The 72,089-nt window shown below is 46.3% G+C and overlaps 1 protein-coding gene across 2 annotated transcripts; it reads left to right on the forward strand.

Annotated features, from left to right (window-relative positions):
- Positions 1–15,086: 15,086 nt before the first annotated feature.
- Positions 15,087–35,166, forward strand: LOC141178776 (dynein axonemal heavy chain 12-like). Of its 2 annotated transcripts, XM_073660621.1 has the most exons (6): positions 15,087–15,178; positions 24,720–24,904; positions 25,196–25,316; positions 26,452–26,734; positions 30,072–30,189; positions 34,731–35,166. In XM_073660621.1, exons 2-4 carry the CDS (start codon positions 24,764–24,766, stop codon positions 26,481–26,483), a joined length of 294 nt encoding a protein of 97 aa, XP_073516722.1. In that variant the 5' UTR covers positions 15,087–15,178; positions 24,720–24,763; the 3' UTR covers positions 26,484–26,734; positions 30,072–30,189; positions 34,731–35,166. The 2 variants fall into 2 exon arrangements, with proteins under 2 accessions (XP_073516722.1, XP_073516721.1); XM_073660620.1 differs by lacking the exon at positions 34,731–35,166 and having other exon boundaries at positions 30,072–31,273.
- Positions 35,167–72,089: the final 36,923 nt, after the last annotated feature.

Consider the following 72,089-nt stretch of genomic DNA (forward strand, 5'->3'; position numbering starts at 1 on the left):
TGGTAAACACTCTGGGAGCCGTGGCGAGTCCGAACTGGAGAGCCACGAACTGGTAGTGTTCCTGGTTGATTGCGAACCTCAGAAATCTCTGATGAGCGGGCGTAATTGGTATATGTAGGTATGCGTCTTGAATGTCTATGGAGGCGAGAAATTCTCCCTTCTCCATGGACGCAATGATGGACCGAAGGGACTCCATGTGAAAATGACGTACCCGTACATATTTGTTGAGCTGTTTTAGGTCCAATATGGGCCGTACGCTGCCTCCTTTTTTGGGGATTACGAATAAATTTGAGTAGAACCCTTGGAAGCGTTCGGCCGTGGGGACCGATACTATGACACCTGCTTAAAGAAGCGAGGAAACCGCATGGTGGAAGGCACGAGCCTTGGCTGGGGGTTTTGGGGGAACAGACAGAAAGAATCTGTTTGGCGGGTTGGAAGTGAACTCTATTTTGTATCCTGAAGACACTAGTTCCCTGACCCACCTGTACTCTGTAATAGGCAGCCAGACTTGGTGAAAGAGCAAAAGACGGCCGCCTACAGATGGGGTGTCTTCCGGAGTTCGTGAGTCATGATGAGGAGGAAATACGAGATTTTCCTCCTTTAAATTTTGACTGGCTTGCCCTTGATTGCCAGGTCTTGTCCGACTTTTGCGTCGACCTCGAGTTGTCCTTAAGTGGAGCACGGTTGTTATTCTGTGCTGGTTGCGAGACAGACCAGCCGGAAGAGTTCCGAAAGGATCGGTATCGTGCTTGATTGCGCTTTTTGTAAGTGTATGTTTGGGCTTTAGTTGGGGGAGAGAGGTACTCTTACCCCCGGTGGTGTTGGATATCATTGTGTTCAACTGTTCACCGAAAAGCCGACCACTGAGGTATGGGAGGTGTGTGAGGGACTTCTTTGAAGCTGCATCAGCTTTCCATTCCCGCAGCCAGAGGATACGCCGAATCGTGATGGCGTTTGATGCTATCCCGGCTGCACCCCTTGAAGAATCCAGAGCTGCATGGAGCATGTAATCTGCCACAACTGCTATTTGAGCCGCTTGGTCCGACAGTTCAGGGGTAGATGCTTGTAGGCCAGTTTGTAAATTTTGGAGGCCCAGGCCAAGATTGCCTTGGCAGCCCAAACTGAGGCGAACGCGGGAGCCAGGGAGGCCCCTGCGGCCTCGAAAATTGAACGAGCCATGCGTTCCACCTGCCGGTCGGCTGTGTCCCTGAGGGTTGAGCTATCTGGCAGTGAAAGGAGTGTCTGTGCTGCTAGTCTGGAGACTGGGGGATCCACTTCAGGTGGAGCTGTCCACTGTTTGGTGACCTCCTGTGGAAAGGGGTACCGCGCCTCCAGATATTTGCGATTAGTAAACTTTTTCTCAGGTTGTGAGAACTGCTTTTTAAGGATCGCATTAAACTCTGGGTGGTCAAAGAAGACCTTAGGCGGTTTCAGGATTCCTTCAAAGGAAATCTTATGTCCTGGTGTCTCCAGGGGTGCATCGGAGATGTCCAGCACCCGATGGATGGATGAGATTAAATCATCAACTAGCACTGTATTGCCAGGGGGAATAGGAATTAGGGACCCTTCGGTTTCCTTGTCTGAGTCGGAATCACAGATATCTTCCGAATCCTGAGTATCACTAAGGCGTCTCCTGCTGGGAGAACCGGAGCGGAGGCCTTCTCTGGTCAGGGATGGTTGTTTGGATCTACGTTGCCTGTCCCTGTCAGGGGACGGTCTAGATGAGCTGGGAGTACGGTGTCTCTCACTGGAAGGGGACGACCGTGTGGGTATGGGATGACGCAAATGAACGTAACCTGTGAGTTCGCTTGTGTCCTGATCTAGACGTGGATGTGACCGTGCCATCATGTCCCCGATTGGAACTCTCCCTTTGCTGAGTAGTGTTCATAGCCGAGGCATGAGTCTGCAAAGCCTGAAGCAATGTGGATGTGAGATTATCTATAGACTGCATCATAGATTGCGACATCTGAGTGACCCATTCCGGTGTGGTATTAGGCACCGAAGTATTGGCAAGTGCTTCATGGGGCTCTGGCGCAGCAGTCTGCCTGCAGTCCTGGCAATGTGGATACGTGCTGCCACTAGGGAGAGTATTACTGCAGGCTGTACAGAGTGCATAATAGCAATCCTGCCTGGTTCTCTTGGATTTTGAGCCCGGTATAGTATACAGGGGTGGCTATGCAGAGGGGGCCAGCAATGCAGAGAAGCTTATAGAATTCACAGCCGAGTGAGAGACTCCAGCTGTGATCTTACCCCACTAGTGTGCCTCTTGAAGTCCAGCGCCGTTTACATCCGCGATCCTGTGCCCCCCGGAGACTAGCTGCCGACCGGTAACTGAAGGGTTAACGCTCCTTCAGTAGATAATGGCCGCCGGAGTGCGGAGAAGAAGGTGGGTGGAGCGCTGAAAGGGGCGGCAGTATGCTGGAAAGCACGCCCTTTCAGTTCATCTCCGCCCCTTCTATGAGACTGTGTAGTGTCATATTGGTCCTCCGGCCCGGGGGGCGGCAGCTTCGGCTAGGCCGGAGCCGCGGTCTAAATTTATAATCTATGCCCAAAAGGGCTCCAGGCTGGCGCAGGAGTCTGGGGGGGTGCCGGATCTGAAACGGACCCCCCCGGTTTTAATGGCAGTGAAGGCGGTGGGGGTATTAGCTTAAGGGGGGGCCCTTAAAGGGTCCCCCTGAGGCACCAGAGTGCTGGTGCCAGCAGAGAGACAGAGCTAAGACTAGCCTTTGTCTCTGATGCCTATCTGCCTGCACTGTCCCCCGGCCCCAGCAGGAGTCTGCAGCAGAGCTGTGATTCCTGGAAGTTGGTGCAGAGCATCAGCTACTGGGAGCTGTATATTGCTGCCTGCACAGACCCTACCTGTGGTGTCTCAACCTAATAACCCCAGAGGGGGATTAGGGAGGGTGCTGCCGTCACCGTCAGGGGGCTGTCGTCACCGTCAGGGGGCTGTAATTCTCGCCTCGACCTCAACACAGAGACCAAAAGGAATTGGGGAAGGAGGGGGTTCTCAACTTCGAACCAACACCTGAGGGATTGGGAAGGAGCGACATGGTAGGGAGATGTCTCGACTTCAACTGTGCACCCCTAGAAGGGGGCAGAGGAAGGAGCCATGCCGGGAGTCTCTCCGGAGACCCACTTATCTCCATCTGTAATTCCGTTGAAAAAAGGAAAAAAATCGGAAAAAAATGGAGTAAAAATCTTTAGGTGTGCCTCCTTGCGACACTAAGCAAAAACTGAAGATGATTGACGCTGTCCAGGAGTGTATACTGCAGAGGAGGAGCCACCGTTAATCTTTTTCAGATTAAACCTAGTGTCGCCTCCTAGTGGACAGCAGCATAACACCCATGGTCCTGTGTCCCCCAATGAGGCGACAGAGTAAAGAGGAACATTTTCCAAAGCTGATCTTCTGAGCCCACCGCTATGCTGGCTGCACCGGCATTGTTATCGTCAGCACCTGGAATATACGTCACGTTTTACTGCAGCTCATAGAACCAAATGATAAGACGCAGAGCAGTGCGAGGCTTGTGACTCGCTATACACAAAATATACGACATGTTTGATGAATGGCATAAAGGAAAGCCGATGCATTCAGATGTCTCAGGGCAACTATATGTTGTGATAGGATGCTGCCCCTCACCCTGACAGGAACTTATCTATCGGCTCACTCATCATGACAGGTTTACAGCATGTTGACTCGTGGACGTGATCAGTCAGTCAAGGATGGATGGCTGCTGACATCGTTGGCCATTGTGTCCAATTATTATTGGCTACATTGAAGAACCTAGTGTTAGAACCTTGCTCTTAGGTTTTTTTCTTTGCTGGTCACATGACCTTGTTGGCCTATTTAATCCTGCTCCGCCCTTCTGGCTTTGCTGGACTTCATTGTATAACTACTTTCTAGCTAGCCTGTGCTCTGTATCTAACTCTGTTAGTTTGCTTGGTCTACGGACCTCAGTGTTCTATATATTTTGTTTGTTTGTCTGTCTGCTACTATTTCTGTTAGGAGGTGTCCCATTTTCCTCCCAGTCCTTAGTACTTGTAGGGATTCCTTCCCCACATCTATAGGTCTCCGTACAGACTAGCTTTGGACTTTAGCAGGTCTGATCGCAGGATCAGGTCCCCTGTTACATCGTAGGGATAAAGCTGAGTTCTATCGTAGGGACAGATCTCCTCTCTTTCCTTAGCTCTGGTAGCAGAACATAACAGTAAGTCCAGCCTGCAAATTCTCTAAGGAAAGATTTTTCTGTTCCATCATGGTGTCGGTTCTGGATTTGGCTAAACGCCTGCAGGGACTCTCTCTGGAGGTGGCCGAGCTCCGTCAGCACGTGAGTAACTGTCCTGGAGCACATTTCTTGGAGCCTAAGGTATGTTTGCCGGATTTATTTTTTGGTGAACACCGAGAATTTTTTTCATTTAAAAATGCTTGCTTATTGTATTTTTGTTTGAGACCCAAGTCCTCTGGGGATGAATCCCAGCGCATAGGGTTCATAATGTCACTTTTGCGCAAAGAGCCTCAGGAGTGGGCCTTTTCTTTGCAACCTAGTGATACATGCTTCAGATCAGTGGATAGTTTTTTTTCTGCTTTGGGACTATTATATGATGATCCTGACCGTGTCGCATCAGCTGAGACTGAGTTGAGACGTTTGAAACAGGAATCAGGTAATGTGGAAAAATATTGTACTCATTTCCGTCGTTGGTCTACTCAAACAGGGTGGAACGATTCTGCTCTGAAAAGTCTATTTCTTGCTGGGCTCAATGAAAGGGTTAAAGACCTGCTAATTGCTTATCCTACACCTGAAGATTTGCAACAGGCTATGCAATTAGCTATACGGGTGGATAGGAGACTGCGTGCAAGGGTTAATGAGAGCAAATCCTCTGCTATGTCAGTTTCTGGTTATGAGAATGTGTGTACTAACAGTGGTGAACCGATGGAGATTGGATCGGTGGCACCTCGCTCTCAAGAAAAAGACCGTAGATTTTCTGAAGGCTTGTGTTTCTATTGCGGAAAATCTGGTCATTTGATTAAAGGCTGTGAGCTTCGTATGAAGAAAGAAAAAACATGGTCAGTCATGCCCGTATTGCCTGTTTAAATTCCAAGGGTGTATTTTTAGCTGCTTCCACGATTGCTCAGGAAAAATTAATGGAATTTCGGGTGTTTGTTGATTGTGGGTCTACTCTGAATGTAATTGATGGGGGATTCTTGGAAAGACTCAATTTAAAACCCGAACCTTTATCATCCCCCATTGCTGTGGTTTCTGTGGATGGTTCCCCTTTGAAGAATATTACTCTCAAGGTCTGTGAATTTCCTCTCACTATTAATGGTGTTCACCATGAGAAATTGGATTTGGTAGTTTTGAATAACTTGCCTTCTCCAGTAATATTGGGATTGCCCTGGTTAAAATTTCACAATCCTGTACTGGATTGGTCTACCAGTGAAATTAAATCCTGGAGCCATAAATGTTATGACAAGTGTTGTAACGGGCGTATTGCAGCTTTGGATAGGGGAGAATTGCCTGTTCCTATTCAGGATTTTTGGAGAGTTTTTTCTGAGAAGGAATCGCAGGTTTTGCCTCCCCATAGAGACTATGATTGTTCTATTGAATTTGTCCCTGGAGCGACTCTTCCTAAAAGTTGTTTATTTAACCTTACTATTCCTGAGAGGAAGGCTTTGGAGGAATACATACAGACAAGTTTGGCCGCCGGTCACATTAGGCCCTCTAAGTCTCCTGTGGCGGTTGGATTTTTTTTTGTAAAAAAAAAGGACGGCGGTTTACGTCCTTGTCTGGATTTTCGTGAGATTAACAAAATTACTGTACGCAATCCTTACCCACTGCCATTGATTCCTGATCTGTTTAACCAGTTAATGGGGGCCAAGTGGTTCTCTAAAATTGACCTTAAGGGGGCATACAATCTGTTGCGCATGAAGGAGGGTGACGAATGGAAGACTGCTTTTAACACTCCTGTGAGTCATTTTGAGAATCTGGTTATGCCTTTTGGTCTTACTAATGCTCCTGCATTTTTTCAGAATCTTATTAATGACATCCTTAGACCTTTGATTGGCAAAAATGTGGTTGTGTATTTGGATGACATTTTGATTTATTCGCCGGATCTGGAGTCTCATTGGCGGAGCGTACGTGAGGTATTACAGTTGTTAATGGACAATTCGCTTTTTGCTAAGCTGGAGAAATGTGAGTTCGCTGTACAGAGAATTAGTTTTTTGGGTTACATTATCTCCAGCGAAGGTTTTGAGATGGACCCGGTTAAAGTTCAAGCTGTACAGGAATGGCCTAGGCCTATTGGTTTGAAATCGATACAGAGGTTTTTAGGTTTCGCCAATTATTACAGAAAATTCATAAAAAAATTTTCTAGTATTGTCAAACCTCTGACCGATCTCACCAGGAAAGGTGCTGATGCGGTTCAGTGGTCTTCTGAGGCCATTGAAGCTTTTGTGTATCTCAAGGAGAGGTTCACCTCTGCTCCCATCCTTATGCAGCCTGATGTGACTAAGCCGTTTTTGGTTGAGGTTGATGCTTCCTCTGTGGGGGTTGGCGCAGTATTGTCTCAGGATAACGGGGATGGATTACATCCCTGTGCCTTTTTTTCAAAAAAATTTTCGGAGACTGAACTGAATTACGATATTGGTAATCGGGAATTATTGGCTATTAAACTCGCATTTGAACACTGGCGCCACTTCTTGGAAGGTGCGGAATTTCCCGTTCAAGTTCTTACGGATCATAAAAATCTGATATATCTTGATGCTGCCAAGCGCTTGAATGCCCGTCAGGCTAGGTGGGCACTGTTTTTCTCGCGGTTTAATTTCTCCGTTACTTACATCCCTGGTACTAAGAATGTTAAGGCGGATGCCTTGTCTCGCAGTTTTTCTCCCATAGTCGGTGCTGAGAAAGAGGAGAACATTTTACAAGAAGGTGTTGTGATAGCTGCTTTGGACTCCGTTTTGGAAGATGAGATTCTTAAAGCACAGGAGAATGCCCCATCTAACACTCCTCATGGGAGGTTGTTTGTGCCTGGGACCTTTAGGAGAGATTTGTTTGTTGAGTGTCACGAATCTCGGTTGGCAGGTCATCCCGGAATCTCTGAGACCAAGAGACTGGTGGGTCGCAGTTTTTGGTGGCCTGGATGGCAGAAGGAAGTCATTAAGTGGGTGCGTCAATGTACTATATGTGCTAGATCTAAGTCCTCACATACTCCTGCTGCGGGGTTGCTTTGTCCTTTGGAGGTTCCCAGTGCTCCTTGGACACATTTGGCTATGGACTTTATAACTGACCTTCCCCCCTCTGAGGGTTTTACTGTCATCTGGGTGGTCGTGGACCGTTTTAGCAAGATGTGTCACTTGGTTCCCTTCATCAAACTGCCCTGCGCTAAAACTCTCGCTAAGGCCTTTGTCAAGGAAATTGTCAGACTTCATGGCGTTCCTACTGACTTTGTTTCTGATAGGGGTCCTCAGTTCGTGGCTCGTTTTTGGCGTGCCTTTTGTGACAGGTTGGGAGTTCATTTATCGTTCTCGTCCGGATATCATCCTGAATCTAATGGCCAGACAGAAAGGAAAAACCAGGATGTTGAGCAGTTCTTGCGTTGTTTTGTGGCAGACAATCAAGAGGGGTGGTCTGAGTTTCTGCCACTTGCTGAATTTGCTCTGAACAATCATACATCTTCTTCTGCTGGTTGTTCGCCTTTTTTTTGTTGTTCTGGGAGACATCCGTCGTTTGGGTCGTTCTCCAAGTTGGGATCTGCCGTGCCTGAGGAGGAGAATTTTTCCGGTGATTTGGAGAGAGTTTGGACGGATGTGCGTGGTAATCTTCAGGAGGCCAACAGAAAATCTAAGGACTACTTTGATAGGAAACGACAGGAGGTTTTGTTCGCTGTTGGTGACATGGTTTGGTTGTCCTCTAGGAATCTGCGGTTGAGGATTCCTTCTAAGAAATTGGGTCCCAAGTTTGTAGGGCCCTTTAAGGTGCTTCAGGTTGTCAACCAATCTGCTGTTAGGTTGGAGGTTCCTACCTCCTGGAGAATTAATCCGGTATTTCATGTCTCTGTTAAAAAAAGCTGTTGTGTCGGATGGTGACGCCTCTGCCTCTGTTCCTCCGGTGGTGGAGGACGGGGAATATGAAATTTCTCGCATCCTTAACTCTAGACGGTATAGAGGTAGTTTGCAGTATCTTGTGGCCTGGAAAGGTTTCGGACCCGAGGATAACTCTTGGGTGAGGTCAGATGATGTTTCCGCGTCCAGACTTATCAGAGCGTTTCACAGGAGATTTCCTGATAAGCCTGGTCCTAGGGGATCCGGAGGATCCTCTTAGAAGGGGGGGTACTGTTAGAACCTTGCTCTTAGGTTTTTTTCTTTGCTGGTCACATGACCTTGTTGGCCTATTTAATCCTGCTCCGCCCTTCTGGCTTTGCTGGACTTCATTGTATAACTACTTTCTAGCTAGCCTGTGCTCTGTATCTAACTCTGTTAGTTTGCTTGGTCTACGGACCTCAGTGTTCTATATATTTTGTTTGTTTGTCTGTCTGCTACTATTTCTGTTAGGAGGTGTCCCATTTTCCTCCCAGTCCTTAGTACTTGTAGGCATTCCTTCCCCACATCTATAGGTCTCCGTACAGACTAGCGTAGGACTTTAGCAGGTCTGATCGCAGGATCAGGTCCCCTGTTACATCGTAGGGATAAAGCTGAGTTCTATCGTAGGGACAGATCTCCTCTCTTTCCTTAGCTCTGGTAGCAGAACATAACACCTAGAATATAAGACATATTTTCAGTTGTTTCACACTTTTTTGTTAAGTATATAATTCCACATGTGTTAATTCATAGTTTTGATGCCTTCAGTGTGAATGTACAATTTTCATAGTCATGAAAATACAGAAAAATCTTTAAATGAGAAGGTGTGTCCAAACTTTTGGTCTGTACTGTACATCTGACCAACATGCAGGTGGGGGCCTATCAGACTCTAGTTACTCCACTGGGTGGGACCAGATCATTTCCAGGACTCCTTGTTCTTTACATTGAAGATAATTCTTAATGACATTGGCTGTACGTTTGGGGTTGTTGTTCTGCTGAAGAAAACATTTGGATCCAATCAGACACCTCCTTCATGATATTGCATGATGGATAAGTATCTGCCTCTATATCTCAGCATTGAGGGAACCAATAATTCTGACCCAATTTCCACCTCCATTTGCTGAAATGCAGCCCCAATCTTACAGGACCCTCCACCGTGCTTATGCATCACTATTGCCCACAGACACTCATTATTGTACTGCTCTCCAGCCCTTCAGTGAACAAAATCTCTTCTGTAACAACAACATTTTTCATATTTTGACTCAACCGTCCAGAGCACATCCTGCCAATTTTCTACACCCTGGTTCCTCTGTTTTAATGCATAGTTGAGTCACTTGGCCTTGTTTTGATGTGGAAGATATGGCTTTTTCGCCACAATTCTGCTATGAAGACCACTTCTGGCCAGTCTTCTCTGAACAGTAGATAAGTGAAGCTGAGTCCCACAGGTTACTGCCAGTTCTGAGCTGATGGCACTGCTGGACATCTTCTGCTTTTGAAGGAAAGTAACCATAATGTGTCATACATCTGCTGCACTAAGTTTCCTTGGCCGACCACTGCATCTACTGACCTCAACGTTGCACATTTTCTTGTGCTTCTTCATAAGTGCTTGAATGACACATCTTGAACCCTCAATCTGCTTTGAAATTTGTGCCTTAGAGACCTTGCTGATGTAGTATAACTTCCTTGTGTATTCTTGCTCAGTCTTACCATGGTGTATGACCAGACACCTGACTGTATTATTACAAAATCCCTGACTTTGCGCAGGTGTACCTGAAATAATTGATGCTGTTTTAAAGTGAAAAGTTGGTCACACCAAATATTGATTGGATCTAGATTTTTCGTTTGTTCATTCACTTGTATTTTGTTAATTGATTAAATAAATCATTAACATTTCTATTTTTGAAGCATTCTTACTTTACAGCATTTTTTCTACACCTTTCTAAAAATTATTTTTATGTGATTGTGTCTTTTATTTGCTCATTAATAATCTGATATATCTTTTGGTATTTTGTGTATAGTTGTTTTTTTGCTGTTGGGGTAAATTGTAGGATATTGATTTCAGAGTGGTTTCCTGATCCTTTGATTGTAGGAATGAGTGGTATATATGTGCTAATAAATTAGGACAAAACGTAGGAAATTTAGGAAAAAACTGAACATCTCAGCAGTAATAACATGCTGATTGTGATGTCATGAAGATGACTTGAATTTCCACCAATCAGAGATCAGCATGTTTCAGGTCAACCAGATAGAACAGTCCATGAAACATGAGTCACGGCCACTGTGAGGTCATAATGCTGATTAGAATTTCCACCAGTCAGAAAACAGAACCACCCAGGAGGTATGAGTCATCGCCACTGTGAGGTCATAATGCTGACCAATCACAGAGCAGCCACACCCAGATTTTCCACCAATCAGAGAGCAGCCACACCCAGATTTTCCACCAATCAGAGATCAGCAGTGGGTATAAATAGCCACTGCAGCCTGCCCGGCTTAGCCTTGCACTGGTTGGGTCTCTCTTTTTTTCTCCCTCTTGGTATCTCCCGGTATCTCTCCCTCCCCTCTCTCTTCTCTCTCTCTATCTCTTTGACCCAACGGCCCTCTTAAGGGCTACCCCAAATGTGTAAAAGATAGAACCAATATTTGTGTTGTTTGTCCGTTTTATGAACCTGTGATTAACCCCTTCCCACTCTTTGCCATATATATATATATATATTATATACATAGTATGTGCAGGTGGGCCTTAAAGGCCCCTGGTTAGCTCATTAATATCAGATTTGTGGGTGTCCCGCACGTGGCACCTCCACTACTCAGTTGTTTGAAACTCTGGCAGAGGTCAGATGTAAACTTTGTTGAGGAGCTGAACATCACAGCTCTGGTCACTGTGTAGTGGCTGCTACCTGGTGCTGCAGATCAGCTCCTATTGCATGAATATTAGCTGACTTGCAGGACCCACAGTACAGTGAATGGCGCAGTGATGTTCAGATCTTCAAACTATTTACATCTGAGCGTTGCAAACAAGTGATGGGTAGAGCCAGTGCCGCGTGTCGGAGCCCATCGATCTGATATTGATAACCCATCCCCAGGATGGCAGCTCAGTAGATACCATACCAGGATGGGGGACATTATGCCAGAATGGGTACATTATACCAGAATGGGGACATTATATCAGAATTAGGTCATTATGCCAGAATGTGAGACACTGTAACAGAATGGAGTGCATTGTACCAGGATGGGGGACATTAAACCAGGGCGAGGGACATTAAACCAGTATGATGGTCATTAAACCAGGATGGGGGGCATTATACCAGGATGGGGACATTATACCAGTATGGGGACACTATACTAGTATGGGGACATTTTACCAAGATGAAGGACACTATATCAGAATGGGGACAATATATCAGAATGGGGACAATATACCAGGAAGGGGGACATTAAATCAGAATGGGGACATTATATCAGAATGGGGAAATTATACCAGAATTGGGGACATTATACCAGAATAAGGGACACTATACCAGAATGGGGTACACCATACCCGGATGGGTGACACTATATCAGAATGGGGACATTATATCACAATGATGAGGTTATACCAGGATGGGGGACATTATATCACAATGATGATATTATACCAGTATGGGGGATATTATAGCAGCATGGGGGACATAATGACAGAACTGGAGATACTATACCAGGATGTGGGGCATTATACCAGCTTTGGGGACATTATAGCAGAATTGGGAGCATTACACCAGCATGGGGGATATTATACCAGGTTAGAGACATGATACCAAAATGGGGACATTATATCAGAATGGGGACACTATACCAGGATGGGGACATTAAACCAGAATGAAGGAAATGATGCGAGAATGGGGACATTACCAGACAGGGGCACAGGTGGGGGAAAATGTTAAAGCATAAGGCCCAGCATGTGGGAGATTATTACAAGAAGGAGCCAGGATGGGGGACATTACTACATAGGGAGAGAACACATATATCTTTATAGCATCCAGAACGCTACAAGGGCCCATACATCTGACCAACATGCAGGTGGGGGCCTATCAGACTCTAGTTACTCCACTGGGTGGGACCAGATCATTTCCACGACTCCTTGTTCTTTACATTGAAGATAATTCTTAATGACATTGGCTGTACGTTTGGGGTTGTTGTTCTGCTGAAGAAAACATTTGGATCCAATCAGACACCTCCCTGATGATATTGCATGATGGATAAGTATCTACCTCTATATCTCAGCATTGAGGGAACCAATAATTCTGACTCAATTTCCACCTCCATTTGCTGAAATGCAGCCCCAAACTTACAGGACCCTCCACCGTGCTTATGCATCACTATTGCCCACAGACACTCATTATTGTACTGCTCTCCAGCCCTTCAGTGAGCAAAATCTCTTCTGTAATAACAACATTTTTCATATTTTTACTCAACCGTCCAGAGCACATCCTGCCAATTTTCTACACCCTGGTTCCTCTGTTTTAATGCATAGTTGAGTCACTTGGCCTTGTTTTGATGTGGAAGAGATGGCTTTTTCGCCACAATTCTGCTATGAAGAGAACTTCTGGCCAGTCTTCTCTGAACAGTAGATGAGTGAAGCTGAGTCCCACTGGTTGCTGCCAGTTCTGAGCTGATGGCACTGCTGGACATCTTCCGCTTTTGAAGGAAAGTAACCATAATGTGTCATACATCTGCTGCACTAAGTTTCCTTGGCCGACCACTGCATCTACTGATCTCAACGTTGCACAATTTCTTGTGCTTCTTCATAAGTGCTTGAATGACACATCTTAAACCCTCAATCTGCTTTGAAATTTGTGCCTTAGAGACCTTGCTGATGTAGTATAACTTCCTTGTGTATTCTTGCTCAGTCTTGCCATGGTGTATGACCAGACACCTGACTGTATTATTACAAAATCCCTGACTTTGCGCAGGTGTACCTAGAAGAATTGATGCTGTTTTAAAGTGAAAAGGTGGTCACACCAAATATTGATTGGATCTAGATTTTTCGTTTGTTCATTCACTTGTATTTTGTTAATTGATTAAATCAATCATTAACATTTCTATTTTTGAAGCGTTCTTACTTTACAGCATTTTTTCTACACCTTTCTAAAAATTATTTTTATGTGATTGTGTCTTTTATTTGCTCATTAATAATCTGATATATCTTTTGGTATTTTGTTTATAGTTGTTTTTTTGCTGTTGGGGTAAATTGTAGGATATTGATTTCAGAGGGGTTTCCTGACCCTTTGATTGTAGGAATGAGTGGTATATATGTGCTAATAAATTAGGACAAAACGTAGGAAATTTAGGAAAAAACTGAACATCTCAGCAGTAATAACATGCTGATTGTGATGTCATGAAGATGACTTGAATTTCCACCAATCAGAGATCAGCATGCATCAGGTCACCCAGATAGAACAGTCCATGAAACATGAGTCACGGCCACTGTGAGGTCATAATGCTGATTAGAATTTCCACCAGTCAGAAAACAGAACCGCCCAGAAGAACCACCCAGGAGGTATGAGTCATCGCCACTGTGAGGTCATAATGCTGACCAATCACAGAGCAGCCACACCCAGATTTTTCACCAATCAGAGAGCAGCCACACCCAGATCTTCCACCAATCAGAGATCAGCAGTGGGTATAAATAGCCGCTGCCGCCTGCCCGGCTTAGCCTTGCACTGGTTGGGTCTCTCTTTTTTTTCCTCTCTCTTGGTCTCTCTCTTCTCTCTCTCTTCTCTCTCTCTCTTCTCTCTCTCTTCTCTCTCTCTCTTCTCTCTCTCTCTCTTCTCTCTCTTCTCTCTCTCTTCTCTCTCTCTTCTCTCTCTCTTCTCTCTCTCTTCTCTCTCTCTCTTCTCTCTCTCTTCTCTCTCTCTTCTCTCTCTCTCCTCTCTCTCTCTCTTTCTCTCTCTCTCTCTCTCTCTCCGGCCCTCTTAAGGGCTACCCCAAATGTGTAAAAGATAGAACCAATATTTGTGTTGTTTGTCCGTTTTATGAGCCTTTGATTAACCCCTTCCCACTCTTTGCCATATATATATATATTATATACGTAGTATGTGCAGGTGGGCCTTAAAGGGAATTTCCAGGACAAACATATTGATGGCCTATCCCCTGGTTATCTCATTAATATCAGATTTGTGGGGGTCCGGCACGTGTCACCTCCACTAATCAGCTGTTTGCAGCTTCGGTCGAGATCAGATGTAAACATTGTTGAGGAGCTGAACATCACAGCTCTGGTCACTGTGTAGTGGCCGCTCCCTGGTGCTGCAGATCAGCTCCTATTACATGAATATTAGCTGATCTGCAGGACCCGCAGTACAGTGAATGGAGCGGTGATGTTCAATCTTCACACTATTTACATCTGAGCGCTGCAATCAGCTGATGGGTAGAGCCAGTGCCGCGTGTCGGAGCCCACCGATCTGATATTGATAACCCATCCCCAGGATAAATCATCATTATTATACTACTGGAAACTCCATTAATGGATTGTCTGGGATTAATAACATGAGCCCCTTCTTTAAGAAAAAACAGTCCCTAACTGGTCACAGGATAAATGTGGGATTTCAGGTCACCCATTTACTGCAATGCAGCTGGCAATGCCACCCAGCGGATCTAAGCAAGTCCCGGGGCCTCAACAATATACAGCCAGTGCCCGAGTATAGGATGGAAGATTAAAAAAAATCTTCAAAAATGTATTTTGTATGAGGCATACATCAAAAATACAGGCAATGCTTTTCCTGACAACACTGAGTTTTATAATGTGGAAAAAAACGTTTAAAAAAACACTGTGTGAACATAACCCTAACTGCATTGTGACTGTGTATATACATATATAAGCTGCCCCTCCCCCACCATGTGAGCATTCTCAGCGCGTACTGACCAATGCTGTCCACCAGGTGGCATCAGCAGGAAATTACAGCGATGAGACAAGCACTGCATGACAGCCCCGCCCCAATCTGCCCTATACCAGACACGCCCCCTACCAACGCCCCGCCTCCACTGCCATGACAACCGAATTATTTAATGGCAGAAAGAGAGACCTTATATGAGCAGAGAAGTAGCGGCCGGAGCGCGGGGTCCGCACAGGTGAGCGCCCCCTATAACACAGTGTATGTACTGCACGTCAGCTCTATGGCAGACTGTCACCTGTGCTGGATCCAGTACGTGTTACACTTATATCTGTACAGAGACACAGAGGACGCAGCGGGGCCCTGTCGCCAGATATATATATATATGTGTGTGTGTGTGTATATACAGTATATATGTGTATGTATATGCTGTATTACTGTATATATGTGTGTGTGTGTGGGGATATACAGTATATATATGTGTATGTATATGCTGTATTACTGTATATATGCGTGTATATATGTACTAGCTATTGAACCCGTTCTACGCCCGGGTGGCGAGCATTTTTATTGGTATATGGTCTCCCATCCTGGTATTTGTGCTGCCCCCATCCTATTGTGGTATGCATGGTCCCTCCACCCCCCAATCCTGGTATACATGGCACACCTCATTCCCCAATCATGGTATGTATGGTCCCCTCACCCCCCAACCCTGGTATGCATGGCACACCTCACCCCCCAATCATGGTATGTATGGTCCCCTCACCCCCCAATCCTAGTATGCATGGCACACCTCATTCCCCAATCCTGGTATGCATGGTCCCCTCACCTCCCAATCCTGGTATACATGGCACCCCTCACCCCCCAATCCTGGTATGCGTGGCACCCCTCATTCCCCAATCCTGGTATGCATGGCACCCCTCATTCCCCAATCCTGGTATGCATGGCACCCCTCATTCCCCAATCCTGGTATACATGGCACCCATCACCCCCCAATCCTGGTATGCATGGTCCCCTCACCCCCCAATCCTGGTATGCATGGTCCCCTCACCCCCCAATCCTGGTATGCATGGTCCCTCCACCCCCCAATCCTGGTATACATGGCACCCCTCATTCTCCAATCCTCGTATGCATGGCACCCCTCACCCCCAATCCTGGTATACATGGCACCCCTCATCCCCCAATCCTGGTATACATGGTCCCCTCACCCCTCAATTCTGGTATACATGGCATCCCTCATTCCCCAATCCTGGTATACATGGCACCCCTCACCCCTTAATTCTGGTATGTATGGTCCCCTCACCCCCCAATCCTGGTATGTATGGTCCCCTCACCCCCCAATTCTGGTATACATGGCATCCCTCATTCCCCAATCCTGGTATGCATGGTCACCTCACCTCCCAATCCTGGTATACATGGCACCCCTCACCCCCCAATCCTGGTATGCATGGCACCCCTCACCCCCAATCCTGGTATACTTGGCACCCCTCATTCCCCAATCCTGGTATGCATGGCACCCCTCACCCCCAATCCTGGTATGCATGGCACCCCTCATTCCCCAATCCTGGTATGCATGGCACCCCTCATTCCCCAATCCTGGTATGCATGGCACCCCTCATCCCCAATCCTGGTATGCATGGTCCCCCCCCCAATTCTGGTATACATGGCACCCCTCAGCCCCAATCCTGGTATGCATGGTCCCCTCACCCCCCAATTCTGGTATACATGGTACCCCTCACCCCCAATCCTGGTATGCATGGTACCCCCTCATCCCTATTCTGGTATCTATGGTACCCCCTCACATCCCCAATCCTGGTATGCATGGTACCCCTCATCCCTATCCTGATATGCATGGCACCCCTCACCCCCAATCCTGTTATGCATGGCACCCCTCACCCCCAATCCTGTTATGCATGGTCCCCTCACCCCCAATCCTGTTATGCATGGTCCCCGTACCCCCCAATCCTGGTATGCATGGCACCCCTCACCCCCCAATCCTGGTATGGATAGTCCCCTCACCCGCCAATCCTGGTATGTATGGTCCTCTCACCCCCCAATCCTGGTATGTATGGCACCCCTCACCCCCCAATCCTGGTATGTATGGCACCCCTCATCCCTATCATGCTACACACACATACAAGAAAATAAACACTTATACTCACCTTTCTTCCCTGTGCTCCAGCGCTGTTTCCCGTTCTGCTGGAGGCCGGGGGAGGAGTGCGGCGCCGAAGTACGCGTGTGCTCATACCACGCTGTCCGGCTCCATTTTGCTGAAGACACATTGCAAATGTGTCTTCAGTAAAATGGCGCCGGATAGCGCTATGCGCATGTGCCGATTTCAATGCCTCCCTCTTCCCCCGGACTCCGGACCGAACAGAAGCGCCGCGGTAGCGCTCATCCCGGTCAGGTAAGTATGTAAGTATGGCGCCAGAGATCGCGGTATGTGTTCAGTGTATACGCATACCGTGATCTCCAGCACCATACACTCCTCTTACCTGTAACGGCTCCATGCGTTCTTCAGTCTGGAGCCAGACTGTGCAGGCGTGTCGCACTAGCGCAGACTATAAAGGCTTCAGACAGAGGGACGCTTGTAGCGTTATATTATAGATACTCTATATGTATGTATATATATATATGTATACTGTATATGTGTATATGCATACTGTATGTATATATATATGTATACTGTATATGGGTGTGTATATATGTATACTGTATATGGGTGTGTATATATGTATACTGTATGTGTGTGTATATATATGTATACTGTATATGTGTGTGTATATCTATACTGTGTATATATGTATACTGTATATGTGTATATGCATACTGTATGTATATATATATGTATACTGTATATGGGTGTGTATATATGTATACTGTATATAGGTGTATATATATGTATACTGTAGATGTGTGTATATGTATACTGTATATGGGTGTATATATGTATGCTGTATGTGTGTGTGTATATATATATGTACAGTGCTGGCCAAAAGTATTGGCACCCCTGCAATTCTGTCAGATAATACTCAGTTTCTTCCTGAAAATGATTGCAATCACAAATTCTTTGGTATTATTATCTTCATTTAATTTGCTTGCAAGGAAAAACACAAAAGAGAATGAAGCAAAAATAAAATCATTGATCATTTCACACAAAACTCCAAAAATGGGCCGGACAAAAGTATTGGCACCCTCAGCCTAATACTTGGTTGCACAACCTTTAGCCAAAATAACTGCGAACAACCGCTTCCGGTAACCATCAATGAGTTTCTTACAATGCTCTGCTGGAATTGTAGACCATTCTTCTTTGGCAAACTTGTAGTGAGCTGGCCGTCTCTGGCTGTTCTGTGCTAATTGATATAGAGCCTGTTACAGAAGTGATTACACAGGATGATGTTGCCACCTTGTGGCCAGAGGTTGCACCTGCGCAGGGTGTGATGACAGAGAAAAAGACTGAGCCTCCTGTGTCCCGCCCTAGAGAGTCACGTGACCAAAGTGGGAAGCAGGAAAAAGCGCGCGCAGAGTCTGCTGTGGTCTGTGAAAAGAGCCAGGACGGTGTGCAGGCCCTCGTGTGTGGCGCAGGAGAGACTCTCAACGTGATTTCTTCTATCTGACACCATATCCTCGGAGCCTTCCCCAGCTCCTGCACTGCTGAAGGATTCAGCTGTTACACTCCCTGCTACTGGAGTGTGGACTACATAAGGGGACCCACCAGAGCTTCTATCCGGATCAGAGAGACTGTAAGCGGGACCTCTGGCGAGAGGCCGAAGTATCCCTTCCTTTGTTTCCGCGAATTCTGCTGTTCCTGTTTTTTTTCCGGCTGGGACGCCTTCCTGCAAAGACAGACAGGCCTGCGACGGGGGACACATCCTTCTGGAGTAAAGGACTGGTAACGTGTGAGTAGGGACAGTGAGGGTCAGCTTATCAGTACACGTTATTACTGTGCATATTTACGGTTGTCATTTATTGTTTTTTTTTCTTTGCTGTGTTAAAAATGTATGCGAGTAAAGATACGGTTGTCAAGATAGAGTCTGTGTGTGGGGATCTTGCTGGGCCAGATCATAGATACCAATGCGCGGCCTTGCCCGCGGTCACTTCAAACTGCTCCAGGTCCCTGATATTTGAAGGGTGCCTTCTCCAAACTGCCATTTTGCGATCTCTCCACAGGTGTTCTATGGGATTCAGGTTTGGACTCATTGCTGGCCACCTTAGAAGTCTCCAGTGCTTTCTCTAAAACCATTTTATAGTGCTTTTGGAAGTGTGTTTTGGGTCATTGTCCTGCTGGAAGACCCATGACCTCTGAGGGAAACCCAGCTTTCTCACACTGGGCCCTACATTATGCTGCAAAATTTGTTGGTAGTCTTCAGACTTCATAATGCCATGCACACGGTCAAGCAGTCCAGTGCCAGAGGCAGCAAAGCAACCCCAAAACATCAGGGAACCTCCGCCATGTTTGACTGTAGGGACCGTGTTCTTTTCTTTGAATGCCTCTTTTTTTTTCCTGTACACTCTATGTTGATGCTTTTTCCCAAAAAGCTCTACTTTTGTCTCATCTGACCAGAGAACATTCTTCCAAAACGTTTTAGGCTTTCTCAGGTAAGTTTTGGCAAACTCCAGCCTGGCTTTTTTATGTCTCGGGGTAAGAAGTGGGGTCTTCCTGGGTATCCTACCATACAGTCCCTTTTCATTCAGACGCCAACGGATAGTATGGGTTGACACTGCTGTACCCTCGGACTGCAGGGCAGCTTGAACTTGTTTGGATGTTAGTCGAGGTTCTTTATCCACCATCCGCACAATCTTGCGTTGAAATCTCTCGTCAATTTTTTTTTCCGTCCACATCTAGGGAGGTTAGCCACAGTGCCATGGGCTTTACACTTCTTGATGACACTGCGCACGGAAGACACAGGAACATTCAGGTCTTTGGAGATGGACTTGTAGCCTTGAGATTGCTCATGCTTCCTCACAATTTGGTTTCTCAAGTCCTCAGACAGTTCTTTGGTCTTCTTTCTTTTCTCCATGCTCAATGTGGTATACACAAGGACACAGGACAGAGGCTGAGTCAACTTTAATCCATGTTAACTGGCTGCAAGTGTGATTTAGTTATTGCCAACACCTGTTAGGTGCCACAGGTAAGTTACATGTGCTGTTAATTACACGAATTAGAGAAGCATCACATGATTTTTCAAAGGGTGCCAATACTTTTGTCCACCCCCTTTTTTAGGTTTGGTGTGGAATTATATCCAATCTGGCTTTAGGACAATTCTTTTTGTGTTTTTTTCATTGAAGACAAATTAAATGAAGAGAATAATACCAAAGAATTTATGATTGCAATCATTTTCAGGAAGAAATTGAGCATTATCTGACAGAATTGCAGGGGTGCCAATACTTTTGGCCAGCACTGTATACTGTATATGGGCGTGTGTATATATATATGTATACTGGTATGTGTGTGTATATGTGTGTATATATGTGTATATATGTATACTGTATATGTGTGTATATATGTATACTGTATATGTGTGTATATATGTATACTGTATATGGGTGTGTATATATATATATATATATATACAGTATATGGGTGTGTATATATATATATACTGTATACTGGGTGTGTATATATGTATACTGTATAAGTGTGTATATATATGTATACTGGTATATGTGTATATATATGTATACTGGTATATGTGTGTATATATGTATACTGTATATGGGAGTATATATGCATACTGTATATGTGTGTATATATGTATACTGTATATGTGTGTATATATGTATACTGTATATGGGAGTATATATGCATACTGTATATGTGTGTATATGTATACTGTATATGTGTGTATATATATGTATACTGTATATGGGTGTATATATGTATACTGTATATGTGTGTATATATGTATACTGTATATGTGTGTATATATATGTATACTGTATATGGGTGTGTATATATGTATACTGTATATGTGTGTATATGTATACTGTATATGGGTGGATATATACAGTACAGACCAAAAGTTTGGACACACCTTCTCATTTAAAGATTTTTCTGTATTTTCATGACTATGAAAATTGTACATTCACACTGAAGGCATCAAAACTATGAATTAACACATGTGGAATTATATACTTAACAAAAAAGTGTGAAACAACTGAAAATATGTCTTATATTCTAGGTTCTTCAGAGTAGCCCCCTTTTGCTTTGATGACTGCTTTGCACACTCTTGGCGTTCTCTTGATGAGCTTCTAGAGGTAGTCACCGGAAATGGTCTTCACCTCACAGGTGTGCCCTGTCAGGTTTAATATGATAAAGTGCTTTATTCTTTGTCGGGTCCAGGGGTCCTGTAGAATGTGAATCCCTGAGGAACAGCGTATCCTTGGCTTGTGCCAAGACAGAAGAAAAGTTGCTGAACACTTGGTACCCCAAAGTGATCAATCTATTTGCCAATCAAGATGCCCTGCAGTTGATTAATGCGGACAAATTGGATTCCTTTTATAACTGCGTCTCGACTAGCGGGGTGCCTCAAGGGTCTGTCTTGGGCCCTATATTATTTAATATACTTATTAATGATCTAGTGGAAGGGTTGCATAGTAAAATAGCAATATTTGCAGATGATACTAAACTTTGTAACGTAGTTAATACAGATGAGGATAGGGCACAGCTACAGGAGGATTTAGATAAATTGGGGAGTTGGGCCAAAAAATGGCAAATGGGGTTCAATGACGATAAATGTAAGGTCATGCACATGGGAAAGAAAAACAGCAGTCACCCATACATATTAAATGGGAAACCGTTGGGGAAATCTGACATGGAGAAGGACCTGGGCGTCTTGGTTAACAGCAAATTAAATTGGAGTGCCCAGTGTCAGGCAGCAGCTGCGAAGGCAAATAGAGTCATGGCATGCATCAGAAGAGGAATAGGGGCATATGATGAGAACATTGTTCTTCCTCTGTATAAAGCGCTGGTAAGGCCGCACTTAGAATATTGTGCACAGTTCTGGGCTCCGGTGCTCAGGAAAGACATATTGGAGCTAGAGAGGGTACAAAGGAGGGCGACTAAGGTAATAAAGGGAATGGAGGGACTAGAATACCCAGAGAGGTTGTCCAAATTAGGCCTATTTACGTTGGAAAAGAGAAGGCTTAGGGGAGACCTCATAAACATGTATAAATACATCAGGGGGCTGTACAGAGATCTCTCCCATGACCTGTTTATACCAAGGATGGTGACAAAGACGAGGGGGCACACTATGCGTCTGGAGGAAAGGAGGTTCCTGCACCAGCATAGAAGGGGATTCTTTACGGTCAGAGCTGTGAGACTCTGGAATTCTCTGGGAGAGGAAGTGGTGATGTCCAACTCACTTAATGAGTTCAAGAGAGGACTGGACGCCTTTCTTGAGAACAATAAAATTACATCTTATGCTTAGTGATAGTTAATTAATCCAGGGATTTAATCTGACTGCCAGATTGGAGTCGGGAAGTGAATTTTTCCTCAATGATGTAAATTGGCCTATACCGCATGTTTTTTTTTTGCCTTCCCCTGGATCAACGCTGCGGAATAGCTGCAGTGCACAAGAAATAGGCTGAACTGGATGGACGCTTGTCTTTTTTCGGCCTTTTAAACTATGTAACTATGTAGCTATGTAACACTTATGTCCAAGCAGGTAAAGGTGGCTGCAAGATCCGTGATATATAAGGATTCATGTTCATTATTGTATCTCTGGATCAGACATAGACTCAGAGTGATACAACTAAATAGACCCTATAGGGGTAAAGTTGGCATATCCGGGGGGAAATATATCCCAGATTTGCCAAACTGAGCCAACTCATGAAACACATGGGTACATAGGAGAAGAAAGAGTTAATTGGCGTAAAAAATATAAATTTTTATTCCATCAAGTTAAAAAACGTACATAGTAAAAAGAGAAATGACATAATACGGATAGTATAAAGACACTAATTAGATTACCAATGTAGCAAGATATGTTACAAAGTATACATATATGGTCACGCATATGGTCACAGTGGGACATGAGCAATATAGATAATATAGCATAAGGTTAGTATATCAAGACAATCCAATGAGTGTAATAATATATCAAAAAGTAATCCATAAGTATTCCATAGTCATTGGATTTACACTTGCCATATGCATCAGGTATCCATCTAAATAATGCTCCTGCCCACAAATAATCAGATACATGTCACATAAAACATTTTTTAAGGTAGTCTCTTACCACAAAGAGTGCCAAAAAGGAGGGTAAAGTGCATAAAGGAACGCACAGTGGCAGAGTGGTATTCCCATCTCATATATTTATGGCACTTCCACAGTCTGAGGACGCACATTCGGCTGAAGTATATTGCTGCGCAGGGACATGCCGGGTCCCTGAGCTGCAATGCATGCCGCCAGCCAATCAAAGGCCAGTAGCTGATGTCGGCGTGCCAGTCACGAGCGACGCATGGAAGTGACGTCATGCGCTGCCCTTGCCGGCACACTGAAATCAGCTACAGAAGAAGACGCCGCATGTCGTGGGAGCGCAGGAAGGTAAGAAGAATCATTTATTTTTGTTTATTTAATGTATTAGAAAAGAACGACAGAACATTATACCAGGAAAGGGCCAAGGATGGGGAGCATTATACAAGGAAGGGGCTCAGGGTGGGGAGAATTAGACAAGGAAGGGGCCCAGGATGGGGAGCATTATATAAAGAAGGGGCCCAGGATGGGGAACATTATACAAGGAAAGGGCCCAGGATAGGGAGCATTATACCAGAATGGGGGTCATTATACCATGACATGGGCCAGGATGAAGGACATTACACCAGGAAGGGCACAAGGATGGAGGTCATTATACCAGAATGGGGCCTAGGATGGGGGACAGGATACCAGGATGGAGGACATTGTTATAGGATGGGGGACATTGTACCAGGATTGGGGACATTGTTACAGGAAGGGGCCAGGATGGGGGACATTATTACAGTAAGAGGCCCAGGACCAAGGACATTATACCAGGAAGGAGCCCAGGATTGGGACGTTATTGCTGAAAGGGGCTCAGGATGGGGGGTATTATACACAGAAGGTGGATATTATAACAGGAAGAGGCCCAGGATCGGGGATATTATAACAGGAAGGGGCGCAGGATGGGGAACATTATACCAGGAAGGGGCCTAGAATGAGAGACATTATTATAGGATGGGGCTACAATGGGAAACATCCAAGGCAGGGACGAACACGCGCATCATTATCGGATCTAGAATGCTACAAGGGCCCATACATCTGACCAACATGCTGGTGGGGGCCCAGGTCCAAATTTTGCACATCTGCAGGAACATGGCATATGGCTTAACAGTATGTCATATGTTGGGAAGGGGTTAAGCTACAGCACATTACATAGCCTCTTGCAGCTATATCAATGGAAAAATTAAAAAATGTATGGCTTTTTGAAGAAGGGAAGGAAAAAATGCAAAACAAAAAATTATCCGGTCCTGAAGGGATTAAGGAGTTCCCACCCACAGTAAATGTTGTCACTCAGCTTAAAATCTTCACTTGCTTATTAGCAGAAGCTAAGGTTTCATTAGGATCTCCGAGGCTAAAGTTACATGCGGCTCCAGCTTACATGTAAAGGGGATGGTATCAAGGAGTCTCGCCAAACTTTCCCTACAAATGTCCAACAATTCAGAATTCATATCCATTGATAATTTATCTTCTAAAATGATAGCATTTTTTTTCTATCCTTTTCATTTTATGTGTAATTAACTTTTTGCTCTCCTCCTTTAAGCAATGGGAGGAACGACTGATAAGGATCCAGGAAACCATTGATGAATGGCTGAAGGTGCCGACCCAGTGGCTTTAATCTTCTCTTCTGAGGACATCATGCAGCAAATGCCTGAAGAAGGACGCTTATTCCAGACTGTGGACAGAAACTGGAGAGAGATCATGAAACATTGCGTTAAAGACCCGAAGGTAAATGGATGCTTCATGGTGGACTGATACAAGAAAGCACGGTCATCTTGCATCCAGGATTGATGTTTTCCAAGAGTCCGTGTCCTGATGCTTCCATCACAAGGATCCCGGGTTATGGGGCTCCGCACTGCCTGGACTCCAGCCTCCCGCATCTTCTATTTTCTATCCAAATAGGTTCTAATTTTTCTTTTAATATAAACTATTGGCACAATAGTCAATGAATGTGACCTTTTTTCAGTCTCTATAACTATATAATGGAATCTTACTTATGGGCTATCTACTTTGTTTTAGGTTTTAAGCGCCACTTCTCTGACCGGACTTCTGGAGAAACTTCAGGACAGCAATGTGCTTCTGGATAAAATCATGAAAGGGCTGAATGCCTATCTGGAGAAGAAGAGGCTTTTTTCCCACGGTATAGTCCTTTCACTTGTTGCAATGATTGTATATATTCCTTAAATATTTTTTTTTCTTATTTAAACGCATTGAAATCATTTTTGTAATTGGATTTCATTAATAATTTTGCACTGTTTGCCTTCTATTGGCTCTGTGTTGCGCTGGCTATTGGACTTATTTTTAATCTGTCTTTTTTCAGCTCCTCTTAGCCGATTTATGACCACAGATCACATCAAAGCTGAATGTGCAGGAAACAAAAAGCCTAACGGTGCAACATTTTTAATGAAACTGAATTGTCGCAAATACTCGCAATTAAATGGGTATTCCCATCTCCAAGATCCTATCCCAATATGTAGTAGGCGTAGTAATAATAATAATATTAGCAAATACCTCCAATTAGAAGTGTAGTATAGTTCTTCTGATTCACTATGTCGCTTTCCCCATGTGCAAGGCATTGCAGTAGCTTCGGTATCCATGGTTACGACCACTCATATAGTGACAGTTATTTGCTAGTGGTCGTAACCTAAGCTACTGCAATGCCCTGCACATGGGGTAAGCGACAAAACAAATCAGAAGAACTATACTAAACTTCTAATTGGAGGTATTTGCTAATATTATTATTATTACGCATACTACATATTGGGGTAGAATCCTGGAGATGGGAATACACATTTCAGTTAAATAAAAAAAAGTTCCCAAAGCTGGATAGCCCCTTTAAGCTAACCATACGCATGAGATATGAGATACCCGTGGTCTGAATGGTTATTTGGCTATTTCTCCTGACTCCCACCTATTCTGCTGAACAGTCATGTGGTTTTAATGGGGAGAGAGGAGAAAGTCGGTACTGGACACCTCCGGCAGCGGGTTATCTCCCCTGAGAACCAAAAGACCGGGTATTGAAATCCCATCTGCCCGATCCTTCTGGCCCTGACATCCTCTATCGGGGGAGAGTCAGGAGACCCCCATACACATCAGTGGGTAGGCCGGTCCTGCTGCAATCGTCAGGTTTAAACTATTTTAATCCAATGTGTATGGGGACTGAATCTTTACTTTAAAGCTTTGCTTTTCTATTTTCTCACATAGACACTAATACAAATGGCGCCTGACCCAATACTTTAATGACATCTTTATCATATTGTGCATTTTCGCTTTAGCTTTTTCTTCCTGTCCAACGACGAAATGCTAGAAATTCTCTCTGAGACTAAAGATCCTCTGCGGGTCCAACCACATCTAAAGAAGGGCTTTGAAGGCATCGCAAAGCTGGAGCTCCTTCCTAACCTGGACATCAAAGCCATGTACAGCACCGAGGGGGAACGCGTAGAGCTCATCCAGACCATCTCCACCTCCGAGGCTCGGGGGGCCGTGGAGAAGTGGCTCATCCAAGGGGAAGATGTCATGTTAAGGAGCGTGCATGATGTTATTGCTCGGTCACGAATGGTACGGATCTACCTACAGACCAAAAGCATTAATTGGAACTAATCTAGTCTATATATATAATCGTCTTATCCCGTCTGTCTGTGTGTCTGTGTGTCTGTCTGTCCAGGAAATCCCGCGTCGCTCATTGGTCCGGCAGCGGCCAATCAGCGCCGGGGGATTTCTAAAAAAAGATGGCGGCCGTTAGCGGCTCATCTGCGGGACGGAGCTGAGCGGCGATGCAGCCGGGAGATGACCGGCGCAAGGCGCTCATCTCCCGGCCGGCAACAGCAGAAGGAACCCGACCGACGGACCCATCTGCGGGATGGAGATGCAGCCGGAAGATGAGCGCCGCGAGGCGCTCATCTCCCGGCCGGTAGCAGCGGAAGGACCGCCGGCGTCGCTGACCTCCATGCGGAAGGGAGGACCGGGGAGCGGCGCTGCAGGTCGGGATACTTCTGCTGTGAGCGCCCGCTATGTCCCGGGTTCTCGCAGCGGAAGTAGCCGCACAGGCAGCGCCGCTCCCCGGTCCTCACCAAGACGATTCGATGATTGATCGCGGTCTTCGGACCCGACCAATCACTGATCTTAGCGCAAAACTTAAACACCGCTGTGCTGATTGGTCGCCGACGCTGCCCGCGACCAATCACCGATCTTGGCTCCACATTTAAACACCGCTGTGGTGATTGGTCGCGGCCGATATTTAAATTTGGCGCCAAAATCGGTGATTGGTCGCGGCCGATATTTCAATTTGGCGCCCAAATCGGTGATTGGTCGCGGTCAGCGTCCGCGACCAATCAGCACAATAGTGTTTAACTTTGGCGCCAAGATCAGTCATTGGTCGCGGGCCAAGACAGCGACCAATCACCGATTTGTGCGGCACTTTTAAATAGCGTCCGTGACCAATTGGATGTCAGCGCCACTCCCCGGTCCTCCCTTCACACCCTAGCCGCATGGATGTCAGCGCCGCTCCCCGGTCCTCCCTTCACACCCTAGCCGCATGGATGTCAGCGGCGCTGCCTGTGCGGATACTTCCGCTCCGAGAACCTGAGACATGAGCGGGCGCTCGCAGCAGAAGTATCTGGACTCGCAGCGCCGCTCCCCGGTCCTCCCTTCACACCCTAGCCGCTGATGTCCCCACTGTATCCGCATGGTCTTACAAAGGTCCGGACATTTGTGTTAAAAATCGCTGATTGGTCGCTGGCGCTGCCCGCGACCAATCACCGATTTGGGCGCCAAATTTAAATATCAGCCGCGACCAATCAGCACAGCGGTGTTTAAATGTGGAGCCAAGATCGGTGATTGGTCGCGGCCGATATTTAAATTTGGCGCCCAAATCGGTGATTGGTCGCGGGCAGCGCCAGCGACCAATCAGCGATTTTTAACACAAATGTCCGGACCTTTGTAACACCATGCGGATACTGTGGGGACATCAGCGGCTAGGGTGTGAAGGGAGGACCGGGGAGCGGCGCTGCGGGTCGGGATACTTCTGCTCCGAGCGCCCGCTCATGTCCCGGGTTCTCGGAGCGGAAGTATCCGCACAGGCAGCGCCGCTGACATCCATGCGGCTAGGGTGTGAAGGGAGGGACGGGGAGCGGCGCTGACATCCAATTGGTCGCGGACGCTATTTAAAAGTGCCTCACAAATCGGTGATTGGTCGCGGTCTTGGCCCACAACCAATCACGGATCTTGCTGCAAAAGTTAAACACTACGGTGCTGATTGGTCGCGGACGCTGACAGCGACCAATCACCGATTTTGGCGCCACATTCAAATATCGGCCGCGACCAATCACCGATCTTGGCTCCACATTTAAACACCGCTGTGCGGATTGGTCGCGGACGCTATTTAAATGTGGCACCAAACTCGGTGATTGGTCGCACCCAGCGTCGGCGACCAATCAGCACAGCGGTGTTTAAATGTGGAGCCAAGATCGGTGATTGGTCGCGGCCGATATTTGAATGTGGCGCCCAAATCGGTGATTGGTCGCTGTCAGCGTCCGCGACCAATTAGCACCGTAGTGTTTAACTTTGGCCGCAAGATCAGTGATTGGTTGCGGGCCAAGTCGGCGACCAATCACCGATTTGTGCGGCACATTTAAATAGCGGCCGCGACCATTCACCGATCTTGCCGCCACATTTAAACACTGCTGTGCTGATTGGACGCGGACGCCGGACGCGTCCAATCAACGAGATTGGCGCCAAATTTAAGCAACGCTCTGCTGATTGATCGCGGTCGCTGGCCGAGATCAATCAGCAGTATTGGCGCAAAATTTAAACAACGCTCTGCTGATTGGTCGCGGTTGTCGGCCGTGACCAGTCAGCAGTATTGGCGCCAAATTTAAACCTCACTCTGCTGATTGGTCGCAACCACCGGCCGCGACCAATCTGCGTTTTTGGTGCCAAATTTAAACAACGCTCTGCTGATTGGTCACGGTCGCCGGCCGAGACCAATCAGCAGCATTGGGGCCAAATGTAAACCCCGCTGTGCTGATTGGTCGCGGTCGCCGGCAAAGACCCATCAGCATTATTGGTGCCAAATTTAAACCCTGCTCTGCTGATTGGTCGCAGCCGCCAGCCGCGACTAATCAGCGATTTTGGTGCCAATTTTAAACACCGCACTGCTGATTGGTCGCGGCCGCCATCCGCGACCAATCAGCGAGATTGGCGCCAAATTTAAACAACGCTCTGCTGATTGTTCGCTGTCGCCGGCCTCGACCAATCAGCGATTTTGGCGCCAAATTTAAAGAATGCTCTGCTGTTTGGTCACGGCCGGCGACCAATCTGTGATTTTGGCGCCGAATTTAAACCCCGCTCTGCATCGCTCTGCTGATTGGTCGCGGTCGGCGGCCATGACCAGTCAGCAGTATTGGCGCCAAATTTAAACACCGCTCGGCTGATTGGTCGCGACTAATCAGCGATTTTGGTGCCAAATTTAAACACGCTCTCCAGTCCTCACTAACACGGTTCGCTGATTGGTCGCGGCCGCCGCCCGCGACCAATCATCGATATTGCCGCCAAATTTAAACACCGCTTTGCTGATTGGTCGCGGTTGCCGAACGCGACCAATCAGCGATTTTGGCGCCAAATTTAAACACAGCTCTGCTGATTGCACCCGGTCGGCCGCATACCTATTCTAGAATACCCGATGCATTAGAATCGGGCCACCATCTAGTTCTTTTATATTTGTATAAGATTATTTGGCGGCAGTGAATGATTTGTGGATGATGTATCTCTTGCAATAGAGCCAGGTAGCAGATCTTCTACCTGCAATCGGTAGAAATGAATTTGCTAGATAATACTAGTAAGGTTGTCCCTCTCTTAAATGCTTCTGTCAACGTAATTTAACTTTCTTTTTTAAAAGGCATACCCTGCGACTGCAAGAAAAGACTGGGTGAGGGAATGGCCGGGACAGGTCGTGCTCTGTGTGTCTCATGTTCTGGACAAGTGAAGTGCATGAAGCTATCGGCAGTGGCCCGGAGGTACGGCATAAGCTCCTTTACTGATCAAGGTTGCTTCACTATAAACAGTCATGGCCGGAAGTGTTGGCACCCTTGAAGTTGTTCCAGAAAATGAAGTATTTTTCCATAAAAAATTGCATGTGTATTTTCTGTTATACACATGTTTATTTCCTTTGTATGTATTGGAACAACACAAAAAAAGGCAAATTGGATATAATTTCACACAAAACCCCATAAATGGGTCGGACAAAATTGTTGGCATCTTTCCAAAATTGTGGGTAAACAATTTTGTTTCAAGCATGTGATGCTCGTTCAAACTCACCTGTGGCAAGTAAAAGGTGCGAGCAATATGAAAATCACACCTGAAACCTGATACAAAGGGGAAAAGTTGACTCAGTCTTTGCGTTGTTACGTGCCACACTAAGCAGGGAGAACAGAAAGAGGAGAAGAGAACTGTCTGAGGACTTGAGAACCAAAATTGTTGACTAATATCTTCTTTTTGTGTTGTTCCAATATACACAAATGAAATAAACATGTGAACAACAAAACGTGTAATTGTAATAATTTTCTGGGAGAAATACATATATATACATTCATAGACAGACTTCATGAGTTCTCCTGCTAATAGACTGTCATACCCAGAGACGCAGCTTATAGGAGTTTCCAGGGGGGGATATACCATTGGTGCAACAGAGGTAAGGGGACCCACATTCACATCCAAAGATGCAAGCAGCTTATTTCACAGTACGTTATTAGACTGCAAAGAGCCCATGTAGTGTTCTTGCCCAGGGGTCTTCTCCTGGGGGTTGCAGTTGTACAGCGGCTCAATATCTTGAAGGTACCCAAAAGGCTCCATAGTATTGTTGGGATTTTGCATTGATTCATGCATCTTGTCTAGAGATGCGCAACTAAATTTGCAGGACCTTGGTCTAAGAGAGCAGGTTAGTAGTCTGTGGCTGTTGGATGGGAGCCTTGCTAACCGCCTCTTACATGCCGGCATCCCTGGCTCCTCTTTTGATTAGCCGGCCAGGCGTGATGTCATTTGTGCCTCACACCACAACTATGACATCGACATCAAAAGAGGAGCCGGAGATGCCGGTTCACGGGGCTCCGGTCCTGCGGCCGTGGAATACTGACCGGACTGTTGGACCAGAGTCCTGCAAATCCATACGCTCATCTCTACTCTCGTCATATCTACCAATAAGGGAAGACATTGTATGGGATTTCCCATAATACCAGCATAAAATTAATCCATCTGCATTGAGTTTTCCATGCTGTTTGTAGCAGGGTTTTATAGAGGTACATCTGGGTATTTGGAGCAATTTGCGAGGAGGCAAATTGTCCCAGCAGACTCGCAGCACATTGGGGGCTCTCGTCACCATAGAGGGGCACGCTCGTGACGTGGTCAGGGAAATGATCGAAACAGGTTTGTGCAAACATCATGGCTGGCAGCAAACTTTCCAATACCATGTTCTATTTATTATACACTACATGGAGAAAGGTATTGTGCCCCCTCCACATTACACCTACAGGGGCTTTTATGGCCTCCTATTCTAATCCATATCCAGGATGTTAATATGGAGTCCGTCCCTCTACAGATATCACAGCTCAGTATGCCGAGCACCTTCATACATTTCACCATATTCCCATGTTCTTTCCATATCTATGTTATGTTCCCCCCTCTTTTCTTTGAGTTTTCATAGGACACAATTGATCTTGTCACAGTAAAGCAATCTTGGGGTGTACTTACAATGACGTCTATGGGGCAGTAGTCATTTCTGCATATTGAGATGGTGGTCCCTATATAGGAATGTTTTGGCATCTGTAGGTGTCGGCATCCCCTGTATATGACTCATTGCCACAATTGATCTTCTTTATAGTCAGTGGTTTGGATGGCCTAGGTGCGGTGTGTAATATTTTCTATCAATGGTGTGTGCGCCCTCCTCTGTGCAGTGTCGTTCTATAACCATGGATGGACTAATAAAGGGGTTTTATGTCAATTCCTTTAATGACCTTTTGTTCGGTTTCTTTGTAGGTATTATGTCATTCTCCGAGTGGTCAGCCATTCTAAGCCTGAGCAGACATATGGCAATGTAATTGATGTGTGCCTGACATTGTTCTTCCCTATGTGGCGGTGACATATTTATGCTGCCATTCTCCAGTATTTGTTCTAATTAATCATCCTAAAGGTGTTTAGTGGGGTTGAGGTTGAGAACGTGTGGGAAACAGTTCTGCTCTTCTATTCCCTTAGGGTTGGAAGCTACAATTGTTTAAAATGTCTTGTGCTGAAGCATTAAGATATCTTTTCACTGGAACTAAGGGGCCTAGACCACCCCCTAAAAACAAGGCTATACCTCCACCACCAAACTGCCCAGCGGGCACAATGCAGTTAATAGGGTAACGTTCTCCTGGCATTCACCAAATCCAGACTCGTCCATCAGATGCCAGATAGAGAAGTGTGATCCGTCACTGCACAGAACAGGTCTCCTCCAGAGTCCTGTGGTGGCGGCTTCACACCACTCCATCCGACGCTCGGCATCGTGCTTGGTGATGTAAGGCTGCATGCAGCTGCTCGGCCATAAAGCTCCAGGCGGGGGCGCAGTGTTTGTGGTGATGTTGTTACCAAAGTAGATCTGGACTCTGCAGTTATGGAGTCAGGAGAGCGTTCTGCCCTCTGCTCCTCAGCACTCAGTGACCCCGCTCTGTAATGTTCTGGGGTCTCCTGAGTTGCTGCAGTTCCTTCCACTCCTTAATAATATCACTCACATGTGATGGGGGAAGATTTAGGAGGGAAGAAATGTAATATCCAGACTTGTTACCCCGGTGGCTCCTATTACAGGACCGCGCTGGTATCAGAGAGCTCTGCACCACCAGCCGTTCTGTCATATGTTAGTAACAGCACACAGCATGGGAGGGCGGATGTTATACACCGGGGGGCGTGGGGATTGATGTTATACACTGGTGGGGGGCGAGAGTCTTAATGTTATACAAGGCCGAGGGGCCAGATGTTATACCCTAGGGGTACGAGGGGCTAGATGTTATACTGTCCGAGGGCTGGATGTTATACACTGAGGAGCAAGGGGACGGATATTATATACCGGGGTGAGGGGACGGATATTATACACCGGGGGGCGTGGGGACGGATATTATACACCAGGGGCGAGGGGACTGATATTATACACCAGGTGCGAGGGGACGGATATTATACACCAGGGGTGAGGGGACAGATATTATACACCAGGTGCGAGGGGACGGATATTATTCACCAGGGGCGAGGGGACGGATATTATACACCAGGGGCGAGGGGACGGATATTATACACCAGGGGTGAGGGGACAGATATTATACACCAGGGGCGAGGGGACGGATATTATACACCAGGGCGAGGGGACGGATATTATTCACCAGGGGCGAGGGGACGGATATTATACACCAGGGGTGAGGGGACGGATATTATATACCGGGGTGAGGGGACAGATATTATACACCAGGGGTGAGGGGACAGATATTATACACCAGGTGCGAGGGGACGGATATTATACACCAGGGGCGGGGGGACGGATATTATACACCGGGGCGAGGGGACGGATATTATACACCAGGGGTGAGGGGACGGATATTATTCACCAGGGGCGAGGGGACGGATATTATACACCAGGTGCGAGGGGACGGATATTATACACCAGGGGTGAGGGGACAGATATTATACACCAGGTGCGAGGGGACGGATATTATACACCAGGGGTGAGGGGACGGATATTATACACCAGGGGCGAGGGGACAGATATTATACACCAGGTGCGAGGGGACAGATATTATACACCAGGGGTGAGGGGACGGATATTACACACCAGGGGTGAGGGGACGGATATTATACACCAGGGGCGAGGGGACAGATATTATACACCAGGTGCGAGGGGACGGATATTATACACCAGGGGTGAGGGGACAGATATTATACACCAGGGGCGAGGGGACGGATATTATATACCGGGGTGAGGGGATGGATATTATACACCGGGGCGAGGGGACAGATATTATACACCGGGGGGCGTGGGGACGGATATTATACACCAGGGGCGAGGGGACGGATATTATACACCAGGGGCGAGGGGACGGATATTATACACCAGGGGTGAGGGGACAGATATTATACACCAGGTGCGAGGGGACGGATATTATACACCGGGGCTGGGGGCCGGATGTTATACCCTGGGGGCCAGATGTTATGCAATGGAGCGCTTGGGGTTGGATGTTATACAGTGGGGTTGAGGGGATGGATTTTATACACTGGCGGGGGGCGAGGGGAGAGATGTTATACTAAACTAGGGCCGAGGGGTGGATGTTATACACCGGGGGAGGCGAGAGGCCGGATTTTATAAACTGGGGGCTGAGAGTCCGGATGTTATACACCGTGGGCAATGGGACTAAATGAAAAAAGCAGAATTCGGTGACTAGGAGTTTTGTCCTATAATGTATGTGCATTTGCCTTCCCTTTAGAAACTCTCCCTTGTGATTCTGCAGTGTCTTAGAGGTTGACTATCTTTTCCTACATTCCTCAGGAGTTTCTCATGAACAGACTTCCGGTGGCTTGCCCAACTCCGCTATTACTGGGAGAATGAGAATGCGAGAGTGCGAATCATCAACTGCAATGTGAAGTCCGCCTATGAGTACCTGGGCAGCTCCCCACGCCTGGTCATCACTCCGCTCACTGACCGATGCTAGCGGACTCTGCTATGATGTGATGGGTTATGCTCAGAAATGTTTTTGACTTTTGTATGATGCATGAAACTTATTAGCAATTATTATTGATATTTCATACCAGTTCTTTCATGTTTCATTGGTAGATCGGTGCTTTTTATCTAAATCTTGGTGGAGCTCCAGAAGGTCCGGCCGGCACAGGAAAAACTGAGACCACCAAAGATTTGGCCAAGGCGCTGGCCGTGCAGTGTGTGGTCTTTAACTGCTCTGATGGTTTGGACTACATAGCAATGTCAAAGGTACATATAATGTTAAGCTGCTCCATTGCAGATAATAAACTGACTCCATCCGATGTTCTGCTGACATCTTTTGATTATATAGTACAGACCAAAAGTTTGGACACACCTTCTCATTTAAAGATTTTTCTGTATTTTCATGACTATGAAAATTGTACATTCACACTGAAAGCATCAAAACTATGAATTAACACATGTGGAATTATATACTTAACAAAAAAGTGTGAAACAACTGAAAATATGTCTTATAGTCTAGGTTCTTCAAAGTAGCCAAGAGGTAGTCACCGGAAATGGTTTTCACTTCACAGGTGTGCCCTGTCAGGTTTAATAAGTGGGCTTTCTTGCCTTATAAATGGGGTTGGGACCATCAGTTGTGTTGTGCAGAAGTCAGGTGAATACACAGCTGATAGTCCTACTGAATAGACTGTTAGAATTTGTATTATGGCAAGAAAAAAGCAGCTAAGTAAAGAAAAACGAGTGGCCATCATTACTTTAAGAAATGAATGTCAGTCAGTCCGAAAAATTGGGAAAACTTTGAAAGTGTCCCCAAGTACAGTTGCAAAAACCATGAAGCGCTACAAAGTAACTGGGTCACATGAGGACCGCCCCAGTAAAGGAAGACCAAGAGTCACCTCTGCTTCTGAGGATAAGTTTATCCGAGTCACCAGCCTCAGAAATCGCAGGTTAACAGCAGCTCAGATTAGAGACCAGGTCAATGCCACACAGAGTTCTAGCAGCAGACACATCTCTACAACAACAGTTAAGAGGGGACTTTGTGCAGCAGGCCTTCATGGTAAAATAGCTGCTAGGAAACCACTGCTAAGGACAGGCAACAAGAAGAAGAGACTTGTTTGGGCTAAAGAACACAAGGAATGGACACTAGACCAGTGGAAATCTGTGCTTTGGTCTGATGAGTCCAAATTTTAGATCTTTGGTTCCAACCACCGTGTCTTTGTGCGACGCAGAAAAGGTGAACGGATGGACTCTACATGCCTGGTTCCCACCGTGAAGCATGGAGGAGGAGGTGTGATGGTGTGGGGGTGCTTTGCTGCTGACACTGTTGTGGATTTATTCAAAATGGAAGGCATACTGAACCAGCATGGCTACCACAGCATCTTGCAGTGGCATGCTATTCCATCTGGTTTGCGTTTAGTTGGACCATCATTTATTTTTCAACAGGACAATGACCCCAAACACACCTCCAGGCTTTGTAAGGGCTATTTGACCAAGAAAGAGAGTGATGGGGTGCTACACCAGTTGACCTGGCCTCCACAGTCACCAGACCTGAACTCAATCGAGATGGTTTGGCGTGAGCTGGACCGCAGAGTGAAGGCAAAAGGGCCAACAAGTGCTAAGCATCTCTGGGAACTCCTTCAAGATTGTTGGAAGACCATTTCCGGTGACTACCTCTTGAAGCTCATCAAGAGAATGCCAAGAGTGTGCAAAGCAGTCATCAAACCAAAAGGTGGCTACTCTGAAGAACCTAGAATATAAGACATATTTTCAGTTGTTTCACACTTTTTTGTTAAGTATATAATTCCACATGTGTTAATTCATAGTTTTGATGCTTTCAGTGTGAATGTACAATTTTCAAAGTCATGAAAATCCAGAAAAATCTTTAAATGAGAAGGTGTGTCCAAACTTTTTTCTGTACTGTATATACACACACATATATATACTGTATATATACACACACATATATATATATATATATATATATATATATACACACACACACACACATATATATATATATATATTGTATATATACACAACACATATATATATTGTGTATATATACACACACACATATATATACTGTATATAGACACACACACATATATACTGTATATAGACACACACATATATATATACTGTATATACACACACACATATACAGTATATACTGTATATAGACACACACATATATATATTGTATATAGACACACACATATATATATATATATACTGTATATACACACACATATATATATACTGTATATATACACACACACAAATATATAGCAACAGGGCCCCGCTGCGTCCTCTGTGTCTCTGTACAGATATAAGTGTAACACGTACTGGATCCAGCACAGGTGACAGTCTGCCATAGAGCTGACGTGCAGTACATACACTGTGTTATGGGGGCGCTCACCTGTGCGGACCCCGCGCTCCGGCCGCTACTTCTCTGCTCATATAAGGTCTCTCTTTCTGCCATTAAATAATTCGGTTGTCATGGCAGTGGAGGCGGGGCGTTGGTAGGGGGCGTGTCTGGTATAGGGCAGATTGGGGCGGGGCTGTCATGCAGTGCTTGTCTCATCCCTGTAATTTCCTGCTGATGCCACCTGGTGGACAGCATTGGTCAGTACACGCTGAGAATGCTACATTTGCATTGTACTGTGGGAGCTGCTGGTACTACTGGTGCTTCCTGACTGCTGTCCCTATGAGGTATGCAGTATGTCACATGGTGGGGGAGGAACATTTTATATATGTATATGCACTGCTCAAAAAATAAAGGGAACTGTGCGGCCCTCCAAACAAATGCCACCCCACACCATTACTGACCCACTACCAAACCGGTCATGCTGAGGGATGTTGCAGGCAGCAGATCGCTCTCCACGGCGTCTCCAGACTCTGTCACGTCTGTTACATGTGCTCAGTGTGAACCTGCTTTCATCTGTGAAGAGCACAGGGCGCCAGTGGCGACTTTGCCAATCCTGGTGTTCTGTGGCATTTCTTTGGATGGCCGCACAGCCCTCCTTGTGCTCGGCAGAGGTAGCCTGACTGCCATTAGGTACCGAGATGAGATCCTCAGACCCCTTGTGAGACCATATGCTGGTGCGGTTGGCCCTGGGTTCCTCCTAATGCCGGACAATGCCAGACCTCATGTGGCTGGAGTGTGTCAGCAGTTCCTGCAAGATGAAGGCATTGAAGCTATGGACTGGCCCGCCCGTTCCCCAGACCTGAATCTGGGACACATCTGGGACATCATGTCTCGCTCCATCCATAAAACGGACAAACAACACAAATATTGGTTCTATCTTTTACACATTTGGGGTAGCCCTTAAGAGGGCCATTGGGTCAAAGAGAGAGAGAGAAGAGAGAGGGGAGGGAGAGAAGAGAGAGGGAAGGGAGAGATACCGGGAGATACCAAGAGAGGGAAAAAAGAGAGACCCAACCAGTGCAAGGCTAAGCCGGGCAGGCGGCAGCGGCTATTTATACCCACTGCTGATCTCTGATTGGTGGAAAATCTGGGTATGGCTGCTCTGATTGGTGGAAAAACTGGGTGTGGCTGCTCTGTGATTGGTCAGCATTATGACCTCACAGTGGCGATGACTCATACCTCCTGGGTGGTTGTTTTTAATGTATTTTTTGTTGTAACATTTTGTATGGCTGTTTGGTGCAGGGGGTGGGGTCGGGAGTATTTTAACCCCTGCACACCCCCATGACCATATGCCTCGACCCGTAGAAGCGTGATAGACACGCGAAACGGCCGTCGTCCGCAAAAGGCGCCGCTTCCCTGTATTTTTAATGGAAATGGAATAAAAGAAGATTTTATTAAATCGGTGTGCCACCTCGCTTTCTTCATGTATGAGTAGTATAATAATGATGATTTATCCTGGGGATGGGTTATCAATATCAGATCGGTGGGGCTCCGACACGCGGCACCGGCTCTACCCATCAGCTGATTGCAGCGCTCAAGTGTAAATAGTGTGAAGATTGAACATCACAGCTCCATTCACTGTACTGTGGGTCCTGCAGATCAGCTAATATTCATGTAATAGGAGCTGATCTGCAGCACCAGGGAGCGGCCACTACAGAGTGAACAGATCAGTGATTTTTCAGCTCCTCAACACTGTTTACATCTGACCTCGGCCGAAGCTGCAAACAGCTGATTAGTGGAGGTGCCGTGTGCCGGACCACCACAAATCTGATATTAATGAGCTAACCAGGGGATAAGCCATCAAAATGTTTGTCCTGGAAAATCCCTTTAAGGCCCACCTGCACATAATAAATATATATATATATATATATATATATATATATATATATATATAGCAAAGAGTGGGAAGGGGTTAATCAAAGGCTCATAAAACGGACAAACAACACAAATATTGGTTCTATCTTTTACACATTTGGGGTAGCCCTTAAGAGGGCCGTTGGGTCAAAGAGAGAGAGAGAAGAGAGAGGGGAGGGAGAGATACCGGGAGATACCAAGAGAGAGAAAAAGAGAGAGACCCAACCAGTGCAAGGCTAAGCCGGGCAGGCGGCAGCAGCTATTTATACCCACTGCTGATCTCTGATTGGTGGAAAATCTGGGTGTGGCTGCTATTTATACCCACTGCTTATCTCTGATTGGTGGAAAATCTGGGGGTGCCTGCTCTGTGATTGGTGGAAAATCTGGGCATGGCTGCTCTGTGATTGGTCAGCATTATGACCTCACAGTGGCGATGACTCATACCTCCTGGGTGGTTCTTCTGGGCAATTCTGTTTTCTGATTGGTGGAAATTCTAATCAGCATTATGACCTCACAGTGGCCGTGACTCATGTTTCATGGACTGTTCTATCTGGGTGACCTGAAACATGCTGATCTCTGATTGGTTGAAATTCAAGTCATCTTCATGACATCACAATCGAGAAGAATGAATATCCAATTTACTTAATATAAATGACCAGCAATGCTGCTCTCTTAATGGTGGAAATTCAAGTCATCTTCATGACATCACAATCAGCATGTTATTACTGCCGATATGTCCAATTTTTTTCCTAAATTTCCTACGTTTGTCCTAATTTATTAGCACATATATACCACTCATTCCTACAATCAAAGGATCAGGAAACCCCTCTGAAATCAATATCCTACAATTTACCCCAACAGCAAAAAAACAACTATAAACAAAATACCAAAAGGTATATCAGATTATTAATGAGCAAATAAAAGACACATAAAAATAATTTTTAGAAATGTGTAGAAAAAATGCTGTAAAGTAAGAATGCTTCAAAAATAGAAATGTTAATGATCTATTTAATCAATTAACAAAATACAAGTGAATGAACAAACGAAAAATCTAGATCCAATCAATATTTGGTGTGACCAACTTTTCACTTTAAAACAGCGTCAATTCTTCTAGGTACACCTGCGCAAAGTCAGGGATTTTGTAATAATGCAGTCAGGTGTCTGGTCATACACCATGGCAAGACTGAGCAAGAATACACAAGGAAGTTATACTACATCAGCAAGGTCTCTAAGGCACAAATTTCAAAGCAGATTGAGGGTTCAAGATGCGTCATTCAAGCACTAGTGAAGAAGCACAAGAAAATGTGCAAGGTTGAGGTCAATAGATGCAGTGGTCGGCCAAGGAATCTTAGTGCAGCAGATGTATGACACATTATGGTTACTTTCCTTCAAAAGCGGAAGATGTCCAGCAGTGCCATCAGCTCAGAACTGGCAGCAACCAGTGGGACTCAGCTTCACTCATCTACTGTTCAGAGAAGACTGGCCAGAAGTGGTCTTCATAGCAGAATTATGGTGAAAAAGCCATATCTTCCACATCAAAACAAGGCCAAGTGACGCTGAGTCACTGCATTAAAACAGAGAAAACGGGGAAGGAGGGGGGGGATTGGCAAGATGTGCGCGGTTGAGCCAAAATATGAAAAATGTGGTTGTTACTGTAGGGAGTTTGTTCACTGAAGGGCTGGAGAGCAGAACAATAATGAGTGTCTGTGGTCAATAGTGATGCATAACCACGGTGAAGGGTCCTGTAAGTTTGGGGCTGAATTTCAGCAAATGGAGTTGGGAATTGGGTCAGACCTCATGCTATAACATTTTCCCCCATCATGGGCCCCTCTCTGGCATATTGTCCCCATTCTGGCATAATTTCCCTCATTCTGGTTTAAGACATCGCTGTTTGCTCCGCTGCACCTCCTGCATTCTTCAATATCCAGATCCATATTCCAGTTTGTCTTCTCTTCTGCACTACGTGAGTCCACAATCAACTGAGGAATACCTACGTCTGCTTACTATCCTTATTTCTGTTTGCATATTACTGTACCTAAGTAAACTTGGACTATCGTTAACGTTTACATACCCTAATAGTAATGAAGGCCGTGCCTTACAGATTAGGTTCTAAGAAGTATTGTTTGGAATGAACTTACCTTCATAAACTGTTTGCTGTGATCTTTTGCACTTGAGTTTAAAATAGACTTTCACACTACTCTTGTCTCAGTCTCTGCTTTTGGCCCACGCCATTGGACTTCAGGGTATCTACTAACATCGTAACAGGCAGTTCCTTTGAGCTCATGATTCTCATTTGGTCTGACATGCACTGTGAGCTGTGAGGTCTTATATAGACAGGTGTGTGCCTTTCCAAATCAAGTCCTATCAGTTTAATTAAACACAGCTGGACTCCAATGAAAGAGTAGAACCATCTCAAGGAGGATCACAAGGAAATGGACAGCATGTGACTTAAATATGAGCAAAGGGTCTGAATACTTATGACCATGTGATATTTCAGTTTTCCTTTTTTAATAAATTTGCAAAAATTTCTACATTTCTGTTTTTTTTCAGTCAAGATGGGGTGCAGAGTGTACTTTAATGAGAAAAAAAAAAGAACTTTTTAGAATTTACCAAATGGCTGCAATGAAACAAGGAGTGAAAAATGTAAAGGGGTCTGAATGCTTTCCGTACCCACTGTATATAGTACTCAATGGGTGTGGCCTGCCTCTGATTGAGAAGTGCCTCTTCCGGCAGTCTGAATAAGGGTCTATCGTTAGGGGTGTGACTAATTTGTTTTCACTTAGGGTGATATATGTCCCGCTTTTAATGAGATTTAATAACATTTGTATTTTAGGGTTTCTATTATAATTCTGGGATTTCCTAATTTGTTTATAGAATTTTTGAATTGCATAACACATAGGATAAGGATAATAGGTTTAGTATATGAGATAGGAAATAGTTATTGATAGAACTAGTGCAGTGGATGGGCACTAGTGTTAATAAAAAGAGGGGCACTTCCTGATAGTGTGCGCCATGTCCCATGATTTGGGAATCTTACAGACCATATTGCACTATCATTAAGTTGCTGTTTTGTTGCTATGCAGTTAGGTTTTCCTTTCTTATAAGTTTGTCCTTTGTCTCTCCCTGTCTCTCTCAGATGTAGCTGTGATGTCAGTAACCCCTCCCTTCTTCTCCATTCTTCTTCCTCATTCACCATCTTCAGCCATGTTAGAAGCTTATGTGCTTCCAGCCCGTTTCTAAAAAAGTCTTTTTACCTGCTGTACATTTGCACATCATCGAGTATTCTGCTAGAAAATAAATCTTCTTCTGAATCTTCAACAATGTGCTTCTTGCAGTCGAGTTAAACTATCTGAAGACATCACTATGTGTGAGTACGGTAAAGAGACAGCCTAGAAACGGTGTCTCACAGCGCCCTATGCTTGCAGCTTAGTCATGGAGTCAGAATAGTGTGAGTTCAGTGAGAGTTAGTGAAGTGCATAGTGAAGGTCAAGTTCAGGTGCGGTGGGCTGCTAGGGGCAGCATGTGTCACTTGTTCCAGGCAGTGGGAGGCATTACTGGGATCCAGAGCAGTCGCTCCAGTCGCGTCCAGAGCCTAAGGTCTGGCATAGGAGCTGCCGGACACTTTGTGTACTCTGAAGTACAAAGGAAGATGGACAGGGACCTGCATAGATGGAAGTTGAAGGCCAGTCCCGGGTGCACTGCAGAGGTGGACGAGAAATACAGGATGAGCTAGCAACAGGGCTGAAGAGGAGTTATGCTAAGAAGGAGGATAATGTGAATTGCTGTGCCTTATCCTGTCTGTACCCACCTGATGAACTAGAACTGTCAAGTATATGTTTGACTGTTACAAAGAACTTTGTGTCCCCTAAATTGTGTGCGGCGGCTTCTGAGGAAAGAAGCCTGAAGGCAGTGGAGGCCTGCGGCCTACAAGAGAATGTGCTGCACCCCACACCCTAGAGCACACTGGGACTGGGACACCCATTGTCTGTAAAGTGCCAGAGCGAAATCAGACAGACGTTCAGTCACGACTACCGCTCTGTGCCACTTTACAAGATGAGTGATAAGGGAACTTCTCGATCAGAAGAGAAGAGGAAATAATGGTCGCTGCCCAAATTGTGACAAGAACAGGACCACAATGTGTGTCACCCTGGCCTGGATGCCACAAATGTATAATAAAGCTGTGTCTGAGAGCAAAGGGGAGGTCCTCTAGTCAAGGGCCATTAGCATGCAATACCTCCTGTCACAGGCCAGTAGGGGGAGCAGGCTGCCCCTATAAAAGCTGGAACTGGGGGCAGGGTTAGAGAGAACTGGACAACCTGTCTCTGGATTGAGAGGTGTCCCAGAGCCGGGACAGACAGTTGTGTTGCAGCCTAAGAGGACGTGTGGCAGTAGGAGAGCCACGAGCCAGGGACAAAAGGCGAAGTGAGTCTGTCCTGGCAGATAAAGAAACTAATCTTCCAGACTTTGGTGTCTGAGGCTGTGAGGATTCCACATCCTACAGCAGATAACCAGTCCGCAGGGGACTGTATGTTCCTTGGCCTAAGAAGCCCGGAGGCTCCGCCACAGCAGAAGGGACCAACAGAGCCGAACCAGGCCGGGAGTAGCAAGGGACCCAAGTTGCAAGCCATACGGGCGAGAGGACACGGTGAGCTCAGGAACGTGGGCTGTTACATTACCAGAAGGGAAATAGCCAGAAGGAGCACAGAGAGCACGGTAGGCCGACACCCTCATCTTGACCAGGGCCAGCTTCCCACTTGCTCTCAGACATCCAGGCCCCCTCCTAGCCGGGCCTGTTTCTGGGTCGTTTTACCTGTTCTAATAAAGACCCTGAACTGTTTAAGAGGCCTCCGTTTCCTGGCTAACGCGGTTGGAATCATCCCCTCCATCATCCATCATACACTGCCCTGGGGCCCTACTCTTCCCGTGGGGAGTTGTACTATTCGGAGCTGCACATTTACATCTGCCCCAGAGGTCTGCACTGCAGCGGCGGTTAGCACTGACCGCAATCCACGGGTGGCGTAGTCGGACATTACTTAAAACTTATAAAGGACTGCCACTGGCCTGACCACCCTAAGCCACGGACCGGGTTGCCACCACTACCCCCATCGTCTCCCTATTGCCCGGCTCCGAGTGCCCCACGGCCCAGGGGGCGAGTCAGCTTTGGCGTAGTCGGCAGGATTGTAACCAACCCGCCACAAACGGGTATTGCGTGCCTGAAAAAGACTGTACACGTACCTGAAGAAGAGTTTTTCCACCACCCGGAGCTGTTTCCCGCCATTTTCAACCGTCTCCCGCCATCTTCCGTCGGTTCCCGCCATCTTCAGCCGTTTTCCCGCCAACGGATGCCATCTTCAGGACGCTGCGCGGGAAGAGGAGGGGCGTGGACGTCCAAACCGCGCGAGACCCGAATCTCCGCCCCACGCACCGACGCTGCGCAAGGTCCTGGAAGGGAGAGAGAGCGACGCTGACGTCATCAGGACGCGACGCAGGTCCTCGTCCGGAGCAGCACCAGTGGAGTCGCGGCCTACAGAAGAGGATCGTCAGAAGGTAGGCCACGCTTAACTAGGGGGGAGGAAGATGTCGGACACTGAGGCGCCCACTACCACCAGCACAGCTGCAGCAGCGGTGATGCCATTTTCCCTGCCCTACGTCAATGGAGCGGCCTGGTTGCCTAAGTATTCAGGGGAGCCCCATGCCCTAACTGAATTTAAGGAAAGGCTGTACAGTTTGTTCCAAGTTTACCCCCTGACAGAGGAACAGAAGATTAGCATACTGACAGGGCAGTTAACTGGCACAGCCCAGCGGGAGGTAAAGTAATGGCCCGCTGAGGAGAAAAGGACCGTAAAGGACATTCTGGCCCGGCTGCGGGGTACCTTTGATACACGTACCTCCGCTGAAATTAAAATGCGGTTCTACGGATGTAAGCAGCGGGCACAGGACAGCATCAGAGACTATGCCCTAAATTTGCAGGAAGCCTTGAGAGCCATCAAACAAGCTGACCCTGGCAGCGTGCAGGATACGGATAAGCTACTAACAGAACAGTTCATAGAAGGTCTGCTGTCTAGCGCCCACAGGACCCAGCTGCGCCTCATGTTCTTTCAGAACCCTGATCTGACCTTTGCCCAATTCAAGGACAGGGCCATAAGGGTGCTCCGTGAACCCGCAACAAGTGGCGCTATAAACCCCCGGCGCCCTGCTCTCACCTACCACCAGAAGGCGGCGCCCTCCTCTGTGGACTCTGTGGGGGACGATGCACAGGCCCTGAACCAAGCCCCGTCGAAAGATCTGCATCACCAAGTCCAGGAGCTGACCAGGAGCGTTGCGGCATTGACCAGGACCGTCCAGCCGTTACAAGTGGACCCGTCAAGACCCATCGAGTTGGCTTCAAGTCCGGAGGATGTCCCGTGGCGTCGACAGAGGAGGACCCCGTCGTTCCGAGGAAGGCCCACAGATCGCTACGCAGAGGATGGACAGCCCATTTGCCGTCGATGCAACCAGCCCGGACACATTTCCAGGTACTGTAATTTAAACGGGTCCAACCTGGGGCAGAGAGCCAACCCCCAGGCATAAGATCACCAGGCCCTTATAATTGACGTGATAAGTACGTTGGGGGGGGCGCCCGGTTTTACCCGTGGTGCTGAACGGTATCCCCATGAGCGCCTTGCTGGATACCGGGTCGCAAGTAACTACTATCCCTTATGTACTTTTTAAGCAGTATTGGACTGATGCTGATATAACACGGTACCCAGACAGTGACTTGAGCATCATCGCCAGTAATGGCTTGCCCGTGCCGCAGATGGGGTTCAAGGAAATGACCATTAAAATTGGTAAAGTTGAACTACCGGCACAGGGAGTGATTATTGTGGACATTGACCGTCGTGAAAGTCACCCTAAAATAACTGTGGGTACTAACGTGATTGAAAATTGTCTTTCAGAGGTAATTGTAATTCTACAACAGGTGGCAGTGAATGCTAGTTCCAGCCAACAGAGAGTTCTCAACAAGGAGATAAAAGCCCTGATGAGACGGCAGCAAGTAGAACTGTCTGGTGGTGAGATCGGTAGCGTAAGACTGAGTGACCCATTCCCCATTTCCATGCCTCCCAAAAGTGAAATGATGATCTGGTGTCGGACTGCAATTGGGTTGAGAGGTAGAGACTACCAAGCCATGGTAGAACCCGTGTACTCAGACAGCAGGCCCACCATTTTGACAGCCTGGGGGGTGGTTGATGTCCGTCATGGGAGGGTGCCCGTTCACATTCTCAACATTGGGGAGAGGGAGGTACACTTACCCAGGTACGCTACACTTGCCAAACTGTTTGCTGTTGAGCACAAAGCTATCAGGGCCGTGGAACCTTTGCCTCCCTCTCCACAGGCGGAGAGTAATGGCTCCCAGAAACAAAAGGAGGACTGGTGCCAGAAACTCCATGTGGGTGCTGACTCCACTCCCCTGCACCAAAAACAAGGAGTCTACCGGGTGGTACAGGAGTATGAGAGAGTCTTTAGTAAGCACCCGCTAGACTTCGGCAGAGTAAAAGGGATAGAACACCACATCCCCACAGGGAGCCACCCACCAATAAAAGAGAGACACAGGCCTGTACCCCCTGCACATTATCAGAACGCCAAAGGTATGCTGCGGGAAATGAAAGAAGCTGGGGACATTAGAGATAGCTGTAGCCCCTGGGCAGCCCCCCTGGTTCTGGTAAAAAAGAAAGACGGCACCATGAGAATGTGCGTGGACTATAGACAAATCAACCGTATCACCCACAAAGACGCATATCCGCTGCCTAGAATAGAAGAGTCTTTAGCCGCACTAAAATCAGCTAACTTCTTTTCTACTTTGGACCTTACTAGCGGGTACTGGCAGGTTCCTGTGGCAGAGGCTGACAAGGAGAAGACCGCCTTCACCACCCCGATGGGACTGAGCGAGTTCAACTGTATGCCCTTCGGGCTCTGGAACGCACCAGGGACCTTCCAGAGGCTGATGGAATGCTGTCTAGGGCACCGAAACTTCGAGACTGTCCTCCTTTACCTGGACGACGTGATCGTCTATTCGAAGACTTACGAGCACCATCTAAAGCACCTGGCCGAGGTGTTCGAAGCCCTGGCAGGCTATGGCCTGAAGGTGAAACCATCAAAGTGTCACCTGTTGAAACCGAAGGTCCAGTACCTAGGGCACGTGGTAAGTGCGGAAGGAGTAGCCCCCGACCCTGACAAGGTCACGGCAATCAAGAGCTGGCCAAGCCCTTCGAACATCAAGGAAGTGAGGCAATTCCTCTGGTTGGTAGGCTACTACCGAAGGTTCATCCCCGGGTTCACTAAGATGGCAGCTCCTATGCAGGACCTCCTGATAGGACAGTCTAAGTCCAGAAGCCAAAAGCCACCCTTCAAGTGGGATAAACGGAAGAGGAGTCCTTCCGTCAGTTGAAGATGGCCCTCACAGGGGATGAGATCCTGGCCTACCCTGATTATGGCCAGCCTTTTATTCTCCACACAGACGCCAGTAATGTGGGACAGGGAGCCGTACTGTCACAAAACCAACAGGGCAGAGAAAGAGTGATCGCGTACGCCAGTCGGAAGCTGAGGCCCACCGAGAGGAACCCGGAGAATTACAGCTCCTTCAAGCTAGAATTCTTGGCGGTGGTGTGGGCCCTAACGGAACGCTTCAAGCATTACCTGACCTCCGCAAAGTTCACTGTGTACACGGACAACAACCCGTTAACACACCTAGACAATGCAAGACTTGGTGCCCTGGAACAGCGGTGGATGGCCCGTCTCTCCAATTATGACTTCGTGATCAAGTACCGGGCAGGCAAAACCAATGCCAACGCTGATGCCCTATCGAGAATGCCTCACTTACCTGAAGGTGACGAAGACCCAGAAGAGCTGGAGGAGGTAGAACTCCCCGCATTTCACCGGTATGGGGCCGCTCAATACTCCCACCGCGTGAAGGAGGAAGATTTAACAACCGTTATGATCAATCCCCTACCTCACCACAGCTGGGCCGAGACCCAAGATAGTGACCCTGCAATCCGCCTGGTGAAAGATCTGCTGACCCAGGAAGATGCCCGCTTAGATCCGGATGCTCCAGAGGAAGCCAAGCAGCTATGGAAAGAGAAGAGCAAGGTGTTCCTCTATGAAGGCAAGCTGTACAGAAGACTTGTCAACCACCGGACACAAGAGCTGACCTGGCAAGTCGTGGTCCCAAGGCGGGATGCAGCTATGGTCCTGGGGGCTTACCATGACAGAGCGGGGCACTTCGGTTGGAAGAAACTGGAGTTCCTGCTAAGAGGACGGCTCTTTTGGGTCGGCATGAGAGGGGCTGTAGAGAAGTGGTGCAGGGACTGTGGCCCTTGTAACTTAAGGAGAAAAGACCGCACCAGCCAGAAGACACCCTTGAAGCCCATCGTCACCCAGCAGCCTCTTGAGCTGGTAGCTCTGGACCACGTCAAATTGGCTCCAAGCCGGTCAGGATACATCTACGCCCTGACAATCGTGGACCACTATTCCCGTTTTCTAGTGGTGGTCCCGGTAAAAGACTTGACAGCCCAAACGGTGGCCAGAGCCTTCCAGCAATACTTCTGCCGTCCACACGGGTATCCGGAACAGGTCCTGACGGACCAGGGTCCAGCGTTCGGAGCTGAAATCTTGCAAGAGTTCTGCAACCTCTATGGCTGTAAGAAGATTCGGACAACGCCTTACCGCCCACAAACCAACGGGATGTGTGATTAAATGAACAATATAGTCATTGATCTCCTGAAGACGTTGCCCCTGGAGGAATGCAGCCTGTGGCCAGAAAAACTGCCGGACCTGATAGACTTATACAACCATATCCCGGTGAACGCTACAAACTGCACCCCGGCTTACCTGATGCGAGCCAGACCAGGTAAGCTGCCCCTAGATCTGGAGATGGGAGTCCTAACATCTGAGGACACCTCCCTGGACTGGGACTGGGATACGGAGAGGCGACTGCAGTACAAGAATGTACAGGAGAGTGTGGAGAAGAGCCTGGCCCAGGTGAGAGAAAGGCAAGAAAGACTCTTCAACCAGCACGCCCCTGCTGGTCCCCTAGAACCTGGTGAGCAGGTCCTGAAGCGAAAGAGAAGGCTATATAAGATGGACGACCAGTGGGAAAGGGAACCCTACACCGTACTGCAGTCTGATCATGACAACTCGAAGGTGTGCGTGATCACCAAGGATGGAGGAGAAACCACTAGTACCGTCTCCAGAGACCACCTAAAAAGGTGCCCCGAACAACTCCGTGGTGCAGAAGAGGATCAAAGTGACCTTGAACCCGCAGAGGACAAGGAAGAAATGATCAGCACCGTTCTCTGAGAGTTCCCTCAGTCCTGGACTCGAATAAACGATGCCATAGTGGTACCCGTCCTGCATTTCCTGCAACCGGCTCAGCAACAACCTACACCAGAGCCGGAAGGTGAAGAAGAGCAAGCAGTTCCAGAGGCAGAAGAGCCTGTACCAGCAGCCCAGGAGAATCAACCCTCTGCTGACAGTGAGCCTGCCATGCCTGCGATGAGCCAAAGGACCCGTAGACAGCTGCCTGCCCTACCTGTACACCAAGCTGGTAGCTCTACCCCTAACGCTAGTGAAGAAAACCAGGTTGGTCCACCACCAGACAGTGGGTTACGCAGGTCAACCAGAAGCACAAAGGGGCAGAAACCCGCTCGCTGGAGAATATAGGGTGCACTAAAACTGTAAATAACCCTGTTGCCAAGTGTTGAAATGTTTGCAAATTTACATGCATGATTAGTAATTGTGTATTTCAGTTTCTTACAGTTACCGTACGGACTCAAAGGTTATGGACTTTTAATAACCGGGACTTTGTATGGACTGCGTTCGGAGCCTGACCAAGGAATGAACTAAGACTGTAAAGGACTTGGGGCTAGGACAGACCCCCACCTGGTTAAGGCTCCCCGTTGTGTTGGTGAAAATGGACACCCGGTCACAGACCACACTGTGACCTTAAGAACTCAATCTGTGCGTCACTTGCCTGATAATGTTTTATGGTCATGCATATGATCTTTGTTTATTGTTTAGTCCCGGAGTACTAAATTTTACTAGGGGGGAATGTGTCACCCTGGCCTGGATAACACAAATGTATAATAAAGCTGTGTCTGAGAGCAAGGGGGAGGTCCTCTAGTCAAGGGCCATTAGCATGCAATACCTCCTGTCACAGGCCAGTAGGGGGAGCAGGCTGCCCCTATAAAAGCTGGAACTGGGGGCAGGGTTAGAGAGAACTGGACAACCTGTCTCTGGATTGAGAGGTGTCCCAGAGCAGGGACAGACAGTTGTGTTGCAGCCTAAGAGGACGTGTGGCAGTAGGAGAGCCATGAGCCAGCGACAAAAGGCGAAGTGAGTCTGTCCTGGCAGATAAAGAAACTAATCTTCCAGACTTTGGTGTCTGAGGCTGTGAGGATTCCACATCCTACAGCAGATAACCAGTCCGCAGGGGACTGTATGTTCCTTGGCCTAAGAAGCCCGGAGGCTCCGCCACAGCAGAAGGGACTAGCAGAGCCGTACCAGGCCGGGAGTAGCAAGGGACCCAAGTTGCAAGCCATAAGGGCGAGAGGACACGGTGAGCTCAGGAATGTGGGCTGTTACATTACCAGAAGGGAAATAACCAGAAGGAGCACAGAGAGCACGGTAGGCCGACACCCTCAGTCTGACCAGGGCCAGCTTCCCACTTGCTCTCAGACATCCAGGCCCCCTCCTAGCCGGGCCTGTTTCTGGGTCGTTTTACCTGTTCTAATAAAGACCCTGAACTGTTTAAGAGGCCTCCGTTTCCTGGCTAATGCGGTTGGAATCATCTCCTCCATCATCCATCATACACTACCCTGGGGCCCTACTCTTCCCGTGGGGAGTTGTACTATTCGGAGCTGCACATTTACATCTGCCCCAGAGGTCTGCACTGCAGCGGCGGTTAGCACTGACCGCAATCCACGGGTGGCGTAGTCGGACATTACTTAAAACTTATAAAGGACTGCCACTGGCCTGACCACCCTGAGCCACGGACCGGGTTGCCACCACTACCCCCATCTTCTCCCTATTGCCCGGCTCCGAGTGCCCGAGAGCAAATACATTAAATCACTAGCAGACAGTGCAGTTATCAAACAATAAAAAAGAGACAGGATTCAAATGCAAGCAACATAATGTCAGAACTGATATACACATTAAGTGACTAGATTCCCTGGATAGCTAAATTCGCTGCTGAGGCCAGAACATGGGCTGCCCAGCACTATTTAAGTGCAACCCATGAAGATAGACACTCTAATTTACAAGGCCATAACATATAGGTGCATCTCACAAAATTAGAATATCATCAAAAAGTTAATTTATTTCAGTTCTTCAATGCAAAAAGTGAACCTCATATATTATATAGAGTCATTGCAAACACAGTGATCTATTTCAAGTGTTTATTTCTGTTAATGTCGATGATTATGGCTTACAGCCAATGAAAACACAAAAGTCATTAACTCAGTAAATTAAAATAATTAACAAAAAACACCTGCAAAGACTTCCTAAGCATTTAAAAAGGTCCCTTAGTCTGTTTCAGTAGGCTCCACAATCATGGTGAAGACTGCTGACTTGACAGATGTCCAGAAGGCAGTCATTGACACACTCCACAAGGTCCCAGAGTTCCAATTTTCATTTGAAATCAAGGTCCCAGAGTCTGGAAGAAGAGTGGAGAGGCCACGATCCAAGCTGCTTGAGGTCTAGTGTGAAGTTTCCACAATCAGTGATGGTTTGGGGAGCCATGTCATGTGCTGGTGTAGGTCCACTGTGTTTTTTCAACACCAAAGTCAGCGCAGCCGTCTACCAGGAAATTTTAGAGCATTTCATGCTTCCCTCCGCCACAGTATCATAGCTACCAGGGGGGCAAAGGGGCGGTGGCCCCGGGCCCCTCGCTCTTAGGGGGCCCATCCAGGGCTACGCCAGTGTAACTGTATCTGGCATGCCCCTGGTGCCAGCATCGGGCCCCACCGTCCGTCACCGCCGCAAGTTTACTGATGAGAGAGGGAGCGCGGATCTCTCTCCCATTAGTCCCTTCTGTGACTGACGTCCCTGGCATCATCACTTGGCGCCCGGCCCGCTGTGCTGAAGATGTGTGCGGGCTGGGTGCTCTGAGCAGCGAGGGAACCAGGAGGAGAGGTGAGTACCGTTTATTTATTTTTTGCCGGGTGGGGGGCGGCATTATATTACAGACTCTGCCTATGGGAAGGGGGAGGTGCATTATACTACAGACTCTGCCTATGGGGGGCATTATACTACAGACTCTGTTTATGAGCAGGGGAGGGCATTATACTACAGACTCTGCCTATGGGGGGGACATTGTACTACAGACTCTGCCTATAAGAGGGGGAGCATTATACTACAGACTCTGCCTATGGGGGGTGCATTTTACTACAGACTCTGCCTATAGGTGGGGCATTATACTACAGACGCTGCCTATGAGATGGGGGGGCATTATACCACAGACTCTGCCTATGAGATGGGGGGGCATTATACTACAGATTCTGCCTATGAGGAAGGGGGGGGCATTATACTACAGACTCTGCCTATGAGGAGGGGGGAGCATTATACTACAGACTCTGCCTATGGGGGGGGCATTATACTGCAGACTCTGCCTATGGGGGGGCATTATACCACAGACTCTGCCTATGATGAGAGGGGGAGCATTATACTACAGACTCTGCCTATGGGGGGGAGCTTTATACTACAGACTCTGTCAATGGGGGGAGCATTTTACTACAGACTCTGCCTATAGGGGCGCATTATACTATACGAAGGACTATGGGGAGTGCATTATACTATATTGAGGACTATCTGGTGCATTATACTATGGGGGGGCATTATACTACAGACTCTGCCTATGGGGGTGCATTATACTATATGAAGGACTATGGGGAGTGCATTATACTATATTGAGGACTATCTGGTGCATTATACTATATGTAGGCTATTTATACAGTGTGGGAGATAATGTGGGTTCTTTGAACAGTGTGGGGGCCATCATACAGTGTGGGAGATAATGTGGGATCTTTGTATGGTGTGGAGGCCATCATACAGTGTTGGAGCCATCAGCTTGGGGGCTACTAAGGGGTCAGTATACTGTGTGGGGGTACTATACAGTGAGGGGGAATTATATAGTGAATAGGAGAACATCATACTGGTTAGAGCGGAGCTCTACATGGGGGGAGACTCAGGACATTATTAAATCTTAGGTGGGCACTTATTGTTATAGGGGAACTCAGGTTATCGTGACTGTCGAAGGGGCACTATTACTTTCTAGGGGGCACAATGTGGGCACTGTTTTCTAGGACACTTGCACACGGCATTACTTTATTTTAGAGGTTTGTTTTACCATCTAGAGGGCACACAGTAGGTGCAGTAATAGGGACACATTTTGCAGCAGAGGCTCAGTATTGGGGTATCAGCAGGATGAGAAGTTTGTGCAGGTTGGGGATAGATGTGGTCAGTGCCTGAAATGTAAGGAGTCAAATGTGTCTTTGTTGTGATCTCTGCATACCTGAGACTCTGAGCCCTGGCTGGAGAAGTTGTCGTGTTGGTCTGGGCCAGAAGGAAAAGACGGGAAAAGTGAACAATTTAATCAGACAGAACGTCAGCTGTAAGGTACTATATATAACTGAGCTGTGATCTCTTATATGTTCTGCAGGACTGGCATCTATCAATATATGTCACCATATGGCGGTAATATCAGTGCTGGTCTTTGTATAGAGATTATTTTTAGTAACAGCGCGGTCATCTGCTGAGGTTTTCCTACATCCACTATCTGGGTGCGCCGCTATAGTTGGAATCAGGGTTACCTGGTTAGAGGCCCACTCAGAAGTTTCGGCCCCCTGAACCAAAACCTTAGCTACGCCAAGCTATTTGGAGATGGAAATTTCATTTTCCAGCAGGACTTGGCCCCTGTCCACACTGACAAAAGTACTAATACCTGGTTTAAAACAACAGTATCACTGTGCTTGATTTGCAGCAAACTCGCCTAACCTTAACCCCATAAAGAATCTATGGGGTATTGTCAAGAGGAAAATGAGAGACACCAGACCCAACAATGCAGACGACCTGAAGGCTTCTATCAAAGCCACCTGGGCTTCCATAACCCCTCAGCAGTGCCACAGGCTGATCCCTCCATGCCACATTGCCGCATTGATGCAGTAATTGATGTAAAAGGATCCCCGACCAAGTATTGAGGGCATTTATTGAACATACATTTCAGTAGGATAACATTTTGGATTTTGAAAACATTTTTCAAGCTGTTGTTATAAAGTATTCTAATTAATTGAAATAATGACTTTTGAGTTTTCATTGGCTGTAAGCCATAATCATCAACATTAACAGAAATAAACACGTGAAATAGATCACTCTGTGTGTAATGGCTCTATATAATATATGAGTTTCACTTTTTGTATTGAAGAACTGAATTAAATTAACTTTTCTGGTGATATTCTAATTTTGTGAGATGCACCTGTAGATGGGCTTGGCTGCACCCTGAATAAAAATAGCATGTAAAAAATATATATGATATATATGAGGTATTGGTCGATATTTTGGCCAAAATATACAAGCTCGCAACCTGCTCAAGGGTCCTCATAGTTACGAGTCCCTACACTAACATTAAAAGCAAAGTCACAAAAACAAGGAATTAAAGTTCCCACCAAAATTCAAGAATTAACACAGCAAATACAGCAACAATAATTACAAGGATGCAGCAAACCCATATAATGAAGAAGTCAGCAACACAGGTGCAAAATATTGATGAGACAACCACTCACAACCTACCAATTCATGGAGGGGGTGATTGCTTAGTATTAAAACTGCACACAAATAAGCCTTGTATAGGGCACTGGTCACACATAGGTAGTGCACAATGTCTGGCTTACAGCCTATTAGTGAAGCCCAAACTATTAGATTAGGCGGGCTGCCCAGCACTTTTTAAGTGCACCCCATGAAGACAGACACCCTAGTTTACAAGGCCAACATTGATGGGTCTGGCTGCACCCTGAATAAAAATAACGTGCAAAAAATATATATGATATATATGAGGTATTAGTAAATATTTTGGCCAAAATACACAAGCTCGCAACCCGCGTCAAGGGTCCTCATACTTGCGAGTCCCTACACTAACATTAAAAGCAAAGACAAATTTAAATTCCCACCAAAATTCAAGAATTATCACAGCAAAAAAAGGGCAACAGTGTTTACCTGCCTAGGTCTCAGTACTAATCATACCATATAATAACGATGACAGCAATACAGGTGCAAAATACTGATGCGACAACCACTCACATATTACCAATTAATGGAGGGGGGTGATTACATAGTATTAAAACTTTACCCAAAAATTATATGGGATTGCTACATCCTAATAGTGCATTAGTTCTGAGATCTGGGCAGGTAAATGCTATATTAATAATTGATTTTTGGGGGAAAGTTAAATTCTCTTTTGTTGGCTTTACTTTTAATCTAACTGAAATAAACAAAAGCTTTTTTCCTAAACATTAGGATCTGTGTAGAGCCATCAGCTCAAAACGGCTTCCTCGGACAGACTTGGCATAAGCAGGTCAAAAGGAACCCTGACCTTTACCATTACACCCCTGTACAGGAATGGAGACTTACCACATGCTCATGGTTGCATCTACAGAGTAGCTGCTGGCCAGAGGAGCGAGCTTGAGGCTATAACTCTAACTAAAGCTTTTTTATTACTAAATGATGGGTTCTGTCTAAGGCCATTGGCTCAAAAAGGCTTCCTCGGACAGACTTGGCGCAAGCTACTCCATTCTGCAGATCCCAAGGGAACCCTGGCCTTTACCATTACACCCCTATATAGGGATAGATACTTACCATAGGCCCAGGGCTGCATCTACAGAGTAGCTGCTGGCCGGAGGAGCGAGCTTGAGGCTATAGTGGTTGATTCAACTCTAACTAAAGCTCTTTTTTCCTTAAATACTGGGATCTGTTTAAGGCTGTTGGCTCAAACAGACTTCCTCGGACAGACTTGGCGCAAGCTACTCCATTCTGCAGATCCCAAGGGAACCCTGGTTTTTACCATTACACCCCTGTACAGGGATAGATACTTACCATAGGCCCAGGGTTGCATCTACAGAGTAGCTGCTTGGCGGAGGAGTGCGCTTGAGGCTTGAGTAGTTGAATCAATCCTAACTAAAGATAATCCTATCTAATGACACTTTCTTGTTAGGACCTGTCTGCGGCCTATGGCTCAAAAAAGCTTATTTGGAAAGACTTGGCAAAAGCCAGTCTATCCTACAGGTTCCAAAGGAACTCTGGCCTTCACTCTTACAGCCCTGTACAGCGATAAAGACTTATTACATGGCCTTGAATGCATCTACATAGTAGATGCTGACTGGAGGGGCAAACTTAAGGCTAGAATGGTTCAGCCAACCCTAACTATTGCCACTTTCTTAAATGTTAAGATATTTCTGAGGCCGTTGGCTCAAACAGGTTTCCTTGGACAGACTGGGCGCAAAACACACCATTTCTGATGGTTCCAAATGAACCCTGGGCTTCACCCTTGAACCTCAATACAGGGACAGTTTCATAGTTTTAAGGTTGAAAGACACAAGTCCATCAAGTTCAACCTAAAAGCTAATGTGTTGATCCAGAGGAAGGCAAAAACCCCATGAGGCAGATGCTAATTGCCCCATATTAGGGGAAAAATTCCTTCCCGACTCCACATATGGCAATCAGACTAGTTCCCTGGATCAACATCCCATAACAAAATCTAGTACGGTAACCTGCAATTTTATATTATTCAAGAAAGGCACACACATGCCCTCCTTGAATTTTGTTTTAGAAAATTAAGTATTTCAAGTTCATGTGGTAGACAGTTTCATAACCTCATTGCTCACACAATAAAAATTTGCCAACTAACTTCCTTTAGGCTGAGTTCACACGATGCATATTTAATGCGTTTCCGCGGCGTTTTTGCAGTTGCCTAAACGCCGCGGAAACGCATGAAAAACGCATGGTAGAAGGGCAGCAATGTTCCCCAATTGAAATCCGCATGTGCTGTGCCCATGATGCGGATTTTTCCGCAGCGTAAACGCTGCGCTCAAAAATCCGCAGCATGTCAATTAATTTTGCGTAAACGCAGCGTTTTCGCCGCCATTGACTTGCATTAGAATGCGCCAATTCCGCAAGACAGCATCTGTACTTGCGTAATTGGCGCGTTCTAATGTGCGGATGGTACCCGAGTGTGGAGAAGAGGAGAGTCTCCTCCACACCCAGGTACCATTAAAAAAGCTGTAAAACAAGAATAAAATAAAAAATATATATATACTTACCATCTGTCGGCCCGCGCAGCGCTCCTGCTTGGTTCCCGGCACTTGCAGTGAGTTGAACAACCTGCGCTGACGTCAGAGTCATGTGACGGGTCACGTGACGCTGACGTCGGCAGGTCTTTCAATTCAAAGTTGCCGGCAGCCGGGAGAACGGAGTGTAAAGCAGGACAGCGCGGGCCATCGGAGGTAAGTATATACACTCTCTCGGGTCACGCTATATAAATCCATGCTGTTTGCATGGATTTATATAGTGTGACCTAGTTGTCAAGCACTTTCCAGGTGATGCTAAAATCGCCTGGAAAGCGCTTGTCAATCTGCATGCGGAAATGCATGTGAATCCGCATGTGGATCCGCATGTATTCTGCAGGAAAAACGCATGCACAATCTGCATGCGTTTTTTCTGCCAGGGAAATGCAGAAATGATGCAGAAATTTTCTGCTTCATTTCTGCATCGTGTGCACATACCCTTAGACAAAGTGAATTAGAATCTTTATGCTAGAGTAATTGAATTAACTCTAACTGAAATAGATTAATGCTTTTTTCCTAAATGTTGAAATTTGTTTAAATCCATCAGCTCAAAAAGGCTTTCTCGGACAGACTTGGCGCAAGCTACTCCATTCTGCAGATCCCAAGGGAACCCTGGCCTTTACCATTACACCCCTGTACAGGGATAGATACTTACCATAGGCCCAGGGCTGCATCTAAAGAGTAGCTGCTGGCCGGAGGAGCGAGCTTGAGGCTATAGTGGTTGATTCAACTCTAACTAAAGCTTTTTTTTTCCTAAATACTGGGATCTGTTTAAGGCTGTTGGCTCAAACAGACTTCCTCGGACAGACTTGGCGCAAGCTACTCCATTCTGCAGATCCCAAGGGAACCCTGGTTTTTACCATTACACCCCTGTACAGGGATAGATACTTACCATAGGCCCAGGGTTGCATCTACAGAGTATCTGCTGGCCGGAGGAGTGCGCTTCAGGCTTGAGTAGTTGAATCAAGCCTAACTAAAGAAAAACCTATCTAATGATACTTTTTTGTTAGGACCTGTCTGAGGCCTATGGCTCAAAAAAGCTTCTTTGGAAAGGCTTGGCAAAAGCCAGTCTATCCTACAGGTTCCAAAGGAACTCTGGCCTTCACTCTTACAGCCCTGTACAGCGATAAAGACTTATTACAGGGCCTTGATTGCATCTACATAGTAGATGCTGACTGGAGGGGCAAACTTAAGGCTAGAATGGTTGAGCCAACCCTAACTATGGCTACTTTCTTAAATGTTAAGATATTTCTGAGGCCGTTGGCTCAAACAGGCTTCCTCGGACAGACTGGGCGCAAAACACACCATTTCTGATGGTTCCAAATGAACCCCGGGCTTCACCCTTGAACCTCAATACAGGGACAGTTTCATAGTTTTAAGGTTGAAAAACACAATTCCATCAAGTTCAACCTAAAAGCTAATGTGTTGATCCAGAGGAAGGCAAAAATCCCATGAGGCAGATGCTAATTGCCCCATATTAGGGGAAAAATTCCTTCCCGACTCCACATATGGCAATCAGACTAGTTCCCTGGATCAACATCCCATAACAAAATCTAGTACGAATAACCTGCAATTCTATATTATTCAAGAAAGGCACACACATGCCCTCCTTGAATTTTTTTTAGAAAATTAAGTATTTCAAGTTCATGTGGTAGAGAGTTCCATAACCTCATTGCTCACACAATAAAAATTTGCCAACTAACTTCCTTTAGACAAAGTGAATGAGGATCTTTATGCTACAGTAATTGAACTAACTCTAACTGAAATAAATGAATGCTTTTTTCCTAAATGTTGAAATTTGTTTAAATCCATCAGCTCAAAAAGGCTTTCTCGGACAGACTTGGCGCAAGCTACTCCATTCTGCAGATCCCAAGGGAACCCTGGCCTTTACCATTACACCCCTGTACAGGGATAGATACTTACCATAGGCCCAGGGCTGCATCTACAGAGTAGCTGCTGGCCGGAGGAGCGAGCTTGAGGCTATAGTGGTTGATTCAACTCTAACTAAAGCTTTTTTTTTCCTAAATACTGGGATCTGTTTAAGGCTGTTGGCTCAAACAGACTTCCTCGGACAGACTTGGCGCAAGCTACTCCATTCTGCAGATCCCAAGGGAACCCTGGTTTTTACCATTACACCCCTGTACAGGGATAGATACTTACCATAGGCCCAGGGTTGCATCTACAGAGTAGCTGCTGGCCAGAGGAGTGCGCTTGAGGCTTGAGTAGGTGAATCAAGCCTAACTAAAGAAAAACCTATCTAATAACACTTTCTTGTTAGGACCTGTCTGAGGCCTATGGCTCAAAAAAGCTTCTTTGGAAAGGCTTGGCAAAAACCAGTCTATCCTACAGGTTCCAAAGGAACTCTGGCCTTCACTCTTACAGCCCTGTACAGCGATAAAGACTTATTACAGGGCCTTGATTGCATCTACATAGTAGATGCTGACTGGAGGGGCAAACTTAAGGCTAGAATGGTTGAGCCAACCCTAACTATTGCTACTTTCTTAAATGTTAGGATATTTCTGAGGCCGTTGGCTCAAACAGGCTTCCTCGGACAGACTGGGCGCAAAACACACCATTTCTGATGGTTCCAAATGAACCCCGGGCTTCACCCTTGAACCTCAATACAGGGACAGTTTCATAGTTTTAAGGTTGAAAAACACAATTCCATCAAGTTCAACCTAAAAGCTAATGTGTTGATCCAGAGGAAGGCAAAAATCCCATGAGGCAGATGCTAATTGCCCCATATTAGGGGAAAAATTCCTTCCCGACTCCACATATGGCAATCAGACTAGTTCCCTGGATCAACATCCCATAACAAAATCTAGTACGAATAACCTGCAATTCTATATTATTCAAGAAAGGCACACACATGCCCTCCTTGAATTTTTTTTAGAAAATTAAGTATTTCAAGTTCATGTGGTAGAGAGTTCCATAACCTCATTGCTCACACAATAAAAATTTGCCAACTAACTTCCTTTAGACAAAGTGAATGAGGATCTTTATGCTACAGTAATTGAACTAACTCTAACTGAAATAAATGAATGCTTTTTTCCTAAATGTTGAAATTTGTTTAAATCCATCAGCTCAAAAAGGCTTTCTCGGACAGACTTGGCGCAAGCTACTCCATTCTGCAGATCCCAAGGGAACCCTGGCCTTTACCATTACACCCCTGTACAGGGATAGATACTTACCATAGGCCCAGGGCTGCATCTACAGAGTAGCTGCTGGCCGGAGGAGCGAGCTTGAGGCTATAGTGGTTGATTCAACTCTAACTAAAGCTTTTTTTTTCCTAAATACTGGGATCTGTTTAAGGCTGTTGGCTCAAACAGACTTCCTCGGACAGACTTGGCGCAAGCTACTCCATTCTGCAGATCCCAAGGGAACCCTGGTTTTTACCATTACACCCCTGTACAGGGATAGATACTTACCATAGGCCCAGGGTTGCATCTACAGAGTAGCTGCTGGCCAGAGGAGTGCGCTTGAGGCTTGAGTAGGTGAATCAAGCCTAACTAAAGAAAAACCTATCTAATAACACTTTCTTGTTAGGACCTGTCTGAGGCCTATGGCTCAAAAAAGCTTCTTTGGAAAGGCTTGGCAAAAGCCAGTCTATCCTACAGGTTCCAAAGGAACTCTGGCCTTCACTCTTACAGCCCTGTACAGCGATAAAGACTTATTACAGGGCCTTGATTGCATCTACATAGTAGATGCTGACTGGAGGGGCAAACTTAAGGCTAGAATGGTTCAGCCAACCCTAACTATTGCTACTTTCTTAAATGTTAGGATATTTCTGAGGCCGTTGGCTCAAACAGGCTTCCTCGGACAGACTGGGCGCAAAACACACCATTTCTGATGGTTCCAAATGAACCCTGGGCTTCACCCTTGAACCTCAATACAGGGACAGTTTCATAGTTTTAAGGTTGAAAGACACAAGTCCATCAAGTTCAACCTAAAAGCTAATGTGTTGATCCAGAGGAAGGAAAAAACCCATGAGGCAGATGCTAATTGCCCCATATTAGGGGAAAAATTCCTTCCGGACTTCACATATGGCAATCAGACTAGTTCCCTGGATCAATGTCCCATATCAAAATCTAGTACGAATAACCTGCAATTTTATATTATTCAAGAAAGGCACACACATGCCCTCCTTGAATTTTTTTTAGAAAATTAAGTATTTCAAGTTCATGTGGTAGACAGTTTCATAACCTCATTGCTCACACAATAAAAATTTGCCAACTAACTTCCTTTAGACAAAGTGAATTAAGATCTTTATGCCAGAGTAATTGAATTAACTCTAACTGAAAAAGATTAATGTTTTTTTCCTAAATGTTGAAATTTGTTTAAATCCATCAGCTCAAAAAGGCTTTCTCGGACAGACTTGGCGCAAGCTACTCCATTCTGCAGATCCCAAGGGAACCCTGGCCTTTACCATTACACCCCTGTACAGGGATAGATACTTACCATAGGCCCAGGGCTGCATCTACAGAGTAGCTGCTGGCCGGAGGAGCGAGCTTGAGGCTATAGTGGTTGATTCAACTCTAACTAAAGCTTTTTTTTTTCCTAAATACTGGGATCTGTTTAAGGCTGTTCGCTCAAACAGACTTCCTCGGACAGACTTGGCGCAAGCTACTCCATTGTGCAGATCCCAAGGGAACCCTGGTTTTTACCATTACACCCCTGCACTGGGATAGATAGTTACCATAGGCCCAGGGTTGCATCTACAGAGTAGCTGCTGGCCGGAGAAGTGCGCTTCAGGCTTGAGTAGTTGAATCAATCCTAACTAAAGAAAAACCTATGTAATGCCAATTTCTTGTTAGGACCTGTCTAAGACCTATGGCTCAAAAAAGCTTCTTTGAAAAGACTTGGCAAAAGCCAGTCTATCCTACAGGTTCCAAAGGAACTCTGGCCTTCACTCTTACAGCCCTGTACAGTGATAAAGACTTATTACAGGGCCTTGGATTGCATCTACATAGTAGATGCTGACTGGAGGGGCGAACTTAAGGCTAGAATGGATCACCCACCCTAACTATTGCTACTTTCTTAAATGTTAGGATATTTCTGAGGCCGTTGGCTCAAACAGGCTTTCTTGGACAGACTGGGCGCAAAACACACCATTTCTGATGGTTCCAAATGAACCCTGGGCTTCACCCTTGAACCTCAATACAGGGACAGTTTCATAGTTTTAAGGTTGAAAGACACAAGTCCATCAAGTTCAACCTAAAATCTAATGTGTTGATCCAGAGGAAGGCAAAAACCCCATGAGGCAGATGCTAATTGCCCCATATTAGGGGAAAAATTCCTTCCCGACTCCACATATGGCAATCAGACTAGTTCCCTGGATCAACGTAACATAACAAAATCTATTACCACTAACCTGAAATGTTATATTATTCAAGGAACATTTTTCATCAAGCAGTTTTCACCGGAAATGTGTTGCACATCTGTTTGAATCTCAGTAAATTCCTGCACAACTTACATTTGAAAACTGTGACCTTTTTACACCCACTCTTTTAACTTCTTAAATAGTGAACAGAGCTTATCTGGACCGCTTGTGGCTTAGCTTTACCTGAAAACTTATTACAAATTAGGCTGGAAAAGTGGTGTAAATTAGGACTGAAATTGACTCCATCTTTTGACTGGAGTACATTTCTTGAGGTGTAGTACGTCAGCTTTAAGGGGATATTTCAATAAATGAATGACCCTGGCTGCAGGTATAAAGAATCAAACTGTGCTGTCCTGACCCATTCCTGGGATTGTGTATGGCACTGACATCACCTCAATACTGCCGCAGCCAACAAATGTAATCAGACGGACTGCCCAGCTGAGCGCACTGAGCTGCTGCAGCTCTGAGATGGTGGAACCTCTTTTTTTTAATTAAATGACCTGCAGCTAGGGACATTCATTTATTGAAAGGGAACAACCCCTTTAAGGATGAGTCAAGTTCATTAAGAGGTTTAGTCTTTTTAATGAATTTGGTGCACGTTCCTCCAATAGGCGCTTCATGAATGCTGGTATAGAAATCCACCAGCCTTGATGAATCGGCCACCATAGGTTTACATGGCATGAGCATATACAGAACAGTTGTGTAGTATACGTTACCAGGCCCTCATGATGCTCTTGGTCCTGGATGGCCTTCCACAGTCTGCTTTCTTGCTTCATCATCTTGAAGGGCTCCACTTTCTTTTCTTCTGGCTGGCATGGTGCGGCTCTATCATCCTGCTCCTTTAACACGAAGGGACGAATGACTGTAAAGCTGCCAGGAGCGTTTTTTTTATCCCCTTAGATCATTGTGACACCACAAAGTGATGACATAGACAAGTGGGTGAGGCGCCTTTATTCAGTCATCGGGTGTGGTCAGAAGAAATTAGCATATTCCGTGATGTTACTACAATGAGAACAGACATGAACATTCTATTCGGAACCCGACCGCCATTATCAGCGGAACCTTCACTGCTGTCAGATTGGCACTAAAAACAAAAAGAGACCGCGGTGAACCTGGACAGTAACAATCTACAGGGACAGTGACTGCTAAGCGGACTTCATGTCAGATGTTATGCAGTTTTGTCAGAAAAAAAACAATAAAATATATAAAAGACAGGCTCCAATAAACCTTAAACACTGGGCTGTAGTCACAGATTCTGCTTCCACCTGCAGCACATTGCTCCCCTGCCTTACCCTCCCCGTCCTGCAGCATATTTCTCACTGCTTAATTCTCCCACTCCTGCAGCACATCGCTCCCCTGTCTAAACCTCCCCCTCTTGCGGCACATTGCTCCCATCTAATCCTCCCCTCCTTGCAGCACATTGTGCCCTTTCTATATCTCCCGCTTCCTGCACCACATCGCCCACTGCCAAATCCCCTCTTGCACCACATCGCCCACTGCCAAATCCCCTCTTACACCACATCGCCCACTGCCAAATCCTCCACCTCCTGCAGCATATCGCTCCCTGCCTAATCCTCCCTCTCCTGCGGCACATCGCTCACCTGCCTAATCCTCCCCCTCCTGCAGCACATCGCTCACTGCCTAATCCTCCACCTCCTGCAGCTCATCTCTCTCCTGCCTAAGCCTTCTCCTCATGGAGCACATCGCTCTCCTGTCTAATCCCCTCCAGCAACATTTCGCTGTCTGCCTATACAGCCACTGACTGCAGTATATCACTCCTCTCAGCACCGTGCTGCAGTACATCGCTCCACTCATCTATATACTGGTTATTTCTGCAGCACATCTCTAACTGCTTAATCCTCCTCCTGCATCACATTGCTACCCTGCCTAATTCTCCCTCTCCTGTAGCACATCGCTTCCTGCCTAATCCTCTCTCTCCTGCATTTCATCAGTCCCCTGCCTACTCCTCCTTTTCTTGCAGCACATCGCTCCCCTGCCTAAGCCTCCCCCTCCTGCAGCACATTGCACCCCTGCCTAATCCCCTCCCCTTCCTGCAGCACATCGCACCCCTGCCTAATCCCCTCACCTTTCTGCAGCACATTGCACCCCTGCCTAATCCCCTCCCCTTCCTGCAGCACATCGCACCCCTGCCTAATCCCCTCCCCTTCCTGCAGCACACCACTCCCCTGGCTAATCTTCCCCCTCCTGCAGCACATCGCTCCCCTGACCCCCTCTTACGTGACATCTTTTCTATCAGTTACATTTGTGAAGTAACTGCTGTCTCCTGTGAGCAGTGGAGAGCGAAGCTGAGAGCCAGGAGGCTCTGCCCCTCTGCCCCTTCTTGCCACATCATCATCCATCTACATCAGGGCTGTCAAACTCAAATATATAGAGGGCCAAAAGGAAGAGTTTAACTCAGAAAAATAAGTCAACACTTTATCAGATGTTTCTGTGAAAACTTGAGTACAACAAATAAGATTTTGTTAATTTCCCTCAGTTATAAAAAAAATAGTTATGAGAAAAGTGTGACAAAAAGGAGTCATAAAATGCACCAAAATGAAATATCACAATTTATGGCTCAAATTGAGGTGAAGCAAGGAAGAGGTTGAGCTTAGCTAATGAGATGCATCAAACATACAGGTGCTTCTCACAAAATTAGAATATCATCAAAAAGTTTATTTATTTCAGTTCTTCAATCCAAAAAGTGAAACTCATATATTATACAGAGTCATTACAGAGTGATCTATTTCAAGTGTTTATTTCTGTTAATGTTGATAATGATGGCTTACAGCCAATGAAAACACAAAAGTCATTATCTCAGTAAATTAGAATAATGAACAAAAAACACCTGCAAAGGCTTCTTACGCATTTAAAAAGGTCCCTTTGTCTGTTTCATTAGGCTCCACAATCATGGGGAAGACTGCTGACTTGACAGATGTCCAGAAGGCAGTCATTGACACACTCCACAAGGAGTGTAAACCACAAAAGGTCATTGCTAAAGAAGCTGGCTGTTAACAGAGTGCTGTATCCAAGCATATTTATGGAAAGTTGAGTGGAAAGAAAAAGTGTGGTAGGAAGAGGTGCACAAGCAACCGGGATAACCGCAGCCTTGAAAAGATTGTTAAGGAAAGGCCATTCAAACATTTGGGGAAGATTCACAAGGAGTGGACTGCTGCTGGAGTCATTGCTTCAAGAGCCACCACACACAGACGTATCCAGGACATGGGCTACAAGTGTCACATTCCTTGTGTCGAGCCACTCATGACCAATAGACAACGCCAGAAGCATCTTACCTGGGCCAAGGAGAAAAACACCTGGACTGTTGCTCAGTGGTCCAAGGTGTTGTTTTCCGATGAAAGTAAATGTTGCATTTAATTTGGAAATCAAGGTCCCAGAGTCTGGAGGAAGAGTGGAGAGGCCACAATCCAAGCTGCTGGAGGTCTCGTGTGAAGTTTCCACAATCGGTGATGGTTTGGGGAGCCATGTCATCTGCTGGTGTAGGTCCACTGTGTTTTATCAAGACCAAAATCAGCGCACCCGTCTACCAGGACATTGTAGAGCCCTTCATGCTTCCCTCTGCCGACAAGCTTTATGGAGATGGAAATGTCATTTTCCAGCAGGACTTGGCCCCTGTCCACACTGCCAAAAGTACCAATACCTGGTTTACACAACAGTATCACTGTGCTTGATTGGCAGCAAACTCACCTGACCTTAACCCCATAGAGAATCTATTATAGAGAATCTATGGGGTATTGTCAAGAGAAAGATGAGAGACACCAGACCCAACAATGCAGACGAGCTGAAGGCTTCTATCAAAGCCACCTGGGCTTCCATAACACCTCAGCAGTGTCACAGGCTGATCGCCTCCATGCCACATTGCCGCATTGATGCAGTAATTGATGCAAAAGGAGCCTGGCCAAGTATTGAGGGCATTTACTGAACATATATTTCAGTAGGACAACATTTCAGATTTTAAAAACATTTTTCAAGCTGGTGTTATAAAGTATTCTAATTTACTGAGATAATAACATTAACAGAAATAAACACTTGAAATAGATCACTCTGTCTGTAATGACTCTATATAATATGAGTTTTACTTTTTGTATTGAAGAACTGAAATAAATTAACTTTTTGATGATATTCTAATTTTGTGAGAAGCACCTATAGTATGCTATATGCCCAATTTTAACAAATATACTGCAATTTTTCCTGAATGTGTTCAGAAATGTACAGATGTGTAAGCAGACAAATGCAGAGACTTAGGCTATGTGCCCACGATGCAGAAAAGCTCCGGATTTTTCCTGAGCGTTTCTGCATCTCGCTGGCAGAAAAAACGCATGCGGATTGTACATGCGGATTGTACATGCGGATTGTATATGCGGATTGTACACGCGGATTGTACATGCGGATTGTATATGCGGATTGTACACGCGGATTGTACATGCGGATTGTACATGCGGATTGTGCATGCGGATTGTATATGCGGATTGTACATGCGGATTGTATATGCGGATTGTACACGCGGATTGTACATGCGGATTGTATATGCGGATTGTACACACGGATTGTACACGCGGATTGTACACGCGGATTGTACATGCGGATTGTACATGCGGATTGTACATGCGGATTGTATATGCGGATTGTACACGCGGATTGTACATGCGGATTGTATATGCGGATTGTACACACGGATTGTACACGCGGATTGTACACGCGGATTGTACACGCGGATTGTACATGCGGATTGTATATGCGGATTGTACATGCGGATTGTATATGCGGATTGTACATGCGGATTGTATATGCGGATTGTATATGCGGATTGTACATGCGGATTGTACATGCGGATTGTACATGCGGATTGTATATGCGGATTGTACACGCGGATTGTACACGCGGATTGTACATGCGGATTGTACATGCGGATTGTACATGCGGATTGTATATGCGGATTGTACACGCGGATTGTACACGCGGATTGTACATGCGGATTGTACACGCGGATTGTACATGCGGATTGTATATGCGGATTGTACATGCGGATTGTATATGCGGATTGTACACGCGGATTGTACACGCGGATTGTACATGCGGATTGTGCATGCGGATTGTATATGCGGATTGTACACGCGGATTGTACATGCGGATTGTATATGCGGATTGTACACGCGGATTGTACACGCGGATTGTACACGCGGATTGTACATGCGGATTGTACATGCGGATTGTATATGCGGATTGTACATGCGGATTGTATATGCGGATTGTACATGCGGATTGTACATGCGGATTGTACATGCGGATTGTACATGCGGATTGTACACGCGGATTGTACATGCGGATTGTACACGCGGATTGTACATGCGGATTGTATATGCGGATTGTACATGCGGATTGTATATGCGGATTGTACACGCGGATTGTACATGCGGATTGTACATGCGGATTGTACATGCGGATTGTATATGCGGATTGTACACGCGGATTGTACACGCGGATTGTACACGCGGATTGTACACGCGGATTGTACACGCGGATTGTACACGCGGATTGTACATGCGGATTGTATATGCGGATTGTACATGCGGATTGTATATGCGGATTGTACATGCGGATTGTATATGCGGATTGTACATGCGGATTGTATATGCGGATTGTACATGCGGATTGTACATGCGGATTGTACATGCGGATTGTACATGCGGATTGTACATGCGGATTGTATATGCGGATTGTACACGCGGATTGTACATGCGGATTGTACACGCGGATTGTACATGCGGATTGTACACGCGGATTGTACATGCGGATTGTATATGCGGATTGTACATGCGGATTGTATATGCGGATTGTACATGCGTTTTTCCTGCCAGGGACATGCAGAAGTGAAGCGTTCTTCACATGCATTTCCACATGCGGGTTGACAAGCGCTTTACAAGCGATTTTAGCATCACTTGGAAAGTGCTTGTCAACTTGGTCACACTATAGAAATCCATGAAAACGGCATGGATTTATATAGTGTGACCCCAAAGACTGGTTAAAAATAAAAAAATAAATCTATACTTACCTTCCGATGGCCCCCGCAGTCTCGCTTCGCTCCGTCCTGGCTGCCGGCAGATCGCGGTACACTGAAGGACCTGCCGTCACATGACTATGACGTCAGCGCAGGTCCTTCAGTCCATCGCGAGCTGCCGACATGGGAGGACGAGCGCAGCGGGGGCCGTCAGAAGGTAAATATAACATTTATTTTTTATTTTATTCTTTATTTTGACAGGTTCTATGGTACCCGGGTCCGGAGGAGAGTCTCCCATCCTCCACACCCGGGTACCATCCGCACATTGAACGCATGTATTCCGCATGTGCTTATCTAGTGAAGCGGAATCCATGCGTTCCAATGCAAGTCAATGGCCAGGAAAACGCTGCGCTTCCGCAAAATAATTGGTAGTGCTGCGTTTTTTTCCGCAATGATAATCCGCAGCGGAAATTTCCGCAGCATGTGCACAGCACATGCGGACTATCATTGGGGAACATGGCAGACCTTCTAACATGCGTCTTTAAGCGTTTCTGCAGCGTTTTTGCCATGCGGAAACGCTTAAAATACGCGTCGTGGGCACACAGCCTTAGGCTATGTGCCCACGTAGCGTTTTTGTAGCGTTTTTGCGGCATTTTTACGGCCGCGAAAACGCTTGTAAAACAGTCTGCCATGCAAAGCCATGTGAATTCGGATGTGCTGTGCACATGATGTGCTAATTTGCGCGCCGAATTCGCATTACTTTGCAAAACGCAGCATGACCATTTCTACTGCGATTACACTGAAGCTTATTCGCGATGCGTGTGGTACCTGGGATGAAGACGAGACTACAACTCCTCTTCATCCCGGCTACCACGCGGTGAAAAAAAGAAATAAAAAAGTTAAAAATAAACAAAACCTGTATATTCACCTCTCCGGCGGCCCCCGGTCTGCTCTCCGGTCTCCTCCGGTCTGCTGTCTGTACTGTCAGGACCTGCGGTGACGTCATTTAGTCAGGTGATGGTCGCATGACCGCTGACGTCGGCATCAGGTGATGGTCGCGTGACCATCAGCTGACTAAATGACGTCACCGCAGGTCCTGACCGTACACTGCGGGACGCTGAAGAGAGAAGACGCGGCCGGGAGCAGACCGGAGGAGACCGGAGAGCAGACCGGGGGCCGCCGGAGAGGTGAATATACCGTTGTTTTTTTTTATTTATTAACGTTTTCTTTTTTTTACTATAGATGCTGCATTTAAAGCATCTAAGTTGTTCACACATTATAGATCCATGTCGGTTGCATGGATTTATATGGTGTGATCAACTTGTCAAGCACTTTTCCAAGTGATGCTCAAAATCACTTGGAAAATTGCTTGAAAAAATGCATGTGAAAACGCTTCTCTCTGGCAGAAAAAACGCATGTAAATCTGCATCAAATCTGCTAGGTGTGCACACAGCCTTATAGCTGGTTTTGCTCTGAGCTGAGATGTCCAGGCTGAATAATGCTCTGGGAGCAGAACCCATCAGCAGAATCTGTTTCCTGCCTTGTAGCAGTGGATCCCGGCTATTTAGCTCACAGAGCATTGTCTACACAAGATACATTTGTATCCAATTTTCAGCTGGGAACAGGACTATGGACAAGTTTTGCAGCAACTGCATTTGTGATAGGAAATGTTGATCAATCTAGATTTTCTTCAGTGTTCTTATTCATTGCAGAAAATCTTAAAAAAGCCGAGGAATGTGGGCAACATGGTGGGTCAATGATTAACGCTGTGGGGCTGGGTTCATATAATAGCAAGGACAACATCTGCAAGGAGTTTGTATGTTCTCCCCGTGTTTGTGTGGGTTTCCTCCGGGTTCTCCGGTTTCCTCCCACACTCCAAAGACATACTGATAGGGAATTCATATTGTGAGCCCCAATGGGGACAGTGATGATAATGTCTGTAAGGTGCTACGAAATCTAACGGCGCTATATAAGAGAGTAAAATAAATATATAACTAAATAAAATGAATGTATTAAAAGGCTAAGATTGCAAAGAGCTTGTAAAAACAAGAAACTTTGCGATTTTTAATTCTGCAGTGTACAGCTCATTGCTATGGTTACTGACCACCTGAGAAGTGGCCGGTCTCCTTGGCAAGAAGCGCTCACTTGCAGACTGGTGGACTTCAGTGCCCCTGTGCCTGTCCCATTCTGCAGAGGCAAAGCCGCCTCTGCCTGCAGAATGCAAGAGGGCACAATTCAGACAAGCGGCTCAGCCAAGCCACCGGCCAGAACTGTAAATCTTCAGCTTCTGATGAGAGGAACACAAGACCACCCCTTTAATAAAGGAGTAGAGCAGAACTCATACAGTGATTAGTGGGGGTCTGACACCTGAAATCCCCAGACATCAGCTACTTCTGCAAGATGATGTACACAGTGTTAAGAGCTGGAATAGCACAGCTCCGCACACTGTGCAATGGCTGGTTTCGGGTACTACAGCTCAGATCACAATCATTTCAATAGGGGCTGCAGTACCAAGATCGGCCACTACACAGTGTACAGCGCTGTGCTGTTTGGTCTCTACGCTGAGTATTTCCAGCTGCTGTCTTATTGGTGAGGGGGCCGTGTGTTGGAACCTCACTGATCTGATATTGATGACCAGGGTCGGACTGCGGTGTCTGGGGCCCACAGGGGAAATTAACTCTAGGGGCCCACCTACAGCAAGATGCAAATATCTGTTATCCGCTCTCGCTGTTATAGTGGAGCATTGACTGGCGGCTCCTGCACATCTACTGGGCGACACTCTAACTGGGATGGACATGTTTGCATTAAAGGGCTTCTTTGGTTAAAACTAGTGTTGAGCGAGTATGTTCTGTTAACCCTTTCGGCGAGTATGCTCGGGCCGAGCTCCGAGTATTTATAGCTGCTCGGTGATATGGTTGAATCGCTCCCGTGTGCATGATTTGCGACTGTTTGACGGTTTTAATACATGTGAGGAATGTGTAAGAAATAGACATTCCTCACATGTATTAACCCCTTAAGCCGCGGAGCATTTTCCGTTTTTGCATTTTCGCTTTTTGCTCCACTTGTTCCCAGAGCCATAGCGTTTTTATTTTTTAGTCAATATGGCAATGTTAGGGCTTATTTTTTGCGGGACGAGTTGTACTTTTTA

The sequence above is a fragment of the Phyllobates terribilis genome, unplaced genomic scaffold, assembly GCF_046119375.1.
Source record: "Phyllobates terribilis strain yellow unplaced genomic scaffold, ASM4611937v1 Scaffold_30__1_contigs__length_15301838, whole genome shotgun sequence".
NCBI lineage: Eukaryota > Metazoa > Chordata > Amphibia > Anura > Dendrobatidae > Phyllobates > Phyllobates terribilis.

Bases quoted from the DNA above. Each gene is read 5' to 3' on its own strand.
- LOC141178776 (XM_073660620.1), top strand. From the start codon at position 26,477: ATGCTAGAAATTCTCTCTGAGACTAAAGATCCTCTGCGGGTCCAACCA. The intron at 26,735-30,071 runs GTACGGATCTAC...CTTTTTTAAAAG, and splicing joins TTATTGCTCGGTCACGAATG to GCATACCCTGCGACTGCAAG.